This window comes from Rutidosis leptorrhynchoides, chromosome 6 (genome assembly GCF_046630445.1).
Source record: "Rutidosis leptorrhynchoides isolate AG116_Rl617_1_P2 chromosome 6, CSIRO_AGI_Rlap_v1, whole genome shotgun sequence".
In the NCBI taxonomy this organism is placed as follows: Eukaryota; Viridiplantae; Streptophyta; class Magnoliopsida; order Asterales; family Asteraceae; genus Rutidosis; species Rutidosis leptorrhynchoides.
The window spans coordinates 184,260,698-184,332,786 of NC_092338.1; the positions used below are offsets into that span (position 1 = coordinate 184,260,698).

Sequence of the window (72,089 nt, forward strand, 5' to 3'; positions counted from 1 at the left end):
CAAACAAACAAATAATTTTTCCAGAACTAAAACACAAATCTACACTTCCACGTTCATGAACAGAGGCTGTTGACTCATTTCCCATATGAAGAATTGATCCATCAGTCACGGACTCGTAAGTCTTGAACCAAAATCTATCCTTGCATACATGGGTGGTGGCTCCCGAGTCAACCCACCACGCGACATCAACATCCTGCACAAAATAAGCCTCAGATATATATGAAACATAATAATTCTCATTTGAATTATTAAATATATTCTGACCTTTCGAGTTGTGGTTGTTTAAACCATTTCCCGAACCGCTTGTGCTAGATCCTTTGGCATTATTATTACCAAAAATAACCTTGCAATCCTTTTTCATGTGTCCAGTTTTACCACACTTCCAACAAGTCAATTTAGACTTCTTGTTCGGATTAGCCTTGTTATAACCTTGATGTTTACGTTTGCCCTTTTTGTCATTATTACTAGTGAACTTTTTATGTTCCACCATATTGACAACAGACGTACCAGCAACTTCGTTGCTCTTTGGCTTGTCATTATCCTGCAACCTGAGGGATTCCTCAATACGCAGATGACTACCCAACTCAACAAGAGTTAACTCCTCCTTCTTATGTTTCAAAGAATGTTTAAATTCTTTCCAAGATGGAGGTAGTTTATCAATTATGCTTGAGACTTGAATAGACTCATCCATGTTCATCTTATGTTGTGTGAATTGACCAAGTATACGAATGAGCTCATTGTATTGTTCCAAGACCGGTCTAGAATCGACCATCTTGTAATTATTAAAATTACTCACAAGAAACTTTTTACTAGAAGCATCCTCAGACATATACTTGGTTTCTAAACAGTCCCATAGTTCTTTAGAAGATTCAACATTTAGGTAAATATCAAAAAGGGAATCAGCCATACCATTGAGGATTAAACCTCTAGCGATGTAGTCATCGTTCTCCCACTTGCACCTTTTCCGAATTTGTTCAATAGTGGCATCATCACCATGATCTTCAGGAATTGGTGTGCTGAGTACGTACACCACACTCATGCTGCTCAGAAAGAAGTGCATCTTCTTTTGCCATCTCCTAAAATCAATTCCCTCAAACTTATCAAGTTTGGAGAAATTCGCCATCATGTGTTTCATCGTAGCCGCCATCGATTATAACAAATAATTACTTTCGATTGTTGGAGGGTTTTATTAAATTCTTTCGTGTAGGGTAAAATAATCGATAGCCGGATAAATCACTGAATCGTGGTATCACTTTCCGAAAGTAATTATTCGACCCTTATAGCCTGGGTTACACGAATATCACTTTGGGATAAGACAGAGATTAAATTCTTGTTTTGGCAGAAACAAGAATTCCTTTTGCAGAAGAATATTTTGGTGTTCGTAACTTGTGTATTTTTCTCATGCATATTGGTTAATATATTTATATACACCCTTAATCATGAAAGAGTCTTTTATTAAAATCAATTGGCCGATTGATTAATAAAAGTATCTTCTATAATATTCAAAAGTGGTTACAGGAAGAATATTTCTATAAACAAATATTATCACTTCCATCATTAAAGTAAAAGTTGTTACTTTTACAATAAACAAATATTATATTTTACAACTATCAAAGCATGAGTGATCACTTTATAATAAACAAGTATTATTCCTTCAACCACTAAAGCAAAAGTGGGTGCAAGAATATGTAACAACCCAAACCGTGACCGACCAAACACGACGAAATTTCAAACAAAAAATTTTTTTCTGGTGCAGGCCATCTGCGCGGCGCGCCAGGTGGCCGCGCGGCGCGCCAAACCACCTGGACAGCCCGCTGTCCCCGGAAGTCAATTTAACGAAAATGTTTGACTAGTTCTCGACATTTTTAGCCAAAACGCTTTTAACCATACATTCATATATGTAAAACTAGCACATAACTAAGGTATGAACAAGTTTTACAAGGTGGGGCCCACACGTGCCCAAAACGCCACTAAGTTTAAAATACAATGTTTAATACAAATTAGAGTTTCGACCACAAAAAGTTTAATTGCCAAATGACACAATGAGCATGGTGTTTGGGGTTAAACTACCCAAGTCTCGGTCAAACTCCAAGCCATAACCCAAAAGTGCTTCCTAATCATCGAAGCGGGAAACTCAATCCAAGGTAATGCCCTTACCCTTATCCACACACGAACCTATAAAAAGGTAAACAACGAGAGGGTAAGCAAAGCTTAGTGAGCACAATAATTATACATACACATATATAATCTACTTACTCGCATCACTTACACAACATCATATCCGAGTTTAACAATTCATCAAGCATGCTACATTAATAAGCATATACCAATAAATCACAATCCCACAAGTAGCTAATAGTACAATAGCATACAATTCATAAATTAATACTTCCAATACATAATTCACATAACTTTGGTTAACCAATTCGAACACGGGAAGCGGTACTTACAAGACCGTTGGAGTTCATAACGTCCACTAGTGTTACTTACACACCGCGTAATCACTAGTCCCCGGGTGATGTCTTAAACACCGCGACTAACTCACCCTTACAACAATGTGGCGTCTTAAACACCGCGACGAATCCACACTTCATTCAATACGATGAGTGGTGTCTTAATCACCGCGACACTTCCACTCCCATGACAATGTGGTGTCTTAAACACCGCGACAATACCACAAGTCAATCATACCATGAGTAGTGTCTTAAACACCGCGACAATGCTACTCGTTACTTAGAATGTGGTGTCTTAAACACCGCGACAATACCACATTCGTGCAACACAAATAAATACATTATATACACATACGCATAATTATTCCACTCACCTTAAACCTTCGGTGATTATTAAACCAAGCTTGAATTCCAAGGTAACGTACCTATTTCACAAGCATATAATTAATCAATCAACTTGGCCTAATCTCATAACACACACCATCCTAGGTCATCTTGACCCATTTTGACACTTAACCCTAATTTGGGTCATTCTTACCAAAAACCCTAACTCTTGGCACTCAAGGCCTTCATACACTTTAAATCACTAGGTTTTAACACAAAACACTAACGTTAACCAATCTTGGTCCATTTTGACCCGTTTGACTCAATAAAAGTCAATACACCCATTTTGGGTCATTTATACCCAAATCACACCCATTTTCACTTCCTTAAGGTGTTCTAGCAAATTATTAGCCAATTAGGGTTTCATAACAACAATTAATACATTTAAAACCTTAGCTTACACACAATTGAGTCTACATGACCCAATTTACCCAAGAACCCCCAAATTTACCAACAAATGGGTTTTATGAGTAACACTAACTCAAACCCTAACCCATACACGAAATCAAAACAAGAATTGAAAGTTAAGGCATACCACAACTATCAAGATGTAGCAATTGACGAGATGAACAACTTTAGAACTTGGACTTTAGCAAGAAACCCTCTTCTTCCTCTTCAAAGTGAGCTTTCCCTCTCTAAAACTCACTCTCTCACTAAAATAAATTGGGAGGTGATAAGGTTGGTGAACAAGGGAGTAAATGAGCTCCCAAACTACTGAACCAAGCCTTAAAGTCGGCCTTGAAGTGAATTTCCCAAAATGCCCTTGATTTAAATTTAAATAAACAAGGGAGGCTGTCTGCACGATTTTGCGCGGCGCGCCATTTGGCCGCGCGGCGCGCAAATGGACAGAAACTGGTTCCTAGCTCCTTTTGAAATATAAAACCAATCCCACAACAAAGTTAACTTCTATACATTATATACAATAATTACACGGGTCTTACAACTCTCCCTCACTTATTCGGATTGCGTCCTCGCGATCCAAGCCGCATGACAAGCGGGAAGATAAACCAACACAAACTCTTCGGGCTCCCATGTAAACTCGGAACCCTTATTCCGTCGCCATTGAACTTTGTAGGTCCTAACCTCCTTATGTCTCAATCGTTTGACCTTCTCATCAAGTATGGCAATCGGCTCTTCAATATACTCCAACTTATTGTTTAGTTCGATCTCATCTAAAGGCATCCATGAGGAATCGTCCGCAAGACACTTACGGAGGTGAGAAACATGAAACGTATTATGGATCCCCGCAAGCTCTTCGGGCAATTCCAATCGATATGCAACTTCACCAACACGAGCCAAAACTTTAAACGGCCCAATATACCGAGGACCTAACTTTCCCCGTTTTCGAAATCGAATAATACCCTTCCATGGCGAAACCTTAAGCATGACCATGTCGCCCTCTTGGAATTCGATCGTCCGTCTACGTTTATCGGCATACGACTTTTGCCTATCTTGAGCCTTTTTCAAATGCTCCCGGATAATATCAATCTTGTTATTCGTCTCTAGAACCAAATCGGTACTCCCGATTTCCCTTTGTCCCACTTCTCCCCAACAAATGGGAGTTCGACATCTTCGACCATAAAGCATCTCGTACGGTGGCATCCCGATACTAGTATGAAAACTATTATTGTACTAAAATTCCACCAAAGGTAGATGCTCATCCCAACTACCACCGAAATCGATAATGCACGCCCGTAACATATCTTCCAAAGTTTGGTTCGTACGTTCGGTTTGACCGTCCGTTTGAGGATGATACGCCGTGCTCAACTTTAATTGTGTACCCATATCTTCGTGAAACTTTTCCCAAAATCGAGATGTAAAACGGGTATCTCGATCCGAAATAATAGATATAGGAATGCCATGTCGCGAGACCACTTCCTTGATAAACAACTTAGCCAAGGCCTCCGACGATATTGCTTCTTTAATGGGAAGAAACAAAGCACTTTTCGTCAACCGATCCACTATAACCCAAATCGAATCGTATTGAGTTCTCGCCGTCTTAGGTAATTTAGTGATGAAGTCCATGGTAATGTGCTCCCATTTCCATTTCGGGATCTCTAACGGTTGCAACTTACCATACGGCTTTTGATGTTCGGCTTTAACTTGCAAACAAGTAACACATCGTTCGACGTATTTTACAACATCGCGTTTCATGCCCGGCCACCAATAATCTTTCTTCAAGTCATGATACATTTTCGTCGCGCCCGGATGAATGGAATATTTCGACTTATGTGCTTCATCGAGTAGCACCCGTCGGTAATCACCCGTCTTAGGCACCCACACCCTTCCTTGAAAGGACAACAAACCCCGCGGACCCATAGTAATAAACTCCGATTGGCCCACAATTCGTTCCGTGTGCTTATCGTGAACATAAGCCTCTATTTGGTCTTCACCCATCTTTTCAAGAAAGTCGTTAGTGATAATCAAACGTAACGATGCTACACGTATCGCCGGATGTTGAGTCTTCCGACTTAACGCATCCGCGACCACATTCGCCTTACCCGAATGGTAAAGTATCTCACAATCATAATCTTTCACCACATCCATCCATCTACGTTGACGATAATTCAAATCCCTTTGAGTAAAAAGGTGTTTCAAATTCTTATGATCCGAATATATCGTACACTTGACACCATATAAGTAGTGGCGCCAAATTTTCAATGCATGCACAACCGCCGCCATTTCAAGATCATGAGTCGGGTACCTCGTTTCGTGTTCCTTTAATTGTCGAGAGGCATAAGCAATGACTTTACCCCTTTGCATAAGGACGCACCCGAGCCCATTTAAGGAAGCATCACAATAAACCACCATGTCTTCGACGCCTTCCGGCAACACTAACACCGGAGCTTGACACAACTTCTCTTTCAATAATTGAAAAGCAATTTCTTGCTCGTTTTCCCAATTGAACTTAGCACTCTTCCTCGTCAACTTTGTTAATGGAGAAGCAATCTTAGAAAAGTCTTGGATAAACCGACGATAATAACCGGCCAATCCGAGAAAACTTCGGATCTCCGTGGGCGTAGTCGGTCGTCCCCAACTCTTCACCGTCTCAATCTTCCCCGGATCCACTTGGATACCGCTTTCGTTCACAATGTGACCAAGGAATTGAACCTCCCTTAGCCAAAATTCACATTTAGAGAACTTTGCATACAATTTCTCTTTTCTTAGCGTCTTCAAAACTTCACGCAAGTGACGTTCATGTTCGTGCATACTTTTCGAGTAGACTAGTATGTCGTCAATGAATACAATAACCGACTTGTCCAACATAGGTTGGCAGACCCGGTTCATAAGATCCATGAATGCCGCCGGTGCATTCGTAAGACCGAAGGGCATAACTACAAATTCATAATGCCCGTAACGCGTTCGGAAAGCCGTTTTCTCAATATCTTCCTCACGGACCCGCATTTGGTGATAGCCGGACCGTAGGTCGATCTTAGAGAAATACGTTGCGCCTTGAAGTTGATCAAACAAATCGTCGATCCTAGGTAGTGGATAACGATTCTTGATCGTCACTTTATTCAACTCGCGGTAATCAATGCACATACGCATACTACCGTCTTTCTTCTTCACAAATAAGACCGGAGCGCCCCATGGCGAAGCACTCGGTCGGATAAAACCCTTCTCGAGCAATTCTTGAATTTGATTCAATAACTCTTGCATCTCCGTTGGTGCTAAACGATAAGGAGTTTTAGCAATGGGGGTAGCCCCCGGAACCAACTCGATGCGAAATTCGACTTGTCTTTCCGCCGGGACACCCGGTAACTCATCCGGAAAGACATCCTCAAACTCATTAACTACCGGAATTTCACGAATTGGTGGTGGCTCATTACGAGTGTCGACAACATGAGCAAGGAAAGCCATACCACCGGTAACAACGTGACGTCGTGCCCGAGCAAAAGTGCATATCGGCACCGATCTCCTTCGTTTGTCACCATGAATAATCATTTCTCCCCCACTTGGGGTCTTTACATGAATAAACTTGTCGTGGCATGCAATATCGGCTCTATAACGATCGAGCCAATCCATACCAACGACAACATCAAAATCACCCAAAGTCATCAGAATAAGATCAATTTCGAAACTTTCGGCGCCAAACACAACATTGCAATTTTTACACACATCAACCACTAGCGCCGTCTTGCCATCCGCTATTTCAACTTCTACCGGACGACTCAACTTTACTAGCGGTTTATTTAACTTAGGCACAAATCTTGGAGATACGAAAGACAAATTAGCACCACTATCAAAAAGTATCCGAGCCGGATTAGAATTAACCATGAAAGTACCTGAAACGACTTCATTGGATTGTTTAGCTTCTTCATTAGACATCAAGTAGTTACGACCCCTAGCCGTACTCGCTGCCTTCTCTATCCGCTTAGCATTATCATTACGCAACTCGGGACACTCGGGCTTCTTGTGTCCCTCCTTCCCACAATTGTAACAAGTGAATTTTGTAGTAGAAGATGGTTTGGTACAATCACGAGCCATATGCCCCCTTCGCCCACAATTATGACAAGTATAGGGGAAATCCCCCGAGGCACCTTTCTTCACACTCCCCACACTCTCGGTTGGGCCTTTCTTTGACTTCTTGCTTGAAAAATTTGAGTGACTCGAACCTTCATACTTTCTCTTCCTCAACACAATCGCTTCAAACCCTTTCGCCATATTAAACAACTCATCGAAGCTCTTCACCACGTTTACGCTAATCTTTTCTTGATAACTATCATTCAAGGTTCGATAGAAATCTTCTTTCAACATTTTATCATTCCCGACATACTCCGGGCAAAATTGCGTCTTGGACAAGAACACGGATTTGAGAGTGTTCAAGTCCATCGACCCTTGCCTCAAGGTACGTAGCTCGTCCTTAAGTCTTGTAAGATCGGCCGAAGTTCGGTACTCATCGAAGAACTCCGCTTTAAATTCCTCCCAAGTGAAGTCCATACATTGTTCTTCACCATAGAGTTGGATCTTAGCATCCCACCACAATTTCGCGTCACCCCTTAACATGCTACAACCATACCTAGTCTTCTTGTCGGGTGGACACTCACAAGTACGGAAGGCCCCCTCCATATCGGAGATGAATCGGGCACTCTTGAGTGGGTCCCGATCGCCCTCAAAAGTAGGAGGTTGAGCATCCCTAAAGTTCTTGAAGAAAAAGTCACGCCTTCCCCCATTTTCTTCTTGAAGAGCAATCTTAATTTGCTCCTTAACCAAAGTGACGACTTGTTCGTCAATCGTCTCGAGAAACATCTTCTTAACATCTTCGCGAAACTCCGCCTTTTGGCGTTGAAAGATGGCCTCAACCTTGGCCGTGAACTCGGGGTCCTCGCTCGTGCCCCCAATATCGGTGTCGTGTCCGTTTCTCATCTTCATTCTATAAAACGGAAAAGATTAAACAACGAAACTAAAGACATGACACATATATACATATACACCATACCACTCCATCTCGCTCGACAATCGTCGTACATCGCTTGTTTGACACGATTTGCACCCGTAGTAAGGGTAGCTAATCATTACTACGCGAGCTCGTAGCGTTAACTCGCTAGTACAACGTTCATTTCGCTCGATGATTGCTATACAACACAAACAATAACGCATGATTAGTTCATATAAACCTATGCGCTAACCAAGACCCGGTCCGACCCAAAGTCCTACAAGTCCGCACAATGCACACATAAAAGTCTAAGTCTAGGCGCCTATCTCAAGTCACCTAAATCCCTTAGACCATGCTCTGATACCACTTGTAACAACCCAAACCGTGACCGACCAAACACGACGAAATTTCAAACAAAAAAAAATTTTCTGGTGCAGGCCATCTGCGCGGCGCGCCAGGTGGCCGCGCGGCGCGCCAAACCACCTGGACAGCCCGCTGTCCCCGGAAGTCAATTTAACGAAAATGTTTGACTAGTTCTTGACATTTTTAGCCAAAACGCTTTTAACCATACATTCATATATGTAAAACTAGCACATAACTAAGGTATGAACAAGTTTTACAAGGTGGGGCCCACACGTGCCCAAAACGCCACTAAGTTTAAAATACAATGTTTAATACAAATTAGAGTTTCGACCACAAAAAGTTTAATTGCCAAACGACACAATGAGCATGGTGTTTGGGGTTAAACTACCCAAGTCTCGGTCAAACTCCAAGCCATAACCCAAAAGTGCTTCCTAATCATCGAAGCGGGAAACTCAATCCAAGGTAATGCCCTTACCCTTATCCACACACGAACCTATAAAAAGGTAAACAACGAGAGGGTAAGCAAAGCTTAGTGAGCACAATAATTATACATACACATATATAATCTACTTACTCGCATCACTTACACAACATCATATCCGAGTTTAACAATTCATCAAGCATGCTACATTAATAAGCATATACCAATAAATCACAATCCCACAAGTAGCTAATAGTACAATAGCATACAATTCATAAATTAATACTTCCAATACATAATTCACATAACTTTGGTTAACCAATTCGAACACGGGAAGCGGTACTTACAAGACCGTTGGAGTTCATAACGTCCACTAGTGTTACTTACACACCGCGTAATCACTAGTCCCCGGGTGATGTCTTAAACACCGCGACTAACTCACCCTTACAACAATGTGGCGTCTTAAACACCGCGACGAATCCACACTTCATTCAATACGATGAGTGGTGTCTTAATCACCGCGACACTTCCACTCCCATGACAATGTGGTGTCTTAAACACCGCGACAATACCACAAGTCAATCATACCATGAGTAGTGTCTTAAACACCGCGACAATGCTACTCGTTACTTAGAATGTGGTGTCTTAAACACCGCGACAATACCACATTCGTGCAACACAAATAAATACATTATATACACATACGCATAATTATTCCACTCACCTTAAACCTTCGGTGATTATTAAACCAAGCTTGAATTCCAAGGTAACGTACCTATTTCACAAGCATATAATTAATCAATCAACTTGGCCTAATCTCATAACACACACCATCCTAGGTCATCTTGACCCATTTTGACACTTAACCCTAATTTGGGTCATTCTTACCAAAAACCCTAACTCTTGGCACTCAAGGCCTTCATACACTTTAAATCACTAGGTTTTAACACAAAACACTAACGTTAACCAATCTTGGTCCATTTTGACCCGTTTGACTCAATAAAAGTCAATACACCCATTTTGGGTCATTTATACCCAAATCACACCCATTTTCACTTCCTTAAGGTGTTCTAGCAAATTATTAGCCAATTAGGGTTTCATAACAACAATTAATACATTTAAAACCTTAGCTTACACACAATTGAGTCTACATGACCCAATTTACCCAAGAACCCCCAAATTTACCAACAAATGGGTTTTATGAGTAATACTAACTCAAACCCTAACCCATACACGAAATCAAAACAAGAATTGAAAGTTAAGGCATACCACAACTATCAAGATGTAGCAATTGACGAGATGAACAACTTTAGAACTTGAACTTTAGCAAGAAACCCTCTTCTTCCTCTTCAAAGTGAGCTTTCCCTCTCTAAAACTCACTCTCTCACTAAAATAAATTGGGAGGTGATAAGGTTGGTGAACAAGGGAGTAAATGAGCTCCCAAACTACTGAACCAAGCCTTAAAGTCGGCCTTGAAGTGAATTTCCCAAAATGCCCTTGATTTAAATTTAAATAAACAAGGGAGGCTGTCTGCACGATTTTGCGCGGCGCGCCATTTGGCCGCGCGGCGCGCAAATGGACAGAAACTGGTTCCTAGCTCCTTTTGAAATATAAAACCAATCCCACAACAAAGTTAACTTCTATACATTATATACAATAATTACACGGGTCTTACATTCTTCCGTAATCACTCAAAATTGTGTTAAGTGTTTTCTTACTGCTGTCTCTTAAGAACCAGCACTGCAAAAGGACCAGCAGCGCAAAAATCAGCAAACAGGACCAGCAGCGCAAAAGTCAGCATACAGGACCAGCAGCGCAAAAGTCAGCATACAGGACCAGCAGTGCAGAGGAACCAGCAAACAAGACCAGCTGCGCAGAACAACCAGCACAGGGACCAGCTGCGCAGAACAACCAGCACAGGGACCAGCCGCGCAGAACAACCAGCACAGGGACCCGCAATGCAGAACAACCAGCACAAGGACCAGCAATGCAGAACAACCAGTACAAGGACCAGCAATGCAGAACAACAAGCACAAAACACTTAGCCAAATTTCAGCTTACTAAGAAAACTTAGTACTGAAAACACTTAGTCAAATTTCAGGTAGACCAAGTCATGATAGTAAATAATGGAAAACCACTTTTGGGTTCGGGTAATCTATCACTTAATGGGTGTACACTCCGTACCTCCAAACCCATTTACAAGTGTAGATTAAAACCCAAAATTACACTAAATTTACAACAATTTACATAACAAATCTTCTTGGAATGCCCCTATTAAACCGGATTTTAACTAGAGTTGGAGGAAGATATTAATTACTTACTCGGAATGTTATCCATAAATATTTTTACCACCACATAGGGAATGCCCAAACTACACATGCATGGTTTGATGTATGGAATGATGCATGTCCTTTGATTACTTTTATTTCATGGCGAGATATGAATGGTGCGGGATTTCATGCATACACCTCTGTTAACGAGATTATAGAGAATGGGCGGCGTTGGTGTTGGCCATTATTGTGGTATAAAAAATATCCAATATTACAACAACTTGATTTGCCATCTATTCAAGAAACTACGGATATTATTAAATGGAAATCAGTTGATGGTGCTATGCTGAATATATCTGTAGCTACAAGTCTACAACATAGAATGATATTAGAGCAAGTGGTCCCAAGGTGAACTGGTTCCATGTAATTTGGTTTTCGTAATGTGTTTCTCTTCATGCTTTCATGTTGTGGTTTCTTATGATAGATAAGTTGAAAACTCAATATATGATGAAGGATTAGGAGATACAAAATAATCAAGTGCTATTATGCCCGTTGTATAATGTGTGTGCAGATTCTCAATCTCATTTGTTTTTTGATTGTGTGTTCTCTGAGAATATATGGCAAAAGGCTAATCCTTTCATGTGCAAATTAAATTGTAGTGATGACTGGATGCAGGTTGCTAGTGATTTGGGGAATGGTTCGGTTAATAGTGCAGCTGTGATGGTTTCAAAACTTTTGTTTGCTTCTTCAGTGTATTTCATTTGGCAAGAGCGTAATGGTTTCAAAGGTAATACCCGCACGATTAATAGGATCTTCGAGGATATTTATTCTGCGGTTCGCATAAAGCTTCTTTCAATTCGGTTTGAGGAGTCGAGACAAGTTATGCAATTGAAGATTGCACAGGAGTTAGATTAGCTAGTGTGTTGTTTTATATATATTCAAGTATTTAAAAAGCAACAGGTTGTGTCTCCCTCAAGTGTTGAATCAGAATTCGGAGGCATAGCTACAGAAGTACAACAGGCTTATCAGACGAACTTAATGCTTATCGGACAACCTTAAGGCTCATTTTTCAAGATAAGCTCGAACATTCCAAACCATTTCCAAAATGAGTTCAATCATGCATTGTGAAAGGTCATGGAGGTTGTCAAGCCGATCTCGAGCTTATCCTAAATTAGTCGAGGTGAGCTCAATCTCTGCTCAACTCGATTACATATATACCAAACCAAGACTATAAGTTATAATGAAGTCATGACATCCAAAGGGTAGCAGCTTGATTTCACAAACATATTTATGAATTACAAGAGAACACATATCTCCCCTGTTGTACGAAACTCATGATCATTATTTTGCCATGATAGTTGATCATTAATACATATTGATTATTAATAAGGAAGTCTATATGTTACTATATACATGAACTTACCTATAGCCTGTTAATGTGACTAAATAGGATAAACTTGAGCGTTACATATTGCGAGATCGATTCCTATCTTACGTACGTTATCTAACCATATTTTACATTCTTTGGTAACTACGAACACGACACCAATATGAAAATAAGTTCATATAACTTGACACAAAATTAGGCATATGATGACCAAAAGAAATGTTCCAAATCCATACCCCGAATCGCTGTCATGAGTAGTAGATGCATCATCTTCATGTTGTTGAAATGAACTCACAGATGAATCTTTGAAGGGGGAGAAGGAAAAAAGGAAGTATACCACAAGCATCAGTATAAATGGAATCACCACAACGTTTTCCACCATAGGACTAAATATTATGATAGCAAAGACATTAAGCATGATTAAAGGAATAAGTGGTGATGGACCTCTAGCATCCATCTTCACTTTTTAACGAATGTCGTTTTAGCTTAGTGAAACACCATAGCAATCGAAATAGTATCATATGGTAGCTATATATACATGGGTATAATTCATTTCCCTATCACCTTTAATGTCATTAACTATAAGCTACTTAAAAGAAGTAACATTTTGACATGGGTTATGTGTTGGGTCCCATGGTAAAGTGGTTGATCCCTGATATTAACGGGCGTTAAAAAAATCCCGTTAAAAATTGCATACGATTTACATGTGAACAGGGGCGGATCTACTAAGGGTCAACTGGGAGCAGTTGACCCCAATGGAAAAATTATATTTAGTGCATCTAGTTACTTTCGGACCTTATAAATTAAGCCCATAAAAAAAATTGACCCCAGTGGACTAAGTAAAGGCGTCAACTTTTTAAGTTGGATAGTTCCATGTGTCTTTATATAGAGATGAAATTGTAGGATAAATATGTGTATGTGTCGATGTGAGACTAGTTCCATTTATATTTGTTTATATATATATTAAATAGTGGGAAGAATATGTGTATGTATCGGTGTGAGAGTTTTTCTAACTTCGGTGATGTATTATTTATGCTCTTTAATTTTTTTCTTTTTGAAGGCCAATAAGTAAATGAATTTATTTAATTTATAATTTGATGAATAATTACATGGATATCTCCTTAGCCTAGAGAGCTATGGAGTTTTTCAAGCAATCGTACCCACACCCACTTTATTGAAATGTCAATGAATGAGTAGTCTTTGAACAATATAAAACGAAAATTGGCATATAATATGATGCTAAGAGTAATTACGATCTCTTAGTATAGTAAATAGATGTAAATTTTAAAATCAAAGAACAATTTTCTCGATTAATATCTCAACATTTCTTATATGTAAAATTTAATAATCGATGTCATTTTTTTATGGGTTCGAAATAACCCGATCCGGTTTGTCATACATAACCGGACCCGTTTCAGTTTCAGCGAATTAATGCCCCCAGTAAAAATATTTCCTGGATCCGCCACTGCATGTGAAGGTAAATTCGGTATTTCTTCTCCAAATTGATAGAAGTTGTAATATAAGAACGTTGAAGTTGAAGGCGTCTTGAAATAGGATTTTGATGATTAGTGATTGTTGGAGGTTTACAGATGAGAAAAGGAGTTCGACTCCACCCGGCTACAACAATTACTTAAATGTAAATGCAACTCTATCCTGCCCGTCCGGAATCACCCGGGGCACCCCTAAGTGGGGTAAAGGGATGGGGGGTTTTACTTGGCCGTGCCCTTGGATCGGTTTCAAGGTTTCCTCCCGGGCAGCGATGGGGGCGGGGTTATTATCGCTGCATCGGCATAGTCGAAACGGGAGATGATCGCAACGGGTGGTTTAGTACCCCTCGGGTGATCCCAATTTGGCTGTCCTAAAAAAAAAAAAAAAAAAAAAAAAAAAAGATGAGAAAAGCTTATGGATAAATGTTAGCCGCGGAAGTTAAAAAAAAAAAAAAAAGGAAAAGAAGAAAAATAAAAACAAATAGTAGAAGCCTAGGAGGATTAGGATTTAGGAGAGAAGAAAACTTTTATATCCTATGACTATTATAATGGTAGGGTTGGCATGGGTTGTCTGCTTAACTCATTTTCTTTGAGTTTTTGTTTGTTGTATACGTGATTCTGAAAATCTATATTCATGTTCTTGTTTTTGAAGAAAAACGAAGGTGTTAGGGAGATTTTTTTATATAGAATCTGATAAGTTAGTATTTTTGCTAAGTTTAAGTATTGTTAAGTTTGAGTCTGAGAGTTTAAGTCTGAGTATCATAGATTCTGGCATGCAGTAAAGAACATAAACTCTCACATGAACTATAATGCACAAAATTTAACAAGATCAAGATCAAGATCAAGATCAAGATCAATATTAATGACTTAATCAATAATCAATACTAGATCATTAGACTTTGAGAGGATTATGCTTCCTAAAATCACAAGTCTATAATTAGGAGATGTATGTTTACATCTCAAATCGTTCATTCTGTTGTTAATCTTGACGATTGTTATCATCTTTGTAATTGTGTAAGCGATACTTATAATACATTGAGATAGTCAATTTGTTTAATTCAATTATTTCGACACTTATTGTTTTAATCATCAGGATTAATCGTAATTACTATATTAACTATTAGACAAAAAACATGAATAGTATCGAGGGCGTTTTCGTCTTTTCACCTTTTTTCCCTTTCCAAAAAATCCCCACACTTTGTTCAAAATTTAAAATACCCCCAAACAGGAGGTAAAGTGTCAAACCAACATTTTCATAAAAAAATCTTAACTAAACTCCACCCAAATATTTAACGGGTCATATCTTCTCGCGCGCAACGAGTTAAATTTTTCCGACACCATCGTTAAGCTCGAAATAATTTTACGAACACAATGTCACTAACTATACGCAAAACAGACGCTTTTTAAAAAACGCTAAATATTTGAGTCCACCTTTCATACACGTTGATTTTTTTCTCACGGGTTCCGTACCTATTTTCATCTATTAACAACATATACATATGAGTCTTATATTTTCTTAAAAAATTATTTAGTAATTTTTTTGATATTACTCGGTAAATATTTTATTCTTAAATCATACGGAGTGTTAATATAAGCTAACGAGTTAATTGTGTTAAATTTTAAAAAGTCAACAACTCCATAGCGAAACGCGAAAATACACATATATTGTTAATTTAAGATAACATCTAAATCTTTGACGAGTAATACCTTTTCGTTCGACTCGAGTTGCGCTTCAACGACATTATCGTTGGCCACGAAATAATTTTGCAAAATAAACATAACAAAATACATTGAAAACCGAACCCCACCGAACCCCGGCGCGAAGCGAGAGTTGAAAAACTAGTTGGGACCAAAAGAAGGAAATTTGAGAATGAAGGTTGTTTGCTTTAAGGGTGAAGAAGAGAGATGTAAACTGACAATTGTATCCTCACATGTAACGCACAGACACTTTTCTAAACGTTCGTTAGCATTAGAGACTATCCGCATAACGTGTGAAAACTCTGAGGATCAAACACATCAAAATATTTAGATGAATATGTGAAATTTCCTACGACCATCCAAGTAATTTTGTCAATTAGGATCAGGAAAAAAAGAATTACGTCGGCGATTTAGGATACATGATACGATATCATGCTCCATGTTTACAAGACCCACTACGATCTCAAACAAATATTTAACAGATAAAGCACACAAACCTTCTAAGGCATTTGAATAAAACCCGATAAATTACAAACACGCTAACAATCTGGACATTCACCATGTCCAAAATCTGGCGTTAGCGTAAAATGATTGCTCTATATTAAGAACAACAGCATGATCCAAAAATGCATTTACCATGATACAAAATACATATATCACTACTATTTACTGTTTGCACCCCTTCTAAGGAAGACTAGTACCCACTATTTTCTGCATCCTAGAGATATTTGAAGATTGACACTCGTTCACTGTTCCAAGATGGTTATCAACATTATTCATTCAGTGGGGCTCGCATACTGAATATGCTGCTCATAAAAGTTTATCAGCTGTCACAGTAAAAATGTAAAATAATAAGAATATGAGTGTACAAATCTTCATGATTTTTCTAGATATGGCTATTTTCATCCATTTACTTGTTAATTGGCAGATTCAAGTAAATGTTATCACTAGATCGTCAACACTAAAAAGGTGGTCAAATGGGGTAAAAGTCGCCCAAAAAGTGAGTTTCAAAGCATTAAACCTCATAGATCATTTTATTCAAAACAATTAGATTACCTGAAAGTTATTATAATCATATATGATCTACCAAATATTCTTAACTAATACAGTAACTAATATGAATAGAAATAGAAATGTTCCGTGTCAACCCAACCCAACCCATATCAACCAACCCACCCATAGATGGAAGTAAATAGCGTTACCAAGAGCGGGTAGTGAGCCTTGAGATATCTGTTATCCACCATCACTTCTTTTCCATCAGACCTGTTAAAAAAACGTTTTTGTCATTACTTGCCAACGAACTAGATTATGTTATCCAGACAGGCTCCAAAGGGACTTTTCAATGACGGGTCAATCATATTTTTTGACCTCTGGATCTTGTGAAGGAGATCATGTGATATTCACAGGGAAAAAAAAGTTGACACTTATGCATTTTGTACTTACTTATATTCTTAAGAAACTTCAAAAGCTAATATTGAATAAATGTGAAATTAGCTCCCACAAGAGGGACAAATGATAGACATAAAAGTAAAGAGTTATTCAAGTCCAATAAAATACGGATAGGCCTATTAACTGAATAAATTTGTTGTTAGATTTTTCCCTCACTACGCTTTTGAGTTGGAGATATTTGTCATTAAGATACAAATTAGCGTATTCATGAAAAAAACTACCGGATTTTTCTTGTGCTATGTGTCTGGATCGAAGGAAATGTATGTTGCTAAGAAATAAGAATATCAAATGTGAAGATTAATGTTTCAAGGTAAATATGAAAAATATATGGCAGTGACAGATCAGCGAAAAATACAGCACAATTATGTTTCAAACAGTAGCATTAGTTCTTTAATCGCATAGCTTTCCTAACATAGAAGATCGTAATACTATATTCTCTCGCCAAACTTATCCCAAATGTACAGCAAGGCATGTTCCAAATATTTAGCTTTATGAGCAAAAATTGGTAACAAACAATGACATAATTCTAGCACCACCTATTCAGCATTTATTATCATCATCGGCATAATTTGTACTATTTCCATACTGACATCAGAGAACTGTCTACTAACAAAAAACCAGAACTTCTGCTTCCTTATAATCGTATCATCTTGCATACATGGTATTATGTATCTAAGTTATTCTGATTTATTGATTAATGATATCAAGAATGAGTAATATGTGTAAAGTCGTGAATATATATAGGATGAAGGTTATGCACAAACCTCAAGACCGAAAAGGTAACCAAGATGTCCTGCATATCATTAAGAGTGGAAATGGAATATTCAATTGGTTTAATGATCTTGGTAATGGCGTACATGCTTCTAGAAGTATCTACCACATTCATCGAACCAAAGCAATTTCCCAGTTGGTCAAACTTTTGAATCCCATGCTCTACAACTACACCATTCCCACTTGCTATTCTTTCTATTGCATCATGTGCACCGTTCGCAACAACCACATTTAAATCTTGCGTAAACCGCTTAACCGAACCAGATTTCCTCCTCTTAGCTCCACCATTACGGCTAACCCAAACAGGTCTTGATCCATTCACATGTGAGACCGCATTGGACGGACTTGCACCATCACCTGATTGATGATCTTCTTGAATATGTACAGAAGGCTCATTTATTTTTTCTTTATTAGTTGAAGTTGAACCTTTCAGTTCACTTAGCTTTACATTCCACTCATTCGTCTCATTCGTTTCACCCGTTTGTTGGGCGACCGATAACGATCCGTTGCCACTCAACTGTTTTGTTTTTTTAACATTTTTCACGGTTTTAACACTGCTTTCTCCCCATTTAAGAGGAACATTCTCAAAGGAACGTGACAAAGGTTCTTCAATTATTCGAAGCTTCACAGCAGGCACATCATATGTGGCAGCAGGTGAACCTTGTTGCTGCTGCTGCTGCTGCTGCTGCGGCTGCGGCTGTTGCTTTTTCTTCTTTGCAGGTGGTTGAAGAACAGGAACACTCTTGCGTTTTTGTTTCTTGTTTGATTTATGTTTTCCTGATCTCATTCTTCAGATTTTATTAAACAAAAAGAACACATCAAACACTCGAATCCATTAATATTCAGGGTTTCTTTGGGATAAGCTTAAGGTTGAGCAAAGAATGTAAGCGACGCGTGTTTCAATTTTATAAAACCTTTTGACACAAGGTGTACCGTAAAATCAAAAATTTCCTTAATCTGCTGATTACAATTATTATCAATTCCTTATAACATGCGCTACCTTAAGCTATACCAAAAACCAACCCTTCATATGATCAACCTTAAAAAGAAGACTATAAAGGCAATACCTTTCTTCGAATGCATCAATAAAATCTGAACAGGACATGAGATTCTCAACTGGTTCCCAAGTGTTAGCCGTCTCTGGCCATCCGCGCCTTCAAAAAGGCATAAAAACATAACTTAAATCACTAAAAATTAAAATCAGTCCTTCTTGCAACCTATGATTATTGCTAGTTATATTGTATATGTAAATGTAAATCATATCCTATACTTACAACTTAGATCACTTACCATTTAATGAGATACTGCACTTTCCCCTACCACCCAAAATCAAACAATCAGAAGCAATCCATCAATGTAAACACACACACACACACACACACACACAAAACACCAAATTAGAGAAATTTAGACACAAAATAATAAAAACAATTTTTTTTATTAAAAAAAAGGAATGAATTAGGAATCAATTTTAAACCTTTCGACTTCTTTTCTTCCGTACGGATTCAATTTCATAAAAACCCTCAGCTAACTTAGGGCGTTCATCTTCAGCTTCATTTTCATTTTCCAGATCACCAAATTGTTCTTCATATTCTTCATCATCTTCGTCATAATCACCGTATTCTTCATCTTCGTATCTATCACTGACGTCATTCAACGACAATTGATGCTGCTGCTGTTGTTCACTGTTCTGATCAAGGTATTCAGAATCATCGTTGCCTATCCGTTGTGATGGTGGTTGATCGGAGCTGGTGGCTTTTCCTCTAGCGCCGCCTTTCATTGGTGACGTTAATCGGTGGATTACGGTTGTTTTCTTCCAACCGTAACTTGGCAAATTTGTGGAAGTTTGTGTTCAGTTTCTGATTCGCCCCCAAATTTGAAAACCTAGAATTTTATGACGTCAATAAATGTTTTTAGTAATTGCATAAAAGGACACATACTTCTAAAAACTTACTATTTCATATGAAAATTTGATATCATCATAACCATGTACATATCAATATCATGTTACTCTAAATTTGTATGTATTATATATCTTCATAGTAATTTCACTCACCGAATATACTTCCTTTTCATATATTGAGATTTACCGATGAATTGGTATTTCTACTTACATGTACACAACGTAATTGGGGTTGAACTTCGAACATATGTAAGACTTAAAAAACAACTATCGATGAGATGTTATCACACGAAAACCATCAGGTGAAAGTCGCCAGAAGCTTGTGATAAAATGGATATGGTGAAGGGTCGGGGTTGGTAGACTATGATGGTAAGTATGATGTGTGAAATTACGAAAATAATCTTTTGGAATTAAATAATGGTATGAACAGTATTGGTTTGTGGTCTAATGATAAATAGCGTAATGTGTGTGGATGTGAGGTGAATGGGATGAAAGAGAAGGAAGCTGGATCTTTCCAAATTGAAAAGAAGTATATTATGAAAAATTAGGCATAATAATTATTCTGCATTCATTTATTTTCTCTCATAATAAAATTTTGAAAACACCGTAACTTTTTAATTTCTTTTTGGTTACTTTCTTTCTTTTATAATACTAACTGTGAGCCTTTCTTACTTATAAATGATTCTTGTTCCTACTTATAAATTTTTGTGTATTCCGTATTAGGGAGTATAAAATCCCTTGGTCAAAAATGTTACATAAAACATGTGGAGGGAAATGGTTGAAGATGTCAAAGCGATGACACTACTAAATTTTACCATTCACGTATAGCTGTAGAAATAAAAGTAGCTTATTGAGTCATTTACCATGTATTACTATTAACAGCGATTATGATGATCATCACCATGTAATTGTCTCACGTCTTATTATCTCATCTCATCAATAATTGGAGGTGGTAGTTCTGAAGAGGTGATCACAGATCATTAGACAAAAAATATTATAAACATATTAAAATCACACTAGGCATCAGTTAATGTATCTATGTTTTTAGTCATTTTAGTTTAATATAATCGTATTCTTAATTTACTTTTGTTGATCACAAATTATTTGTACTGTTAAACATTTTGTATAAATTTAACAATTGATGTATCGTAACTTGTAACTGAAACATGATAAAACGATATTTTTATTCTAGAATGCAAATGATGTGTGTACATTATTACATATTAAATCATTACATCAATTTCCTACAAGTACAATACACGACACACCATTATTGTCATAGTCAAAAAACGGAATAATTGATAAGTAGCATTCCAAAAGACACTGTGATATCGCTCCAATTATACATATATTATATCGCGATATCGGGTTGTTTTAGTTATTATTTCACTAATATTTGAAGACTTTTGCGGATACTTGAAAGAAATTGATGAATTGAGCTCGAAAAGTCTTTGGTTAATGTTTTGATTGGTTCCGACAAAACTTTAGCTTCATATAAGCTTAAAGCAAGATTAAACGAGAAAAAAATGAAGAATTTCTGAAGCTGTGGTGAATCGCGACCGTGATATAATGGATCCCGGCCGCGATATATTAACAAAAGTTGGAAGAATCGAAGAAAGGTTGATCGTGGTCCCGATGTGCTTCGTCCTAGTCGCGATTACAAGAGATGATCGCGGTGGCGATCCTTTGATCCCGGCCGCGATCCGGTGTCGAGCTGAAGATTACCTCATATAAATAGTCGGGTTTTTCACCCTAATAAAGGGAGGCAGTTTTTAGGCTACGAAAATGTGAAGGTTTTGAAGACTTTTATCATTCCTTTGAAGATTACTTCATCTCTTAATTCCGTTTCAACTTTAATTAATTTCGGTACTAGATTTCTTCATTAATTTTATCATTGTAATCATGAATGCTTCTCGTCTTTATTATTACTTTGTTTCTTGCAACTTTAATATGTCAGGCTAAATCTTTTGTGTGTTTACTTGAATGTGAAACTAGAGATATTTGATTGTTCTATCATATGAATTTAATGTCTTGTGATTTAAATTATTCGTGTTTGATTAAAGAACGATTGTTATGCATGTTTTATATTCTTAATTCAATTGCATAGGTTGTTAATCGTTTAATGTGAGTTAAATTGAGATGCAATTTATGTTTCAACACCTAGGTGATCTAGACAATTAGATAATTGATTTCAAGTGATTGTGTCATTAAAATAATTGGTAATTAAAAGGGTTGTGAACTACATAATCGTGTAACTATTTTAAGTGATTGTTATAGTTAGGATTTTACGTGAGTTTAGTCCAAATCAAGTCTCATTAGTTTTATCAAATATTGTTTAATCTTTTGAAGAAGATTTATGTGAGTTTACTAACTTTAATTGATTTGGACTTTGGGAGAAGTCATAAGATTATATTAAAGACATAACAATCGGTAATAACTACAGGAACAATCCATATTGATAGTGAATCATTCAAGTAGACACCGTTTTCTCTTTATTGTTAATTCGATTTCTTTACTTCTCAATTGCGTGAATGAAAATACAATCCAAACCTCTTTTATTAAGCTCCTAGGATAATTATTAGTTTTTAAAGTCTTAATTAAACTGTTCTTTGTGGAACGAACTGGTCAAATTACTTATTGGTTACTGCATGATCAGGTTATAGTTGCCTGTAATTGTGTGATAATTGTTAGGTTTGTAGCTAGTTATTTTAAGGTACGATTTCACATATCAAATTTTTGGCGCCGCTGCCGGGGAGAGGTTCTACATTGGGATTTTAAGCGTACTTATAATTATTCGATCCTTTTGTAAGAAGCAATTCTTGCAAAAGTTACTTTTCTGTTATTTTTGTTTGGATTTACGCACGGTTTTGTTGTGGTGTGATCGCAGGTTAGGTATAAATAACTCTGGAACCGTCTAGAGTTTTGTAGTGACCCGAACTTTTCCATGTTTTTATATATTAAATGAAATTGTTATTTACATGATTAAGTGTTTCCAACATGTTAAGCAATCAAACTTGTTAAGACTTGATTAATTGAAATAGGTTTCATATAGACAATTGACCACCCAAGTTGACCGGTGATTCACGAACGTTAAAACTTGTAAAAACTATATGATGACATATATATGATTATATATATAGTTAACATGATATTATGATAAGTAAGTATCTCATTAGGTATTTTAACAATGTGTTATATACATAAAATTGAGTTTATTGAATTAAAAAACTCGAAACGATATATATAACGATTATCGTTATAACAACGTCTTACTAAATACATATGAATCATATTAAGATATTGATACACTATGTTTAATCATGATAAATGATAAGTAAACATGTCATTAAGTGTATTAACAATGAACTACATATGTAAAAACAAGACTACTAACTTAATGATTTCGAAACGAGACATATATGTAACGATTATCGTTGTAACAACATTTAACTGTATATATATCATACTAAGATATATTAATATATCGTAATATCATGATAATATAATAATTTAACATCTCTTTAGATATAATAAACAATGGGTTAACAACATTTAACAAGATCGTTAACCTAAAGGTTTCAAAACAACATTTACATGTAACGACTAACGGTGACTTAACGACTAAGTTAAAATGTATATACATGTAGTGTTTTAATATGTATTCATACACTTTTGAAAGACTTCAAGACACTTATCAAAGTACTTCTACTTAACAAAAATGCTTACAATTACATCCTCGTTCAGTTTCATCAACAATTCTACTCGTATGCACCCGTATTCGTACTCGTACAATACACAGCTTTTAGATGTATGTACTATTGGTATATACACTCCAATGATCAGATCTTAGCAGCCCATGTGAGTCACCTAACATATGTGGGAACCATCATTTGGCAACTAGCATGAAATATCTCATAAAATTACAAAAATATTAGTAATCATTCATGACTTATTTACATGTAAACAAAATTACACATCCTTTATATCTAATCCATATACCAACGACCAAAAATACCTACAAATACTTTCATTCTTCAATTTTCTTCATCTAATTGATCTCTCTCAAGTTCTATCTTCAAGTTCTAAGTGTTCTTCATAAATTCTATAAGTTCTAGTTTCATAAAATCAAGAATACTTCCAAGTTTGCTAGCTTACTTCCAATCTTGTAAAGTGATGATCCAAACTCAAGAAATCTTTCTTATTTACAGTAAGATATCTTTCTAATACAAGGTAATACTCATATTCAAACTTTGATTCAATTTCTATAACTATAACAATCTTATTTCGAGTGGAAATCTTACTTGAACATGTTTTCGTGTCATGATTTTGCTTCAAGAACTTTCAAGCCTTCAAAGGATCCTTTGAAGCTAGATCTATTTTTCTCATTTCCAGTAAGTTTATCCACAAAACCTGAGGTAGTAATGATGTTCATAACATCATTCGATTCATATATATAAAACTACCTTATTCGAAGTTTTAAACTTGAAATCACTAGAACATAGTTTAGTTAATTCTAAACTTGTTCGCAAACAAAAGTTAATCCTTCTAACTTGACTTTTAAAATTAACTAAAAACATGTTCTATATCTATATGATATGCTAACTTAATGATTTAAAACCTGGACACACGAAAAATATCGTAAAATCGGACATACGCCGTCGTAGTAACACCGCGGGCTGTTTTGGGTTAGTTAATTAAAAGCAATGACAAACTTTGATTTAAAAGTTGTTCTACTGGGAAAATGATTTTTCTTATGAACATGAAACTATATCCAAAAATCATGGTTAAACTCAAAGTGGAAGTATCTTTTTCAAAATGGTCATCAAGACGTCGTTCTTTCGACTGAAATGACTACCTCTTACAAAAACGACTTGTAACTTATATTTCTGACTATAAACCTATACTTTTTCTATTTAGATTCATAAAATAGTGTTCAATATGAAACCATAGTAATTTGATTCACTCAAAACGGATTTAAAACGAAGAAGTTATGGGTAAAACAAGATTGGATATTTTTTTGATTGTTGTAGCTACGGAAAATATTGTAACAATTCTATATAAATCATATCCTAGCTAACTTATATTGTATTATACATGTATTCTAATATATTATGTAATCTTGGGATACCATAGACACGTATGCAAATGTTTTGACATATCATATCGACCCATGTATATATATTATTTGGAACAACCATAGACACTCTATATGCAGTAATGTTTGAGTTAGCTATACAGGGTTGAGGTTGATTCCAAAAATATATATACTTTGAGTTGTGATATAGCCTGAGACATATATAAACTGGGTCGTGGATTGATTCAAGATAATATATATCAATTTATTTCTGTACATCTAACTATGGACAACTAGTTGTAGGTTACTAACGAGGACAACTGACTTAATAAACTTAAAATATCAAAATGTATTAAAAATGTTGTAAATATATTTTGAACATACTTTGATATATATATGTATATATTTGTTATAGGTTCGTGAATCAACCAGTGGCCAAGTCTTACTCCCAATGAAGTAAAAATCTGTGAAAGTGAGTTATAGTCCCACTTTTAAAATCTAATATTTTGGGATGAGAATACATGCAGTTTTATAAATATTTTACGAAATAGACACAAGTAAATGAACCTACATTATATGGGTGAATGATCGAAGCCGAATATGCCCCTTTTGCTTGGTAGCCTAAGAATTAGTAAACCGATCTACTAATTGACGCGAATCCTAAAGATAGATCTATTGGGCCTAACGAACCCCATCCAAAGTACCGGATGCTTTAGTACTTCGATGTTGTTTTATTATGTTCGAAGGATTTCTCGGAATGATATGGGATATTCTTATATGCATCTTGTTAATGTCGGTTACCAGGTGTTCAATCCATATGAATGAAATTTTTGTCTCTATGCATGGGACGTTTATTTATGAGAACTGAAAATGAAAATCTTGTGGTCTATTAAAATGATAGAAATGATTATTTATGTTAAACTAATGAACTCACCAACCTTTTGGTTGACACTTTAAAGCATGTTTATTCTCAGGTATGAAAGAAATCTTCCGCTGTGCATTTGCTCATTTTAGAGACATTACTTGGAGTCATTCATGACATATTTCAAAAGACGTTGCATTCGAGTCGTTGAGTTCATCAAGATTATTATTAAGTCAATTATAGTTAAATATATTATGAAGTGGTAGGCATGCCATCAACTTTTGATGTAATGAAAGTTTGTCTTTTAAAAACGAATGCAATATTTGTAAAATGTATCATATAGAGGTCAAGTACCTCGCGATGTAACCAAATGTAATGTATTCGTCCAGGTGAATTAGGACGGGTCTCTACAGGTTTACCATACACGAAGCAAAACTAAAAAAGAACAGGAAATTGCCAAAGGTTTTGCTGAATTACCTTTTTATATTCCGGATTTTGAATATATTAAGAAAGAAGAAGATACGATGGGTGAACCAGCGGAAGGTCAATCCATGGAAGCAATGATGAAAGCCACGAGGGTTGGTAATGGACATGCCATCAGACAACCGGTAGTTACCACAGATTTTGAGGTTAAGGGGCAGATTCTGAATATGATAACTCACCAGTGCCAGTTCAGGGGTACACCGAAAGAGGATGCATTCGAGCATCTTCGAAACTTCAAAAGCATCTGTAATTTGTTCAAGATTGCTCAAGTTGCGGATACTGTTATCTATTTGAAGGTCTTCCCTTGGTCTTTGAAAGATGACGCAAAAGACTGGTTAGAATCATTGCCCGAGGGTGAAATTGATAGTTGGCCTACAATAGAAGATAAATTTCTGCAGCGTTTCTTTCCAGCTTCAAAGGCTGCGAAACTACAAAGTGACATTAATCACTTTGTTCAGATATCCAATGAAACACTCTATGATGCATGGACCCGGTTCGGTAAAATGCTTCGAAATTGTCCTCAACACGGGTTGAAAAATTTTCATAATGTCCAAATTTTCTATAAGGGTGGTTCGTGTAACAACCCAACCCGATAACCGACCATAAACAGTCCCCAAAAAAAAATTTTAAAAGCTGCTGGACAGGGGAGTGCGCGGCGCGCATCCCCTGTAGTGCGCGGCGCGCACAGATCACTCCAGCTTCTGTCCGAACTGTTTTTAACACAAAAAAAGATGGACCACTTCCCGACATTTTTAGACCGAACGCTTTTCACAACAAACTTATATATGTAAAACTAACACGAATCAAACATAAAAATGATGTTTTACAAGCGGGGCCCACACGACCCAAAATACAAGTTTGATACAAGTTTAGAGTTTCGACCACCAAAAAGTTTAAGTTCCAAACTACACAATGAGCATGGCGTTTGGGATTAAACTACCCAACTACCGGTCAAACTCCAAGAGCTACTAAAGCCAAAAGCGTCCCCTAGCATCAAGCGGGATCTCTAGTCCAATACGATGCCCTTACCCTTGTCCAAAACCGAACCTATAAAATGGTAAACAACGAGAGGGTAAGCAAAGCTTAGTGAATGCAATAATTATACGAATACATATATAATTATACCTACTTGCATACACTTACACAAACCGCAAACATGCTAGCAATACAATTAGCTTATCGTCACATTAACAAGCTATAATCTCCAATACCACAAGCTAGCAACAACCGCATAATAATATAACTCAAAATGATATAATATGCTTACAACACAAGTAACCATGGTCGACCAATAGTACAAGAGAACGGCGCTCGCGAAAACGCCATCGGTGTTCATAACATCCATTAGGGCACTTAACACCTCGCACCACTAACCCCTAGGGTGGCACCTTAACACCTCGGCACATCACCCCGAGTGGCATCTTAACACCTCGATGCAACACTCATTATTTTACAGAGTGCTGTCTTAACACCTCGACACTACACTCCTAGGTGGCATCTTAACACCTCGATGCTACACCCGAGTGGCATCTTAACACCTCGATGCTACACCCTTCACGTGAAACGTGGTGTCTTAACACCTCGACACTACACCTTTCACGCTACAACAAATAGATACATTATATACATACGCATATAATTATTCCACTCACCTTAACAATTAGATGACGATTTCAACCTCCACAAGCTTCAAAGCAAAGTACCTAATATAATAAGTACTTGATCAACACACAAGCTAAGTGGACTCAATACTAACACTTACACATGAGCATTTAATGACTTAATGTATTAAATCGACCATTTATACCAAAACCGCCCAATTAAAGTCAAGACCACCACTAATCACTTAAAAGCTAGTGATTAAGGTCCAACAACACCAACTAATACATAATTAGGGTAATTCATACCCATCTTTCCAAACTAGGTCAATTTATTACCCAAATAACCATTTTAAGACAACACACCCATTTCGGGTCATCCACTAACTAACCAACACCCATTTAATAAATAACTAGGTGTGTTAGCAATTAACTCACCAATTAGGGTTCATAAACATCATTTAATACTTTGAAACCCTAGACTAGTCACCAATTAGTATTCAAGACTCAATTTTACCCAAGAACACCCAAAATCACCAATAATGGGTTTTGTGTTCATCATTTACTCAAACCCTAACCCTTACACTAAATCAAAGTAAGGAAAATAAAATTAGAACATACCACAACTACCACAACGAAGCTAGAGATAAGATGAACGACTTTAATGCTTGAACTTTAACCCAAAACAAGCTCCTTCCTCTTGGATTTAAGCTTTCTCTCTCAAAAATCACAATCTCTCTCTAGAATTAAAGTTAAAGTGATAAGGTTGTTGATAATGGAGTAATGGTGCTCCATAAACTGACCTATCTGTCTTTAACCCGTCCATAAGTGAATTTACCAAAATGCCCATCAAAATATCTGATTTAAAAAGCTGGAACCCGGCTACAGTAAGGGTGCGCGGCGCGCTCCCTTTAGTGTGCGCGGCGCGCACTAGGCTCAGCTCACTCAGTGACTTCTGTTTAACTGCACAACATCACCCACACTCTATGTAACATATTTACACTGCTGTACAAACTAATTAGGGTCTTACAACTCTCCCCAACTTAGATTGGATCACGTCCTCGTGATCCGCACCAAACACTAGAAGTTAAACACTCTACCTTGAACATTTCCGTCTCCAATGCGGAATTACACTTGTAGCAATCACTCATCAGGGTTCTCACTTCGTACACTAACGCATCATAATACAACAACCGTACTTCACACTTCCATTCGATCAAAATTCTCACCACTCACTCGGAAATACACCGTGAAAACATCATAATATATCTTTCCAAAAGCCATAGCACTCCATCATTTCACGATATCGGGTAATCAACCCACGATACCCAATAACTACAACCGTTTGCTCTTACGCCGAGTATCCAAACTCGTACCCTACACTCCACAATCGTCCTAAAAGTAGTACAATCCACCGACAATCATTGTCGTCACGCCTATCAATCGTGGAATATTTGGGAATCATCCCGACACTTTTCGAAAATCTCTCGTATCCCTCTATCGGGAACTTCGCCATACCGTCTCACGTCGCTAACTACCTTCGCAATTAACTCCAAAGTCCAACTTGGGACTTTTTTGAAGACCATCGAAGCTTTCCTTTCCTAAATGAGCGACACCCGTTCGCTCATCACGTCTACTAGATAGGAACTTTTCCGCATTCTCCGGCGTTGGTCATACTAAATAATCCTTCCAAGGACTCGCTATAAGATATTCGAACCTCGGTCTTTCAAATCATTTGAGTGTCAACGCTCACTAAACATCACACTATACCACCGTCGTAAATTCGAGTTTCTCACCGGTACCCAAAATCAAAGCAATCACATCATCGAGGTCAAAAGTTACACTAGTAGGTATAAGGAGGCACCTGACGTTGTGTTATCCAACTCCGATTACTAACACCGAGTCTCCCAGACTCGACCCTTACGGGGTCTACTCCTGATGTCACACGTCACCTAACTACACGCGGTCACACAAATCTAACGAACCTTACGGCTCGACACCCATGACTTCCTAGCGGCACCTGCTAGTCACTATCCACCTAGGCCGCATAGCTAGTCTACTTATATTCCATCTCAACACTAAGGAGGCGCTTGGAACACCAAGGCTTACACCTTTCCAACTTGGTCCTAACCATTAACCCGATTACCTACATACATAAGGATAGTTAACCACCAAGACTCTACTCGCACGCGAACGCGATTAACGGAAATGCCTCTAGAACGGCACACCGCGTACAACCCCAAAATCATAAAAGAAAAGAGTGGCCGTCAAGAGCGTACAACACTCGCCACACAATCACAAAACCACCATTGAAATCGAATCGTCAATTAATCATTAATTCGAAGATTATTCCAATAACTAAATACACACTTGCACGAATTCCGAAACGTGCAATACACACAACATCCGAAGTCTATAATGATCACTTAGAATACGTGAAGTCGTCACGTATTCTTCCAACTTCTCTAGGCAATCATTCTCTAAGAGTCAACATTAATAACCAAATTGTCACCCGCAATTTACTAAAGTCCACAATTCTGAGTACAAAGTTTGCTCAATCCCTTATATCGGGAAGAACTTAACCGATCTCGTGCCAAGATATCAATCCCCTAGCGTACCCTTACCAAGTACAATGCTAAAAACCACCAAGTCTCAACCTAATGTCAACAACCCAAAAGATGAAGGCCAAGTAAAAATGAATCCTTACGGATAACACCTTCCACCTAACACCCCTCTTAGTACACATACACATCTAATACGCATCTACCACAAGTATTTGATCAGAACACAGCTATTGTATCAATAGTCACACAACATGGTCCTCATGACCGAACCACCGGCGTATACAACCAGTAGTTTTCAATACTAACAATAAGAAGGTTATTCAATACAAAACTCAAGGTGTACAAAAACGGCTATCGTGATATATCCGTAGTGCGCAAAAATGGCTATTGCAACACTACCAACAATATGTGTGTGAAACACGGCTACCGCACTATTAATACCAATGTGTGAGTAAAACCGACTATTACTCACAACCATTCGTAAATATACAAGTAACGGTTCTTCCCGAGAGCCGCTTGCCATCCATCACAACCAAGGGTGGTAACGAAGAGTTAATCCTTCCGGATATCCCTCATCACCTATCACAAGTCAAACGCGGTCAACAGAGAGATGACCCCAAATAAACACATGTATCTAATTTCCTCGTAGTACACAAAATGGCTATTTTGTAACTACTACCCAAAGTATACGACAATGAGGCATCGTACCCTTTCTCAAATCCCATTACGCTTCCTCGGTAGGAATATAAATCCTAATAAAGTCGACACAATTTCTTTGATGTAACACTACCAACTTCCCAACGTAGAACCTCGTTCCTAAATCAAATCGTCAAGATTACAAAGTCAAACGATTTCGCCATTTACCGTCGTACACGACCATACTTGGCGTCGGTCCCTCTTCCTGAATTCTCGAGAGCTCAATTCGATAATAATAAATACTAACGTCTACTGTCACCCGATTGCGCCACTAAAGTGATGACACAATGTCAACATAACACGTATCCTTTTAGAATGAAATTACCGCTACCCGCAAGGTAGACTTTTCCATCTATCAAATCCTTTCTACCCGTTACCACTACGAAAGCATCCGGTCAACGATACACACATGCTCTCAAGGGTTTCACCCACTTCACTACAAACGCGAACACGCGCTCACAACCTAACGCCAAAGTTCGTTCTCATGGCTTAGTGGATTCATTTACCGTATCACTAAGAAATGCTTGATTGCACCAAGTCTTACGCCCTCGTCCGTCAATACAAATGTCATCATAGGGTGTTTCCATTAGGAATGTCACCCGCATCAATACTACGTATTACCACTATGCATTCGTCCCCAGGGAGCGTTTCCACGAGTCAACGACTCAGGCGCTACCCTGGTGCACTATCATCAAAACCATCAACAAACCGAATCTTTACCGAGTTCACTTGAGTCTAAATAGATCTCGAAGCAAAGTTTAAGTCCCTAATACATACACGAATCCATCGGCACAAATAAACAATAATAAGGCATATTTGTACCAAAGACGAAAATACCTGAAACATCATCGTTGGACCCTTGCGCTCTACTGATCATCAGATAGTCACGCTCTAACCTCCTAACCCGATCTACAAACGATTCGGAACATTTCGACTTACGGTGTCCCTTCTTTTGGCAAATAAAGCACTTGATCGTGCTTAAAGGTACACTCGTACAATCCCGTGCAAAATGACCTCGTCCTCTACACCGAAAGCACGTAGGCCCATAACCTGTCTTACTCCTCTTCTTCACTTTTTCAACACCTCCGGGCGTACTTATCGCCCTTTTACTAGGAGCACCTCTTGATTCTAACTTTCTCTTACCCAAAGAGTGATCAGCAAATTTTGAAGCATGAGATTCAATCCCCATAGTTGCTCCTTCGTCACCGTCACCTTGAGGTTTAGGAAACCTCTTTTCTAACTCTTCCTTCACGACCTTAGGCACTCGGTCTCGAACCATCTTGGTCACTATTCCCTCGAACGACTCTTGGAGAACTTGCTTAACCTTGTTGGCGAAAATCAAGATATAGCGTTCGAACTCCGCCTCAATCCTTAATGTTAACTCATCCTTCCCCTCATGAATAGGCGCGTCCGTTCCGGTTCCATCTTCCGTCTTCATTCTAAAGAATGCATATAGATTAAACAACGAAACGAAAAGGAACAACATACATATACCACACCGCCCCATCTTGGTTGATACTCGTCGTACATTGCTTGTTTGACACGTCTTGAACCCGTAACAATGGTAGCTAATCATTGTTACGCGAGCACGTCGCATTAACTTGCTAGTACAACGTCTATCTCGCTTGATGATTGCTAAAACAACACAAAACGATTAGTGCAAGGTTAGTTCACATAGACCTAAGCACTAACCAAATCCCCGGTCCGACCCGTCTCCTACAAGTCCCGCAAAAAGCGCATACACATTAAAGTCTAAGTCTAGGCACCTATCTCAAGTCGCCTAAATCCCTTAGACCATGCTCTGATACCACTTGTAACAACCCAACCCGATAACCGACCATAAACAGTCCCAAAAAAAAAAAAATTAAAAGCTGCTGGACAAGGGAGTGCGCGGCGCGCATCCCCTGTAGTGCGCGGCGCGCACAGAGCACTCCAGCTTCTGTCCGAACTGTTTTTAACACACAAAAAGATGGACCACTTCCCGACATTTTTAGACCGAACGCTTTTCACAACAAACTTATATATGTAAAACTAACACGAATCAAACATAAAAATGATGTTTTACAAGCGGGGCCCACACGACCCAAAATACAAGTTTAATACAAGTTTAGAGTTTCGACCACCAAAAAGTTTAAGTTCCAAACTACACAATGAGCATGGCGTTTGGGATTAAACTACCCAACTACCGGTCAAACTCCAAGAGCTTCTAAAGCCAAAAGCGTCCCCTAGCATCAAGCGGGATCTCTAGTCCAATACGATGCCCTTACCCTTGTCCAAAACCGAACCTATAAAATGGTAAACAACGAGAGGGTAAGCAAAGCTTAGTGAATGCAATAATTATACGAATACATATATAATTATACCTACTTGCATACACTTACACAAATTTCAAACATGCTAGCAACACAATTAGCTTATCGTCACATTAACAAGCTATAATCTCCAATACCACAAGCTAGCAACAACCGCATAATAATATAACTCGAAATGATATAATATGCTTACAACACAAGTAACCATGGTCGACCAATAGTACAAGGGAACGGCGCTCCCGAAAACGCCATCTGTGTTCATAACATCCATTAGGGCACTTAACACCTCGCACCACTAACCCCTAGGGTGGCACCTTAACACCTCGGCACATCACCCCGAGTGGCATCTTAACACCTCGATGCAACACTCATTATTTTACGGAGTGGTGTCTTAACACCTCGACACTACACTCCTAGGTGGCATCTTAACACCTCGATGCTACACCCGAGTGGCATCTTAACACCTCGATGCTACACCCTTCACGTGAAACGTGGTGTCTTAACACCTCGACACTACACCTTTCACGCTACAACAAATAGATACATTATATACATACGCATATAATTATTCCACTCACCTTAACAATTAGATGACGATTTCAACCTCCACAAGCTTCAAAGCAAAGTACCTAATATAATAAGTACTTGATCAACACACAAGCTAAGTGGACTCAATACTAACACTTACACATGAGCATTTAATGACTTAATGTATTAAATCGCCCATTTATACCAAAACCGCCTAATTAAAGTCAAGACCACCACTAATCACTTAAAAGCTAGTGATTAAGGTCCAACAACACCAACTAATACATAATTAGGGTAATTCATACCCATCTTTCCAAACTAGGTCAATTTATTACCCAAATAATCATTTTAAGACAACACACCCATTTCGGGTCATCCACTAACTAACCAACACCCATTTACTAAATAACTAGGTGTGTTAGCAATTAACTCACCAATTAGGGTTCATAAACATCATTTAATACTTTGAAACCCTAGACTAGTCACCAATTAGTATTCAAGACTCAATTTTACCCAAGAACACCCAAAATCACCAATAATGGGTTTTGTGTTCATTATTTACTCAAACCCTAACCCTTACACTAAATCAAAGTAAGGAAAATAAAATTAGAACATACCACAACTACCACAACGAAGCTAGAGATAAGATGAACGACTTTAATGCTTGAACTTTAACCCAAAACAAGCTCCTTCCTCTTGGATTTAAGCTTTCTCTCTCAAAAATCACAATCTCTCTCTAGAATTAAAGTTAAAGTGATAAGGTTGTTGATAATGAAGTAATGGTGCTCCACAAACTGACCTATCTGTCTTTAACCCGTCCATAAGTGAATTTACCAAAATGCCCATCAAAATATCTGATTTAAAAAGCTGGAACCCGGCTACAGTAAGGGTGCGCGGCGCGCTCCCTTTAGTGTGCGCGGCGCGCACTAGGCTCAGCTCACTCAGTGACTTCTGTTTAACTGCACAACATCACCCACACTCTATGTAACATATTTACACTGCTGTACAAACTGATTAGGGTCTTACAGTTCGTTAATGAAAATGACTCCGGATGAAGCTTACAACATCATCTCCGAAACAGCTACGCACTCTTATGATTGGCATCAAGAGATGGATGTTTCTCGATCGTCTCGTGTCGCTAGTACCGAAACTAGTGACGAACTCGCTTCAGTTAAAGCTCAACTTGCAATCATTAAATGACATATGGAATCTATGACTAAACAGATATACGCTATGAAAGTTGGTTGTGAGTTATGTCAGGGACCACATCTTACGAAAGATTGTGATCAAACATCGATGGAGGAGCAAGCTAATTACTTGGATTATGTGAAAAGGGTGATTTTGTCCTTAGTGAATTTCTGGGTGGAAAGCAATTTTCAACCAAGCGGGTAATACGGGTGGTAATAATTATCAAGGAGGAAATCAAGTGTTTCAAGGTAACCAAAAGACCTATCTGTATAGGCCGCCTGGGTTCAATAACAGAAATCAACAACCACCAAGGAATTTTCAGCAACCAATTTAACCCATTCAACAGCCAGTCGATAAGATGCCTCCATTAGAAGAGTTGTTAAGGGGCTTTATCATGAAGACAGACGAGAGTATTATTACTTTGAGACAGGATAGTGATTCAACAAAGTAGCAAGTTAGGAGTCAGCAGGCCTCGATTCAGAATTTGGAACGGGATGTGGGGCGTATAGCTCAATCGTTATCGAAGAGACCACCGGGTGCTCTCTCGTCTAATACGCAAAGCAATCCGAATAATAAAGGGCTGACTCGAAATGAGCATGTGAATGCTATAACCACCCGAAGTGGTTTGACTATTAACGAGGAGACTCTGAAGTCTCCTCCTATTATTTCTCCTACTGTTTTGCAGGTACCAAATGATGAGGAGCCAAAGGATGTTGAACCTAAGAATGATGAACCAAAGGTTCAAGAGCAAAAGAAAGATGATCCACCAGAGATCATAACCAAGCCACCGCTGAAAGTGTACAAAGCACCGATCCCTTATCCTAAAGCTTTGAATAAAGATAAGCTGGTGAGTCAGTATAAGAAGTTTTTGGATATGATCAATCAAATCAGCATCAACATGCCGCTTGCGGAAGTTATAAAAGGGATGCCCAACTACGGGAAGTTTTTAAAGGACCTAATCTCTTCGAAAGGTAAATATCAAGAGGTGTCGGCCACGTTCCTTAATGAGGCGTGTTCGGCCATTTTGCAAAAGCAAAAGATTCCTCCAAAATTGGGAGACCCGGGTAGCTTTATCATCCCTTGTTTGTTGGGGGATTCGGTAGTGTACGATGCACTAGCGGATTTGGGGGCAAGTGTTAACTTAATGCCCTATTCGTTGTACTCGAAAGTTTACCTAGGAGACTTAAAATCGACAAGAATGGGGATCCGTTTGGATAACCATTCTTTTGACACACCCATAGGTATTGCTGAAGACTTGATAGTAAGAGTGAACAACCCTTGTTCGAATAGGGAAACATTAGTCTTTCCGGCCGATTTTGTGATTCCTGAGATGAAAGAGGACACCAAAGTACCAATCATTATAGGTCGCCCTTTCCTAAACACCGCGGATGCTATCATCCATGTCCAACAAAATCAACTTAGCATAGGTGTAGGTGATGAAAGAGTGATTTTCCATATAGACAAAGCCATGAAATAACCCAAGTCCACCAATGATACTTGTTGGTTAAGATTCCAATCATAATATTCAAAGGTTAATCACTTTGTTTTGATGATGACACACAAGAGATAAGTGATTAGTCATATGTAGGACGACATGGGTTCATAAGCCTAAACTATCTCTAGCAAAAGACCAATACATAAGTAATTATCTTGGTAAAAATGTTATGCGACTGCACTACGGTCGACCGTGAAACTGACCGTGTATGTCATGTACCAACGTATTCAAGTTTTTCTAAAACTGTCAATCTACGGCTAACCTCACGGACGACCGCAGCTCGACCGCAGTTTTCTCTATTACCAAAATCATCCACTTTAAGTTAGACCACTTTGAGGCATCTATAATTTGCAAAACCTTTTTAAACATACTTATAATAGTTGTCCTTTTTGATCTCAAAAGAGTTTTGAACCATAAGAGGTTAAGTTTTACTAATCACACCTAATGACATTTTAAGCCAAATTTAGATTAAACACACAAGTGTTATATCTTTTCATTCTAGTACACAATGTCATTTAAACATACTAATAATGGTCATTAAAGTCCCAATTAAAAAATTGCCCTCCCATTAGTTTTATGTACCATTGTATGTTTGTAAATGTAATTAGTCCAAGCTAGTCAAGGCTGTAACAAAGATCATTAATTTTTAACTAGACTCAAACTAGTTCATTTGAGATGCAACAATATTCCAAAGGATAAGATACTCCCATAAGCAAAATGACAAGTAATTAAGAAAGGGTGATGAAGATTTTGGAAGATAATGATTTGTCAAGAGACAAAATTCTGCAATTACCTCTTTAGGTAATCAATGACAAATGGTCAAAGATTGAAGACTTTCTTCTTTAATGGACATGTCAACTTCCATGCTTATGTCCAAAACAAAAGGGGTAATGGGAATAATTTCAGAGATGATTGGCTTTTAGTTGTAGCTATTCAACAAGGGAAAATGACAATTTTCAAAGGACAAAAATGACCATAAGAATCAGATGTCAGAGGTACATGGTCGAACCACGGTCGACCGTGCAGCGAGCCGTGTAGCTTCCAGGCAGATTTATCTTTCCTATAAAAGCCAAGCCTTGAAGCATTTGAAGACTCACCTCTTGCACTTATATTTTCACATACTGACTGATATCATTCTCACAATTTAATTGTAATCTTTTAGAGTGATTCTAGCAAGAGTACTTGTAAGCTTAAGTTGTAAGTTTACTTGTAAACTATCTTCTTAAAGGGATCTAGAAGGTAGTTGTGTTTTTCACTAGGATAGTGCATTAAGATCTTGTGGTAAGAGCTATAGGTATTTGTGAAGTCTTCAAAGGGACGTAAGGGTTCACAAGTTGCGGCTTATCGAAGTGCTAGTGTTGTATCCGGACACTCCACCGAGTTTGGAGTATCATAGTGAAGAAAAATCTCAATTCGTAGAATTGAGGAGTGGATTAAGGAAGATTAGTTAACATCTTCTCGAACCACTATAAATCGTTATGTTTGTTCTCTCTTCCCTTATCTCTTTGATTACATTTATATATGCATGTATCTTGTTAGTACGATTTGAGAACAAACATTTCAAGTAACACTATATTAAGTTCAAGTTCAAGAAAAACTCAAAGAAATTTTTTTAAAATCGACTAAGTAACTATTCACCCCCTAGTTACTTACAATTAGTATCAGAGCAGTTGCTCTAAACGTTTTGTCAAAAATTACTAATTTGAAATTAAAACTAATTTTTGCAAATCTTAGAGTTTAAGATCATGGAACAAAAATTTGAGAACTTGAACTATAGTGAAGGATGCTCCATGCAAAGGCCTCCACTTCTTGAAAGTGAAGGATTTTGTTATTGAAAGCATCGATTTGAAACGTATGTCCGCTCCAAAGATATAGATTATTGGAACATTATTACTAAGGGTGATTATGTTCCATTTAAGTTTAGTGATGATAAGAAAACTAAAATATAAATCCCCGAGGATGAATGGACTAAGGAACACAAAGTTGATGTAGGTAAAAACTATGAGGCTAAAATGACCATTTTTAATGCTTTGCCTAGGAAAGAATATGAAAGAGTTTTTATGACGGGTAGTGCTAAAGAAATTTGGGATAGTATCATGGTTACCCATCATGGAAACCCGCAAAGTAATAGAAAATAAAGTAGAATTGCTTATAACTAAATATGAACAATTTGTTATTGAAGATTATGAAAAAATAGATAGTGCCTATACTAGATTTAACAATATTTGTTCAAGTTTAAAAGCTCTAGGTACAATCTACTCGGATAAGCAATATGTTCGAAAATTCTTAAGAGCCCTACCATCAAGATGGAGACCAAAAGTGACGGCTATTGACGAATCAAAGAATGCAGAAAAGTTAACTCTAGATGAACTCATTGGAAATCTCAAAGTACATGAGGTCATACTAGACAAAGATGATGAAGTAGAAAAGGCCAAGAGAGAAAAGAACAAGTCAATCGCTCTAAAGGCTAATATTCATGATGAATATGACATCAATGATGACGATGACGATATTCTAAATGATGATGAACAACTTGCATTCATTGTTCGCTCATTCAAGAAATTTTATCGAAGCCCGGGAAACCATGTTCGTCCTCCAATGGAACAAAAGAAAATGTCATTCAATCCCAAGAAAAAGTTTGTACGAAAATGCTTCGGGTACGGTGATCCAAACCACTTGATAAGTGAATGTCCTAAGAGAAAGAATGAAAAGGCGTTTCTTGGAGGTGCATGGGATGATGAAGAAAACGACACACAAAAAGAAGGAAAGGAAACGTGTCTCATGGCCATTGATATTCCAAGTAATGACGACAAGACATCGCAAGTCGGACAAACCGACTATGAGGTACTTTCAAATTCTTTTGAGTTTAGTTTTGACAACTTTGCTAAATTATGTGTCTTGAGTAGTAAAATAAGTAATAAAAACACAAGTCTAAAGGAAGAAAATAGCATGCTTAGGTTAGAAATCTTACAACTTAAAGAAAGAATATCTAACTCACAATAATGTCTTACATGTGATGACTTAAAACATGAAAATCTTGTTTTAAATAAAACTAACAAACTACTTGAAAACAAAATTAAGTTTTCACAATTTAATGGAAGTAGTAAAGTGTTGGAAAACATTTTGAGTGTTCAAAGACCAACAAGTAACAAACAAGGGCTAGGATATAAGGAAAATACTTTTGAGGTAAATACATCCAAACATAAGCCAATGATGTTTGTTAAACCCAAATTAGTGGAAATACCAAAACCTAAGGCTTCCATAAATAATCAAGTTAAAACAAGTAGAAAAGAAGTTAAGACACTTGTGAAAAATCCTTCAAGAAGAATAATAAATCAAAACTTTGGAAGAAGAAAGGCCGAAACTAAAAGGAACAACAATGTTAATATTGTGAAAAGATGGGTTAGAGTAGGAATCTTTAGTGCTAATCATCCCGGAACCAACAAACATTGGGTACCAAAATTATTGATTGATTAAATATAAGTTTGTCTAAATGGTGTTGTACAAAGTGAAGAATGGATAATTGATAGTAGATGTACAACACACATGACGGGCAACAAGGAGTTCTTCACAAAGTATATGGAGCACAATGGAGGTGATGTAATCTTTGATGGCGATGTAAAAGGAAAAATCATCGGTAAAGGTAACATTACTAATCAAAATATTACACTTGATAATGTGTTACACATTAAAAATCTAAGTTTTAACTTGCTAAGTGTAGGAAGAATATGTGATAAAGGATATAACATGACATTTACCAAAACTTCCTCACACATAATAAAAGATGGTAAAAGTGTCATAAATGGAATTAGAAAGAAAGGTCTTTATACATGCAAATTAGATGATTTCAAACATGTAGATATTTGTCTCACATTTATACATGATACTACTACCTTGTGGCATAGGAGACTAGGGCATGCTAATATGAAACTAATTCATAACATATCCTCAAAGGACATAGTTAGAGACTTGCCTAAATTGAAATATGAAAGTCACTTTTGTGATGCATGCAAAGTAGAAAAACAAGTTCATGCATGTCATAAACTTAAAAACTTTATCTCTACTAAAAGATGTCTAGAACTTTTACACATGGATTCATTTGAGCCATCGGCCGTTCAAAGTTATGGAGGAAATTTTTATACTTTAGTAATAGTAGATGATTTCTCAAGATATACATGGACACTATTTCTAAAACATAAGAATGAAACGTGTGAAAGATTTATAATTTTTGCTACTAAGATAAAAATTTTTTTGCTTGGTTGTACTATAGTAACAATAAGAACGGATCATGGTAGAGAATTTCATAAAGATGCTCAATTTGGAGTCTTTTGTGATTTAAATGGTATCTCCCATAATTTCTCGGCTCCTCGCACACCTCAATCGAATGGGGTTGTTGAAAGGAAAAACCGAACTCTTCTATAAATGAGTCGAACAATGCTAAATGAACAATCTATACCTCAAAAGTTTTTGGAGTGAAGCCGTTGCCACCTTCACTTACATTCAAAATAGAGTCTTAATTAGACCATCAATGGATAAAACACCCTATGAAGTCTTAAATGGTAGAAAACCAACCGTAAGTCAAGTAGAGTATTCGGGTGCAAATGTTTTATCTTAAATATAAAGGAATATCTTACAAAATTTGAACCTAAAGCTTACGAAGGAGTGTTCTTAGGATATTCGTTAGAAAGTAAGGCATATAGGGTTCTAAACAAATACACCAATGTCATAGAAGAATCCCTAGATGTCACATTTGATGAAACTCCTCCACCACCTAAGACTAAACCTTTAGAGGATGATGATGTGGTAGAACAAGATGCTATAGAAATAATGCCAACTCAAATCGAGTCTAATGACACAAACGAGGATGGATCTCATTTAAAACCAAGTAAGGATAACTTAGCATCCTCAATTGATCTTAAACATGTTAAGGATCATCCCATAGATCAAGTCATAGGAGACATCAATACTAAAACCACTAGGTCACAAGCATTCAACCTAATTGCTAACTACGCTTTCATCTCCCAAATAGAACCCAAAAATATTAAGGAAGCCCTTTTAGATGAAAGTTGGGTGGAAGCAATGCACGAAGAATTAAATTAATTCCAAAGGAGTGATGTATGGGATTTGGTTCCTTTACCTAGTGAGAGCAATATCATAGGTACCAAATGGGTCTATTGAAATAAACTAGATGAAGATGGAAATGTAGTTACAAACAAAGCTAGACTAGTTGCACAAGGATATAGCCAACAAGAGGGAATTGATTATGATGAAACATTTGCTCCGGTCCTAGGCTAGAATCAATAAGAATACTTCTTGCATATGCATGTGCCAATAACTTCAAACTTTATCAAATGGATGTTAAAAGTGCATTTCTAAATGGTGTCATAAATGAAGAAGTATATGTGTCACAACCTCTGGGGTTTGAAGATTTTGAAAAACCATATCATGTTTTTAAACTTAAAAAGGCTCTCTATGGACTTAAAGAGTGATATAGCCAAAACAGACGATTTTATTCGTGCGGTGTCGTTAGGTTGCAGGGCGTCAGATTTGGTATAGCATGCAGAGATTTTCGTTTAATTTATATTTTGCGGGGCCTAAATTTACTTTTACTTTCTAAAGTGTAGAAGGTGTAAGTTAACCTCGTTTCGAATTTTATGCTGATTAACGAATTGAAGATCAAGTGGATAACTATCTTTTAGTTAAATTACCTAGATAAAAGATAGTAGTTGATTTTAGCTAAAGGTCCTAAATGCGGAAAAGTAAATAAAGTGGAAGGATATCCGGAGTATGCAGATCAGGGAAATGTTGACCAAGATATCAGAGTTGGGTTAGGGAAAGGTAATTATGCTTATGTTAAGACTATGCTTGGAATGATGTAGATCTGGCCGGATGAGCCAATTACATAGACCTACTTAACTCTGAACTCTCGGAGTTCTCTTTGAGCAGTGAGAAGTATGTCACTTGGTCGTATAACTGAAGTGTAACAATACCTCGGAGGTTATCCTCAGTAGAGTACTAGGTTTATTAGTGAGTTAAGCTCTAATCCTAAACCTCGTTATCAGTTTAGGTAACTAAATAACAACGTGCCGTGTTGATTGAACACTGATCACAAACGGAAGGAATCCGTCGGTTTAAGTTGGCAAAACCTTAGATGAAAACTAACAACCATTCCATCATACTAATGAGATCACAACAAATCAAATATTATACAGCATTACAGTTAACATACTGAAAGTAAACAGATAGAAACCTAATGAATACCTAAACAGTTGATATGACTAAGACCTAGGGTAACAATCAGACAAGAACATGCAATAGACTTGCGTCATATAGTAAAGGCACTAACTAGATCTTAATAGCTCCTAAAAGGTCTCTTCGGAATAGTCAACAGGCATATTAAGTCATTCATGTCTCAATTCCTAGGTTCCGTGTCCTAAAAGTGCATTAGATGCCTCTCAGGAACTCCGGCCATACCGAATTTATAGAATCTTCAGATACAGTATAACCAGGGGTCTTAATCCTATGAAGTAGCTAATTTCATATAGGTGGAAAAGTCCTGATCACAACCTAAGTTGGTCAATCTTTAAGATGCTAGCATACAAATCTATCAGACTTCCTAATTCAGTATTATAAGAGTAATCGTACTAAATTAACATAATTACGCTAACCCAAACTTCTATCATGGCAACATACAGATAAATTAAGCTATCATGGCAATATCGGAACGCATTATTAAACATAAAAGGTAAGCATACATGTTTAATACAAAAGACAAGCGTTTCAGATAAAAACTTGAAAAGGCCGAACAATCTGCCCGAGATCGCAGGGACTTGCCGGGATATCCTCCGGAAAATAAAAGCTAAGCTAATTACTACTAAAAACTAACTAAAAGATTGAAAATATAAATTGAATTGCAAGTTGAGTGTGTCTTGGAATGGATTGAGAAGGCCCTTTAAATAGACTTGGTTTTTGCCAAAATACGGCTGGCAGGCCGTATGGCAGGCCGTTTAGTGGCCCGTATTTGGCAGGCCATTTGGCAGCTCGTTTGGTGAGCCGTATTTGGCAGGCCGTTTACATACTGGCAGGCCGTATGGTAGGCCATTTGGAAAGCCATTTTTGGTGCCTGATTAGTCTGATTCACTGGATCGTAACTTGATTTCTTGTCTTTCACCATTTTCGCTCTAGAATCTTCGTTTTAGCTCCGTTTTGCTTGATTCTTTTTGAATTGCCTTTGTAATTACTTAATCTACAAAATCAACCGAAAAGCGATAATTTTGCCGACAAAGTTTTAATCTTTATTGTTTTGGGGCTCAATTTAGGGGGTAAAAACGTGACTTTTTGCCCGATATCAAATACCCCACACTTAGCTTTGCTTTTCCTCAAGCAAGAAAGCGGGAATATAAGGATCTTTTTAATAGATTCTCCCATTCTCTACCCGTAGATCTTTTTATTATGCCTTTATCAGAAGTCGGCACATCTTTCGAAAGTATTAGAAAAAGTTTCGAGCTTCAATGATTCGGTTGCCAGATTTCAATCGGGTCCATAGTGGAAAAGGCGTACTTTCCAACTCTCGGATGTAGAGTATACATGATCAGGTTCCTCACTAGCGGATCACTCATATCACTCAAGTGTTTAGGGTGTCCTATTCTAATTGTATTGTCGCTCAGAAGCCAGTTGTGTAACAGTTCTCATCATAGGCTTGGTAAAGCATTGATATCTTCACCGGTTAAGTAAGGACGACACTGATCTTCTTCCTAAGCATTCTTTCAAGAGGAAGACGGGTTATAGGGTTTAGTTAGAAATTTATGAATTTGGTGAAAGAGATCCAGATCTCTTGATTTCTAAGAGAATTGATAGACTTTGATTCTTCAGAGTATCCATTTTGGATAGATAATGGCTGAGAATTCCCGTAAAGGTTTTCTTTGGAAGAGGCGGATTTTGCTAAGACTTTGTCTAGAATTTTGTTTTACTCTTCCAGCTTTCTTCTTCAGGGCATCTCCTTGGATTTCTTTTTACCTTATTAGAGACTTTGCTCTTTCATCAATTTTTTTTCCGGCATACCCATTCTTCATAACTTTTGTCTTTCGTTCCTGGTGCCCAGAGAGGAAGTGATAATCTACTGAAAATAGGTCTTTAACCTATAAAAACAATCAGGGGTTCGGAATCTTTCAACTAGTGCTTTTGAAGCAAATTTGATCGATCTATATCTTCATTAATCTCTAGATCTTTTGGTGAATGAAAAGGGAAGTGAATGGTAAATGGTGTATTTTGGGGGTGAATTTGGGGTGAATATTTCCGATTCATCAACTCTTTGTGTGAGTTGGTCGGTTTAAATTGCGTGGAGTGTAAACGAAAATGGAGGGCTTTTTGTCTTCTCTATTCAGAATGATTTCAGAAGGAGTATCGCACCTGCACCACGTATGGCGCTCACTAACCATTGATCTTGAAACGTATGTCTGAACCAAGTGTAGTGACCCGAACTTTTCCATGTTTATATATATTAATTGAGATTGATATTTACATGATTAAATGTTTCCAACATGTTAAGCAATCAAACTTGTTAAGACTTGATTAATTGAAATATGTTTCATATAGACAATTGACCACCCAAGTTGACCGGCGATTCACGAACGTTAAAACTTGTAAAAACGACATGACGATATATATATGGATATACATATGGTTAACATGAGATTATAATAAGTAAGTATCTCCATAAGTATATTAACAATGAGTTATATACATATAAACAAGACTACTAACTTAAGGATTTCGAAACGAGACATATATGTAACGATTATCGTTGTAACGACATTTAAATGTATATATATCATATTAAGATATATTAATATATCATAATATCATGATAATATAATAATTTAACATCTCATTAGATATAATAAACAATGGGTTAACAACATTAATTGAGATCGTTAACTTAAAGGTTTCAAAACAACACTTACATGTAACGACTAACGATGACTTAACGACTCAGTTAAAATGTATATACATGTAGTGTATTTAGATGTATTAAAATACTTTTGGAAGACTTCAAGACATATATCAAAACACTCATACTTAACGAAAATGGTTACATTTACTTTCCCATTCTTTTCTTTCATCAAGAATTCTAGTCGTATTCTTACCCATATTATACACAGCTTCAAAATGTACTTACTATGGGTATATACCAATAGGAACTAGCATGGGATTCCACTCTTGATTATGTCATGTATGACTAATCAATTTTAACTTCTACCATGAGCTAGTCAACTAACTAGAACTCCTTTTAACCCCACTCACCACTCACCAATTACCACTCATCATTCACTCCATTTCACTTCCAATTCTCTTTCTAATTCTCTCTCAACACACACACACACACACACTATTATGAACGTATTTTTCCAGTAGTTAATCATCATCTTCATCAAAAATCACTTCAAGAATCAAGCTATAATCATCATAGGAAGAACACTTCAAGAACACTTCAAAAATCCCTTCAAGTTTACTAATTTACTTCCAAGCTTTCTAATCCATTCCAAGTAATCATCTAAGATTAAGAAACCTTTGTTATATATAGTAGGTTATCTTTCTTATTCAAGGTAATATTCATATTCAAACTTTGATTCAATTTCTATAACTATAAACTATCTTAATTCGAGTAAAAATCTTACTTGAACTTGTTTTTGTGTCATGATCCTACTTCAAGAACTTTCAAGCCATCCAAGATCCTTTGAAGCTAGATCATTTCTTGTCACTTCCAGTAGGTTTACCTACTAAACTTGAGGTAGTAATGATGTTCATAACATCATTCGATTCACATATATAAAACTATCTTATTCGAAGGTTTAAACTCGTAATCACTAGAACATAGTTAAGTTAATTCTAAACTTGTTCGCAAACAAAAGTTAATCCTTCTAACTTGACTTTTAAAATTAACTAAACACGTGTTCTATATCTATATGATATGCTAACTTAATGATTTAAAACCTGGAAACACGAAAAACACCGTAAAACCGGATTTACGCCGTCGTAGTAACACCGCGGGCTGTTTTGGGTTAGTTAATTAAAAACTATGATAAACTTTGATTTAAAAGTTGTTATTCTGAGAAAATGATTTTTATTATGAACATGAAACTATATCCAAAAATTATGGTTAAACTCAAAGTGGAAGTATGTTTTCTAAAATGGTCATTTAGACGTCGTTCTTTCGACTGAAATGACTACCTTTATAAAAACGACTTGTAACTTATTTTTCCGACTATAAACCTATACTTTTCTGTTTAGATTCATAAAATAGAGGTCAATATGAAACCATAGCAATTTGATTCACTCAAAACGGATTTAAAATGAAGAAGTTATGGGTAAAACAAGATTGGATAATTTTTCTCATTTTAGCTACGTGAAAATTGGTAACAAATCTATTCCAACCATAACTTAATCAACTTGTATTGTATATTATGTAATCTTGAGATACCATAGACACGTATACAATGTTTCGACCTATCATGTCGACACATCTATATATATTTCGGAACAACCATAGACACTCTATATGTGAATGTTGGAGTTAGCTATACAGGGTTGAGGTTGATTCCAAAATATATATAGTTTGAGTTGTGATCAATACTGAGATACGTATACACTGGGTCGTGGATTGATTCAAGATAATATTTATCGATTTATTTCTGTACATCTAACTGTGGACAACTAGTTGTAGGTTACTAACGAGGACAGCTGACTTAATAAACTTAAAACATCAAAATATATTAAAAGTGTTGTAAATATATTTTAAACATACTTTGATATATATGTATATATTGTTATAGGTTCGTGAATCAACCAGTGGCCAAGTCTTACTTCCCGACGAAGTAAAAATCTGTGAAAGTGAGTTATAGTCCCACTTTTAAAATCTAATATTTTTGGGATGAGAATACATGCAGGTTTTATAAATGATTTACAAAATAGACACAAGTACGTGAAACTACATTCTATGGTTGAATTATCGAAATCGAATATGCCCCTTTTTATTAAGTCTGGTAATCTAAGAATTAGGGAACAGACACCCTAATTGACGCGAATCCTAAAGATAGATCTATTGGGCCTAACAAACCCCATCCAAAGTACCGGATGCTTTAGTACTTCGAAATTTATATCATATCCGAAGGGTGTCCCGGAATGATGGGGATATTCTTATATATGCATCTTGTTAATGTCGGTTACCAGGTGTTCACCATATGAATAATTTTTATCTCTATGTATGGGATGTGTATTGAAATATGAAATCTTGTGGTCTATTGTTACGATTTGATATATATAGGTTAAACCTATAACTCACCAACATTTTTGTTGACGTTTTAAGCATGTTTATTCTCAGGTGATTATTAAGAGCTTCCGCTGTCGCATACTTGAATAAGGACGAGATTTGGAGTCTATGCTTGTATGATATTGTGTAAAAACTGCATTCAAGAAACTTATTTTGTTGTAACATATTTGTATTGTAAACCATTATGTAATGGTCGTGTGTAAACAGGATATTTTAGATTATCATTATTTGATAATCTACGTAAAGCTTTTTAAAACCTTTATCTATGAAATAAAGGTTATGGTTTGTTTTAAAAATGAATGCAGTCTTTGAAAAACGTCTCATATAGAGGTCAAAACCTCGCAACGAAATCAATTAATATGGAACGTTTTTAATCAATAAGAACGGGACATTTCAGTTGGTATCCGAGCGTTGGTCTTAGAGAACCAGAATTTTGCATTAGTGTGTCTTATCGAATTTGTTAGGATGCATTAGTGAGTCTGGACTTCGACCGTGTTTACTTGAAAAATGATTGCTTAACAAATTTTGTTGGAAACTATATATTTTTAACATGTGAATATTATGTGATATATTAATCTCTTAACGCGTTTGATATTATGTGATAGATGTCTACCTCTAGAACAAGTCCCATTGACTCACCTAATAATAATGAAGAGTCAAATGTAAATTGGAATGATTCGTGGACTGATTCACAAGTTCCCGAAGAGGAACCGGAAGAAGAGTCGGAACCGGAACCGGAAGAAGAATCGGAACCGGATGAAGAAATAGAACCGGTGGGGGAAATAATAAAACGGTTAAGTAAAAGAAAATTCTCAACCAACCGACCAAGGTTAATTATGGTCAATGGTGTTTCCGCTAAGGAAGCAAAATATTGGGAGGATTACCAATTCTCCGATGAATCGGATTCTGACGAGAATTCCGATGATGTTATAGAAATTACCCCAACTGAATTTAAAAAGGCAAAAGAAAATAATAAGGGAAAGGGCATAAAAATAGAGAAATCTAATTCCAACCCCGATGAACTTTATATGTATCGTCAACCCCCGAAGTCCTTAAGTCGTAACAATGACCCGGGAACCTCTAAACCACCAGGTTTTTCTAAACCAATGTGGACAACGACGGTCGTATTAGGGGAACATCATATATCCCTAGAAACTTGGAAAAACGAACCAAAACCGAACAAGAAGAAACGAGCGAGTCGGAATAAGATAGTTGTATTCATGTGGTGTAATATATGTAATATAGTGTGCTTATGCTTTATGATATATGTAAAAATTGCTTGTATTAATAAGTATTTTTTTTATGAATCTAACTCTTGTCTATTTTACAGTATAAAAACACAAAATGGATGGACAACCCAATATTTTAAGAGACCTACCCGGAGACATGATTGATGAAATCTTGTCTAGAGTCAGTCAGAATTCTTCGGCACAACTATTTAAGGCGAGATCAGTTTGTATGACATTCGAAGAACGTTCCAAGAATGCCTTGGTTTATAAAAGGCTTTCGTTCGAAAGATGGGGGATATCACATTGGGAAATCCATAAGTTACGATGTGTTTACTTTGACGCATATATTGCGGGGAACCCAAATGCTATTTTACGCAATGGGTTAAGAAATTATTTTGACTCAGTATATCTGAATATAGGACTTCGTGATTTAGAAAAAGCGGCTAACATGCAACATAAAGAAGCATGTTATGCTTACGGATTAGTAATGTTCGCTTCTCACCAAAGTGAGAACAAGAACATCGGGCTACAACTATTAAACAAAACGTTCCCACAAGTGACGGAGTCGGTAATTGGGGTAAGAAATGAGGTTTTTAGGTTATTACGAGACTGTTGGTCATTACGTAACCCTCGTCCCTTTGACGACGTTACAACACGCTGTCTTATCAACGGCCATAACGGTTATGTTCCACAAGACCAAGGATGGGAAGTAGTCCTAGTAAAACCAGAATGCATGACTTGTTTCTGGACGTATGAATTACGTGTCTTTATTGCCTTTGCTGAACGACTTGTGTACTAGCTAGAATTATCTTCACAACTATCTTGTATCAAAGTTATTGTGTGCCATATTTCATGCTTTATGTAAAATAAGCGGTATTGTAAGTTTGTAAAATATTGTATAAAAGTTTGAACGCGAAATATTATTACAATCAGTTTTTCATATAGAATTGTAGTAGTTGAATTGTATATTAGCTACTAAGTATGAACTTAACGGGTAGGTACTACCCGAATTTAAACTTATAAAACGCTAATATGAAGAAAAAGCTTTTATAAATGAGTTCATATTATGCTACGAAATACTATTAACTACTCTTAATATTCTGTATGATTAACTTGTTCCATTTGACTATTTTGAAGGAAATGGCACCGACTACTCGACACACCGTGAATATGAATGAAGAGGAATTCCGTACTTTTCTAGCTTCAAACATAGCCGCAGTACAGGCTGCGCTACATACCAACAATAACCTTGGATCTGGCAGTACAGGAAATCGTGTAGGATGCACCTACAAAGAATTCACTGCCTGCAAACCTTTGGAATTTGATGGAACCGAAGGACCGATCGGATTGAAACGGTGGACCGAGGAGGTCGAATCGGTGTTTGCCATAAGTAAGTGTACTGAAGAGGACAAAGTGAAGTATGCTACGCATACCTTCACAGGTTCTGCGTTAACATGGTGGAATACCTATCTAGAGCAAGTGGGACAAGATGATGCATACGCACTACCGTGGTCAGCATTCAAGCACTTGATGAACGAGAAGTACCGTCCCAGAACCGAGGTCAATAAGCTCAAGACAGAACTTAGAGGGTTACGAACCCAAGGATTTGATATTACCACGTACGAAAGACGATTCACAGAATTGTGCCTATTGTGTCCGGGAGCATTCGAAAATGAGGAAGAGAAGATCGACGCGTTTGTGAAAGGATTACCGGAAAGAATCCAAGAAGATATAAGTTCACACGAGCCCGCCTCCATACAACAGGCATGTAGAATGGCTCACAAACTAGTGAACCAGATTGAAGAAAGAATTAAAGAACAGACTGCTGAAGAGGCCAATGTGAAGCAAGTCAAAAGAAAGTGGGAGGAAAACGGTGATAAGAATCACCAATACAACAACAACAGCAATTACAACAATAATCGCAACAATTATCCCAACAATCGCAACATCAATCGCAACTACAACAAACGGCCCAACAACAACAACAACAACAACAACAACAACAACAGCAACTACAACAATCATCCCAACAACAATAATAACCGCAACAATAACAACAATCAGAAGCAGCTATGCCAAAGGTGTGAAAAGTATCACTCGGGGTTCTGCACCAAATTTTGCAACAAGTGTAAAAGAAATGGTCATAGCGCGGCGAAGTGTGAGGTCTACGGACCAGGGGTTAATAGAACGAAAGGAACAAATGGTGTCGGAACGAGTAATGGCGGAGCAAGTAGTGTCGGAGCAAGTTATGCCAATGTAGTTTGTTATAAATGTGGAAAACCGGGCCACATTATTAGAAATTGCCCGAACCAGGAGAACACGAATGGACAAGGCCGCGGAAGAGTTTTCAATATTAATGCGGCAGAGGCACAGGAAGACCCGGAGCTTGTTACGGGTACATTTCTTATTGACAATAAATCTGCTTACGTTTTATTTGATTCGGGTGCGGATAGAAGCTATATGAGTAGAGATTTTTGTGCTAAATTAAGTTGTCCATTGACGCCTTTGGATAGTAAATTTTTACTCGAATTAGCAAATGGAAAATTAATTTCAGCAGATAATATATGTCGGAATCGAGAAATTAAACTGGTTAGCGAAACATTTAAGATTGATTTGATACCAGTAGAGTTAGGGAGTTTTGATGTGATAATCGGTATGGACTGGTTGAAAGAAGTGAAAGCAGAGATCGTTTGTTACAAAAATGCAATTCGCATTATACGAGAAAAAGGAAAACCCTTAATGGTGTACGGAGAAAAGGGCAACACGAAGCTACATATTATTAGTAATTTGAAGGCACAAAAACTAATAAGAAAAGGTTGCTATGCTGTTCTAGCACACGTCGAGAAAGTACAAACTGAAGAAAAGAGCATCAATGATGTTCCCATTGCAAAAGAATTTCCCGATGTATTTCCGAAAGAATTACCGGGATTACCCCCACAGCGATCCGTTGAATTTCAAATAGATCTTGTACCAGGAGCTGCACCAATAGCTCGTGCTCCTTACAGACTCGCATCCAGCGAGATGAAAGAACTGCAAAGCCAATTACAAGAACTTTTAGAGCGTGGTTTCATTCGACCAAGCACATCACCGTGGGGATCTCCTGTTTTGTTTGTCAAGAAGAAAGATGGTACATTCAGGTTGTGTATCGACTACCGAGAGTTGAACAAACTTACCATCAAGAACCGCTACCCACTACCGAGAATCGACGACTTATTTGATCAACTACAAGGCTCGTCTGTTTATTCAAAGATTGACTTACGTTCCGGGTATCATCAAATGCGGGTGAAAGAAGATGATATTCCAAAGACTGCTTTCAGAACACGTTACGGTCATTACGAGTTTATGGTCATGCCGTTTGGTTTAACTAATGCACCAGCTGTGTTCATGGACCTTATGAACCGAGTGTGTGGACCATACCTTGACAAGTTTGTCATTGTTTTCATTGATGACATACTTATTTACTCAAAGAATGACCAAGAACACGGTGAACATTTGAGAAAGGTGTTAGAAGTATTGAGGAATGAATAATTGTACGCTTAGTTTTCAAAGTGTGCATTTTGGTTGGAAGAAGTTCAATTTCTCGGTCACATAGTGAACAAAGAAGGTATTAAGGTGGATCCGGCAAAGATAGAAACTGTTGAAAAGTGGGAAAGCCCGAAAACTCCGAAACACATACGCCAGTTTTTAGGACTAGCTGGTTACTACAGAAGGTTCATCCAAGACTTTTCCAGAATAGCAAAACCCTTGACTGCATTAACGCATAAAGGGAAGAAATTTGAATGGAATGATGAACAAGAGAAAGCGTTTCAGTTATTGAAGAAAAAGCTAACTACGGCACCTATATTGTCATTGCCTGAAGGGAATGATGATTTTGTGATTTATTGTGACGCATCAAAGCAAGGTCTCGGTTGTGTATTAATGCAACGAACGAAGGTGATTGCTTATGCGTCTAGACAATTGAAGATTCACGAACAAAATTATACGACGCATGATTTGGAATTAGGCGCGGTTGTTTTTGCATTAAAGACTTGGAGGCACTACTTATATGGGGTCAAAAGTATTATATATACCGACCACAAAAGTCTTCAACACATATTTAATCAGAAACAACTGAATATGAGGCAGCGTAGGTGGATTGAATTATTGAATGATTACGACTTTGAGATTCGTTACCACCCGGGGAAGGTAAATGTGGTAGCCGATGCCTTGAGCAGGAAGGACAGAGAACCCATTCGAGTAAAATCTATGAATATAATGATTCATAATAACCTTACTACTCAAATAAAGGAGGCGTAACAAGGAGTTTTAAAAGAAGGAAATTTAAAGGATGAAATACCCAAAGGATCGAAGCAGCATCTTAATATTCGGGAAGACGGAACTCGGTATAGGGCTGAAAGGATTTGGGTACCAAAATTTGGAGATATGAGAGAAATGGTTCTTAGAGAAGCTCATAAAACCAGATACTCAATACATCCTGGAACGCGGAAGATGTACAAGGATCTCAAGAAACATTTTTGGTGGCCGGGTATGAAAGCCGATGTTGCTAAATACGTAGGAGAATGTTTGACGTGTTCTAAGGTCAAAGCTGAGCATCAGAAACCATCAGGTCTACTTCAACAACCCGAAATCCCAGAATGGAAATGGGAAAACATTACCATGGATTTCATCACTAAATTGCCAAGGACTGCAAGTGGTTTTGATACTATTTGGGTAATAGTTGATCGTCTCACCAAATCAGCACACTTCCTGCCAATAAGAGAAGATGACAAGATGGAGAAGTTAGCATGACTGTATTTGAAGGAAGTCGTCTCCAGACATGGAATACCAATCTCTATTATCTCTGATAGGGATGGCAGATTTATTTCAAGATTCTGGCAGACATTACAGCAAGCATTAGGAACTCGTCTAGACATGAGTACTGCCTATCATCCACAAACTGATGGGCAGAGTGAAAGGACGATACAAACGCTTGAAGACATGCTACGAGCATGTGTTATTGATTTCGGAAACAGTTGGGATCGACATCTACCATTAGCAGAATTTTCCTATAACAACAGCTACCATTCAAGCATTGAGATGGCGCCATTTGAAGCACTTTATGGTAGAAAGTGCAGGTCTCCGATTTGTTGGAGTGAAGTGGGGGATAGACAGATTACGGGTCCGGAGATTATACAAGAAACTACCGAGAAGATCATCCAAATTCAACAACGGTTGAAAACCGCCCAAAGTCGACAAAAGAGCTACGCTGACATTAAAAGAAAAGATATAGAATTTGAAATTGGAGAGATGGTCATGCTTATAGTTGCACCTTGGAAAGGCGTTGTTCGATTTGGTAAACGAGGGAAATTAAATCCAAGGTATATTGGACCATTCAAGATTATTGATCGTGTCGGACCAGTAGCTTACCGACTTGAGTTACCTCAACAACTCGCGGCTGTACATAACACTTTACACGTCTCGAATTTGAAGAAATGTTTTGCTAAAGAAGATCTCACTATTCCGTTAGATGAAATCCAAATCAACGAAAAACTCCAATTCATCGAAGAACCCGTCGAAATAATGGATCGTGAGGTTAAAAGACTTAAGCAAAACAAGATACCAATTGTTAAGGTTAGATGGAATGCTCGTAGAGGACCCGAGTTCACCTGGGAGCATGAAGATCAGATGAAGAAGAAATACCCGCATCTATTTCCAGAAGATTCGTCAACACCTTCAACAGCTTAAAATTTCGGGACGAAATTTATTTAACGGGTAGGTACTGTAGTGACCCGAACTTTTCCATGTTTATATATATTAATTGAGATTGATATTTACATGATTAAATGTTTCCAACATGTTAAGCAATCAAACTTGTTAAGACTTGATTAATTGAAATATGTTTCATATAGACAATTGACCACCCAAGTTGACCGGCGATTCACGAACGTTAAAACTTGTAAAAATGACATGACGATATATATATGGATATACATATGGTTAACATGAGATTATGATAAGTAAGTATCTCCATAAGTATATTAACAATGAGTTATATACATATAAACAAGACTACTAACTTAAGGATTTCGAAACGAGACATATATGTAACGATTATCGTTGTAACGACATTTAAATGTATATATATCATATTAAGATATATTAATATATCATAATATCATGATAATATAATAATTTAACATCTCATTAGATATAATAAACAATGGGTTAACAACATTAATTGAGATCGTTAACTTAAAGGTTTCAAAACAACACTTACATGTAACGACTAACGATGACTTAACGACTCAGTTAAAATGTATATACATGTAGTGTATTTAGATGTATTAAAATACTTTTGGAAGACTTCAAGACATATATCAAAACACTCATACTTAACGAAAATGGTTACAGTTACTTTCCCATTCTTTTCTTTCATCAAGAATTCTAGTCGTATTCTTACCCGTATTATACACAGCTTCAAAACTTACTTACTATGGGTATATACCAATAGGAACTAGCATGGGATTCCACTCTTGATTATGTCATGTATGACTAATCAATTTTAACTTCTACCATGAGCTAGTCAACTAACTAGAACTCCTTTTAACCCCACTCACCACTCACCAATTACCACTCATCATTCACTCCATTTCACTTCCAATTCTCTTTCTAATTCTCTCTCAACACACACACACACACACTATTATGAACGTATTTTTCCAGTAGTTAATCATCATCTTCATCAAAAATCACTTCAATAATCAAGCTATAATCATCATAGGAAGAACACTTCAAGAACACTTCAAAAATCCCTTCAAGTTTACTAATTTACTTCCAAGCTTTCAAATCCATTCCAAGTAATCATCTAAGATCAAGAAACCTTTGTTATATATAGTAGGTTATCTTTCTTATTCAAGGTAATATTCATATTCAAACTTTGATTCAATTTCTATAACTATAAACTATCTTAATTCGAGTAAAAATCTTACTTGAACTTGTTTTTGGGTCATGATCCTACTTCAAGAACTTTCAAGCCATCCAAGATCCTTTGAAGCTAGATCATTTCTTGTCACTTCCAGTAGGTTTATCTACTAAACTTGAGGTAGTAATGATGTTCATAACATCATTCGATTCATATATATAAAACTATCTTATTCGAAGGTTTAAACTCGTAATCACTAGAACATAGTTTAGTTAATTCTAAACTTGTTCGCAAACAAAAGTTAATCCTTCTAACTTGACTTTTAAAATTAACTAAACACGTGTTCTATATCTATATGATATGCTAACTTAATGATTTAAAACCTGGAAACACGAAAAACACCGTAAAACCGGATTTACGCCGTCGTAGTAACACCGCGGGCTGTTTTGGGTTAGTTAATTAAAAACTATGATAAACTTTGATTTAAAAGTTGTTATTCTGAGAAAATGATTTTTATTATGAACATGAAACTATATCCAAAAATTATGGTTAAACTCAAAGTGGAAGTATGTTTTCTAAAATGGTCATCTAGACGTCGTTCGTGAATCAACCAGTGGCCAAGTCTTACTTCCCGACGAAGTAAAAATCCGTGAAAGTGAGTTATAGTCCCACTTTTAAAATCTAATATTTTTGGGATGAGAATACATGCAGGTTTTATAAATGATTTACAAAATAGACACAAGTACGTGAAACTACATTCTATGGTTGAATTATCAAAATCGAATATGCCCCTTTTTATTAAGTCTGGTAATCTAAGAATTAGGGAACAGACACCCTAATTGACGCGAATCCTAAAGATAGATCTATTGGGCCTAACAAACCCCATCCAAAGTACCGGATGCTTTAGTACTTCGAAATTTATATCATATCCGAAGGGTGTCCCGGAATGATGGGGATATTCTTATATATGCATCTTGTTAATGTCGGTTACCAGGTGTTCACCATATGAATGATTTTTATCTCTATGTATGGGATGTGTATTGAAATATGAAATCTTGTGGTCTATTGTTACGATTTGATATATATAGGTTAAACCTATAACTCACCAACATTTTTGTTGACGTTTTAAGCATGTTTATTCCCAGGTGATTATTAAGAGCTTCCGCTATCGCATACTTAAATAAGGACGAGATTTGGAGTCCATGCTTGTATGATATTGTGTAAAAACTGCATTCAAGAAACTTATTTTGTTGTAACATATTTGTATTGTAAACCATTATGTAATGGTCGTGTGTAAACAGGATATTTTAGATTATCATTATTTGATAATCTACGTAAAGCTTTTTAAAACCTTTATCTATGAAATAAAGGTTATGGTTTGTTTTAAAAATGAATGCAGTCTTTGAAAAACGTCTCATGTAGAGGTCAAAACCTCGCAACGAAATCAATTAATATGGAACGTTTTTAATCAATAAGAACGGGACATTTCACCAAGTTCTAACTTGAACCGTACACCGGCACGCTCATCAATTGAAATAACAAAGTACTATAGATTTGATGGGTCATACAGATACTTTGGGTCCAATATTCCTCACTTTTTAGAGGTAGGGGTCGTGCTTGATCATAAGTAGCCTTTTACATATTTTTTTAAAAGAAATCTTTTGACACAAAACATAAGTTTTAGCTTAATCGTTCCGTTCTAATAAATGTTCCAAAAACCGATTTCTAGCAATTTTATTAGATCTTTTGGGTAAAAACAAAGTAAGAATTTTCAAAATTACCCAATATCCATTGCTTAATTACTTTTGGACAAAAGAATTTTTCAAAACTTGGCGTTTTATGGTTACTTGACTTTAAAACTTTGACCTTTAAAAACCTTACCCATTACCCCATACTTAGAAGAACATTGTCCCTAATGTTCTCTAGAAAGAATATTTTAATACTTTATAAATTAAGGACATTGACTTCTAAAATTCTAAGTTAGCTGCGGGGGTTACCCCACACTTAGAGGTTTTAGTGTGTTATAATTGAAATAGGTTTAAGGAAGGATTACTTCCCTACGGTCGTGTTACTTTCTTAGTACTGGGCCTTCCAACGGTCAATCTCCTAGGGACCAGTCTCTTTTATTAATATTTCTGAATGAAGAACAAAAAAGAGAAAGGCAGCATTTTCACTATATATAATTTTTCAGTACAATGCTTTTAAAAAGATAAAAACTAAAAGATAAAATAAAGATAAAGTAGTCTATGGGATACTATCCAACTCAGGGCCTAGTAGTGAATCCAGACATAAGTATGATGGCAGTTCCAGGTGGGATAAGTCTGGGAAAGGCTCCTCGTCAGGTATGCTCCCAGTGATCTCAAATGCCTGGGCCATTGGTGGCTCCACTGAAATGGGAATAGTGACTAGATGACAACCCTCTGGTAACTCAGTGACTGGAACTGGCTCGGTGACTGGAGCAGGCGGCGTGATGGGAACTGGAGTAGCATGTACAGGCATGGCAGCTGAGTGAACTGAGTGAACTGAGGCCTGTGTGGAATGCCTGGGCGTAGCTCGTCGTGTCGGCTGAACACGGCGTGCTAGCCTAAATGAAGATGAGCCCAGAGTACTGTGCGGCATCCCCTCGTGCTGGAGGTATGCTCTCAGAGCTTTGTAGAGTCTCTGCTGATCTCTGAGTAGTACCCATGCAACATCAGGGTCACTCAAAGTGGCTCCGTAGTGTATCACTATCTTTGGCTCATGCGTATCTGGCAACTGTGTGTGGTCGGCTGGTCTCCTAGCTAAACGTCTAGATTGTCGAACGGGAGGAACTGGCGGTGCTGTGCCGATATCCTCCTCAACGCTCTCCAATATCAATCGCCTTGGGCCTAATTGCCCTGTTGATAGACTGTTCTGATTAGCACTGCTTCCGGAAGAGTAAACTACAGGAGTCCTCCTCCTACGAACTGGAATGTAAGCTGATGCTCCTGAACTTGGCATTCCACCTAAACACATTCAACAAACTTTACGAGTATTAAGCGCAAGTATGGCGCTTAGTTGTTAGTACACAGAGATAATATCTTAAGACTGAAAAATATTTGAAAAATAATAAGTAATAAAAAGGATAAGCAAGGGGTGCCTCCCAAGAGCGCTTTGTTAACAAGTCGTTACAGCTCGACTTTTCCTTGTCAGATCTTCAGAATGGATCAAAGGAGAAAAGGTGCTCCTCCTTATCATGGTCTTCTAGATAAGCTTTCAACCGGTGGCCATTAACTATGAAGTTACCAGTAGGTCCTACCAATTCCACGGATCCATGTGGAAAAGCGTGTACAACTTTGTATGGGCCACTCCATCTTGATCTAAATTTTCCTGCGAACTTCTTAAACCGAGAATTGAAGAGAAGAACTTTATCTCCAGGGGTGAACTTTGTAGGAATTAGTTTTGCGTCATGCGTAAGATTCATTCGTTCCTTGTAGATGTATGATGTTTCATATGCTTGGTTTCTCAATTCGGCGAGTTCGTTCAATTGCATTTTCCTATGTCCTCCGGTAACTGAGGGATCGAGGTTGCAGGTCTTCAGCACCCAGAGTGCTTTGTATTCAAGTTCCAGCGGAAGGTGACAAGCTTTTCCATAGATCATGCGGTAGGGTGTAGTTCCTAGAGGATTCTTGTAGACAGTCCGGAATGCCCACAGAGCATCATCTAGCTTCTCGGCCCATTTATTTCCATGATGGCCGATAGTTCGTTCTAAGATTCTTTTGAGTGCTCTGTTCGTGACCTCTGCTTGTCCGTTAGTCTGCGGATGATAGGCAGTGGACATTTTGTGGGTAACTCCGTATTGTTGCATCACCTTCATAAACTGAGTATTACAGAAGTGTGTGCCTCTATCACTAATTATCGCACGGGGAGCTCCAAATCTGCAGAAGAGTCTCTTCAGGAAATTGGTGACGACTTTGGCATCATTAGTCGGAAATGCTTGGGCTTCGACCCATTTGGAGACGTAATCTACTGCTACGAGGACATATTCTTTCCCGTTAGACTTTGAGAATGGGCCCATGAAGTCTAATCCCCATATATCGAAGATCTTGCAATCTTGGATATTAGTTCGAGGCATCTCATTCTTCATAGAGATAATACCTTGCCTTTGGCATGCGTCGCAACGCTTTACAAGCTCTTGCGCATCTCGGAATATAGACTGCCATTAGAATCCTGATTCGTAGACTTTTCTTGCGGTTAAGTTTGCTACATGATGACCTCTAGTTAGCCCATGGTGACATTGGTGAAGAATCCCTGCTGCTTGCTTTTCATCTACGCACCTCCTGATTATCTGATCAGGGCAAATTCTAAACAGGTAAGGATCTTCCCAGTAGTAGTACTTAGCATCCCTGAAGAACTTCCTTCTTCAGGAGGTACTCATTCCTTTTTGTACTACTCTGGAAACTAGGTAGTTGGCCATGTCGGCATACCAAGGAGTGTCAGTAAATTGTGATCCTATGTGAGTTTGTCCTAAACACATAAGCTGTTCTTCTGAAAATTTATCTCTGATATCTTGTTTAGCAAGTTTTTCCGTCGCTGGGTTCTCCAAACGACTAAGATGATCTGCTGCGACGTTCTCTGCTCCTTTCTTATCTTTAATCTCAATATTGAATTTTTGAAGGAGTAAGATCCATCGTAGGAGTCTTGGCTTTGCGTCTTGCTTAGAGAATAGATATTTGAGGGCTGAATGATCTGTATAGACTGTACTCTTGGATAGGATGAGATAGGAACGAAATTTGTCGAAGGCGAATACTACGGCTAGCAGCTCCTTTTCCGTGGTAGTGTAATTCTCTTGAGCTCCGGTTAAAGTTTTGCTTGCGTAATAGATTGGATGAAAGTGTTTATCCACCCGTTTGAAATGTCCCGTTCTTATTGATTAAAAACGTTCCATATTAATTGATTTCGTTGCGAGGTTTTGACCTTTATATGAGACGTTTTTCAAAGACTGCATTCATTTTTAAAACAAACCATAACCTTTTTTCATAGATAAAGGTTTTAAAAAAAGCTTTACGTAGATTATCAAATAATGATAATCTAAAATATTCTGTTTACACACGACCATTACATAATGGTTTACAATACAAATATGTTACAACAAAATAAGTTTCTTGAATGCAGTTTTTACACAATATAATACAAGCATGGACTCCAAATCTCGTCCTTATTTAAGTATGCGACAGCGGAAGCTCTTAATAATCACCTGAGAATAAACATGCTTAAAACGTCAACAAAAATGTTGGTGAGTTATAGGTTTAACCTATATATATCAAATCATAATAATAGATCACAAGATTTCATATTTCAATACACATCCCATACATAGAGATAAAAATCATTCATATGGTGAACACCTGGTAACCGACATTAACAAGATGCATATATAAGAATATCCCCATCATTCCGGGACACCCTTCGGATATGATATAATTTCAAAGTACTAAAGCATCCGGTACTTTGGATGGGGTTTGTTAGGCCCAATAGATCTATCTTTAGGATTCGCGTCAAATAGGGTGTCTGTTCCCTAATTCTTAGATTACCAGACTTAATAAAAAGGGGCATATTCGATTTAGATAATTCAACCATATAATGTAGTTTCACGTACTTGTGTCTATTTTGTAAATCATTTATAAAACCTGCATGTATTCTCATCCCAAAAATATTAGATTTTAAAAGTGGGACTATAACTCACTTTCACAGATTTTTACTTCGTCGGGAAGTAAGACTTGGCCACTGGTTGATTCACGAACCTATAACAATATATACATGTATATCAAAGTATGTTCAAAATATATTTACAACACTTTTAATATATTTTGATGTTTTAAGTTTATTAAGTCAGCTGTCCTCGTTAGTAACCTACAACTAGTTGTCCACAGTTAGATGTACAGAAATAAATCGATAAATATTATCTTGAATCAATCCACGACCCAGTGTATACGTATCTCAGTATTGATCACAACTCAAACTATATATATTTTGGAATCAACCTCAACCCTGTATAGCTAACTCCAACATTCACATATAGAGTGTCTATGGTTGTTCCGAAATATATATAGATGTGTCGACATGATAGGTTGAAACATTGTATACGTGTCTATGGTATCTCAATATTACATAATATACAATACAAGTTGATTAAGTTATGGTTGGAATAGATTTGTTACCAATTTTCACGTAGCTAAAATGAGAAAAATTATCCAATCTTGTTTTACCCATAACTTCTTCATTTTAAATCCGTTTTGAGTGAATCAAATTGCTATGGTTTCATATTGAACCCTATTTTATGAATCTAAACAGAAAAAGTACAGGTTTATAGTCGGAAAAATAAGTTACAAGTCGTTTTTGTAAAGGTAGTCATTTCAGTCGAAAGAACGACGTCTAGATGACCATTTTAGAAAACATACTTCCACTTTGAGTTTAACCATAATTTTTGGATATAGTTTCATGTTCATAATAAAAATCATTTACTCAGAATAACAACTTTTAAATCAAAGTTTATCATAGTTTTTAATTAACTAACCCAAAACAGCCCGCGGTGTTACTACGACGGCGTAAATCCGGTTTTACGGTGTTTTTCGTGTTTCCTGGTTTTAAATCATTAAGTTAGCATATCATATAGATATAGAACATGTGTTTAGTTGATTTTAAAAGTCAATTTAGAAGGATTAACTTTTGTTTGCTAACAAGTTTAGAATTAACTAAACTATGTTCTAGTGATTACAAGTTTAAACCTTCGAATAAGATAGCTTTATATGTATGATTTGAATGATGTTATGAACATCATTACTACCTTAAGTTCCTTGGATAAACCTACTGGAAAAGAGAAAAATGGATCTAGCTTCAATGGATCCTTGGATGGCTCGAAGTTCTTGAAGCAGAATCATGACACGAAAACAAGTTCAAGTAAGATCATCACTTGAAATAAGATTGTTATAGTTATAGAAATTGAACCAAAGTTTGAATATGATTATTACCTTGTATTAGAATAATAACCTACTGTAAGAAACAAAGATTTCTTGAGGTTGGATGATCACCTTACAAGATTGGAAGTGAGCTAGCAAACTTGAAAGTATTCTTGATTTTATGTAACTAGAACTTGTAAAATATATGAAGAACACTTAGAACTTGAAGATAGAACTTGAGAGAGATCAATTAGATGAAGAAAATTGAAGAATGAAAGTGTTTGTAGGTGTTTTTGGTCGTTGGTGTATGGATTAGATATAAAGGATATGTAATTTTGTTTTCATGTAAATAAGTCATGAATGATTACTCATATTTTTGTAATTTTATGAGATATTTCATGCTAGTTGCCAAATGATGGTTCCCACATGTGTTAGGTGACTCACATGGGCTGCTAAGAGCTGATCATTGGAGTGTATATACCAATAGTACATACATCTAAAAGCTGTGTATTGTACGAGTACGAATACGGGTGCATACGAGTAGAATTGTTGATGAAACTGAACGAGGATGTAATTTTAAGCATTTTTGTTAAGTAGAAGTATTTTGATAAGTGTCTTGAAGTCTTTCAAAAGTGTATGAATACATATTAAAACACTACATGTATATACATTTTAACTGAGTCGTTAAGTCATCGTTAGTCGTTACATGTAAATGTTGTTTTGAAACCTTTAGGTTAACGATCTTGTTGAATGTTATTAACCCATTGTTTATTATAACAAATGAGATGTTAAATTATTATATTATCATGATATTATGTTATATAATATATCTTAGTATGATGTATATACAGTTAAATGTCGTTACAACGATAATCGTTACATATATGTCTCGTTTCGAAATCATTAAGTTAGTAGTCTTATTTTTACATATGTATTTCATTGTTAATACACTTAATAATATATTTACTTATCATTTAACATAATTAACCAAGTGTATCAATATCTTAATATGATTCATATGTACCTAGTAAGACGTTGTTATAACGATAATCGTTATATATATCGTTTTCGAGTTTCTTAAATTAATAGTCTCATTTTTATGTATATAACTCATTGTTAAAATACCTAATGAGATACATACTTATAATAAAAACATGTTAACTATATATATAACCATATATATGTCATCGTATAGTTTTTATAAGTTTTAACGTTCGTGAATCACCGGTCAACTTGGGTGGTCAATTGTCTATATGAAACATATTTCAATTAATCAAGTCTTAACAAGTTTGATTGCTTAACATGTTGGAAACATTTAATCATGTAAATATCAATCTCAATTAATATATATAAACATGGAAAAGTTCAGGTCACTACAGTACCTACCCGTTAAATAAATTTCGTCCCGAAATTTTAAGCTGTTGAAGGTGTTGACGAATCTTCTGGAAATAGATGCGGGTATTTCTTCTTCATCTGATCTTCACGCTCCTAGGTGAACTCGGGTCCTCTACGAGCATTCCATCGAACCTTAACAATTGGTATCTTCTTTTGCTTAAGTCTTTTAACCTCACGATCCATTATTTCGACGGGTTCTTCGATGAATTGAAGTTTTTCGTTGATTTGGATTTCATCTAATGAAATAGTGAGATCTTCTTTAGCAAAACATTTCTTCAAATTCGAGACGTGGAAAGTGTTATGTACAGCTGCGAGTTGTTGAGGTAACTCTAGTCGGTAAGCTACTGGTCCGACACGATCAATAATCTTGAATGGTCCAATATACCTTGGATTTAATTTCCCTCATTTACCAAATCGAACAACGCCTTTCCAAGGTGCAACTTTAAGCATGACCATCTCTCCAATTTCAAATTCTATATCTTTTCTTTTAATGTCAGCGTAGCTCTTTTGTCGACTTTGGGCGGTTTTCAACCGTTGTTGAATTTGGATGATCTTCTCGGTAGTTTCTTGTATAATCTCCGGACCCATAATCTGTCTATCCCCCACTTCACTCCAACAAATTGGAGACCTGCACTTTCTACCATAAAGTGCTTCAAACAGCGCCATCTCAATGCTTGAATGGTAGCTATTGTTGTAGGAAAATTCTGCTAACGGTAGATGTCGATCCCAACTGTTTCCGAAATCAATAACACATGCTCGTAGCATGTCTTCAAGCGTTTGTATCGTCCTTTCGCTCTGCCCATCAGTTTGTGGATGATAGGCAGTACTCATGTCTAGACGAGTTCCTAATGCTGGCTGTAATGTCTGCCAGAATCTTGAAATAAATCTGCCATCCCTATCAGAGATAATAGAGATTGGTATTCCATGTCTGGAGACGACTTCCTTCAAATACAGTCGTGCTAACTTCTCCATCTTGTCATCTTCTCTTATTGGCAGGAAGTGTGCTGATTTGGTGAGACGATCAACTATTACCCAAATAGTATCAAAACCACTTGCAGTCCTTGGCAATTTAGTGATGAAATCCATGGTAATGTTTTCCCATTTCCATTCCGGGATTTCGGGTTGTTGAAGTAGACCTGATGGTTTCTGATGCTCAGCTTTGACCTTAGAACACGTCAAACATTCTCCTACGTATTTAGCAACATCGGCTTTCATACCCGGCCACCAAAAATGTTTCTTGAGATCCTTGTACATCTTCCCCGTTCCAGGATGTATTGAGTATCTGGTTTTATGAGCTTCTCTAAGTACCATTTCTCTCATATCTCCAAATTTTGGTACCCAAATCCTTTCAGCCCTATACCGGGTTCCGTCTTCCCGAATATTAAGATGCTTCTCCAATCCTTTGGGTATTTCATCCTTTAAATTTCCCTCTTTTAAAACTCCTTGTTGCGCCTCCTTTATTTGAGTAGTAAGGTTATTATGAATCATTATATTCATAGATTTTACTCGAATGGGTTCTCTGTCCTTCCTGCTCAAGGCATCGGCTACCACATTTGCCTTCCCCGGGTGGTAACGAATCTCAAAGTCGTAATCATTCAACAATTCAATCCACCTACGCTACCTCATATTCAGTTGTTTCTGATTAAATATGTGTTGAAGACTTTTGTGGTCGGTATATATAATACTTTTGACCCCATATAAGTAGTGCCTCCAAGTCTTTAATGCAAAAACAACCGCGCCTAATTCCAAATCATGCGTCGTATAATTTTGTTCGTGAATCTTCAATTGTCTAGACGCATAAGCAATCACCTTCGTTCGTTGCATTAATACACAACCGAGACCTTGCTTTGATGCATCACAATAAATCACAAAATCATCATTCCCTTCAGGCAATGACAATATAGGTGCCGTAGTTAGCTTTTTCTTCAATAACTGAAACGCTTTCTCTTGTTCATCATTCCATTCAAATTTCTTCCCTTTATGCGTTAATGCAGTCAAGGGTTTTGCTATTCTGGAAAAGTCTTGGATGAACCTTCTGTAGTAACCAGCTAGTCCTAAAAACTGGCGTATGTGTTTCGGAGTTTTCGGGGTTTCCCACTTTTCAACAGTTTCTATCTTTGCCGGATCCACCTTAATACCTTCTTTGTTCACTATGTGACCGAGGAATTGAACTTCTTCCAACCAAAATGCACACTTTGAAAACTTAGCGTACAATTCTTCCTTCCTCAATACTTCTAACACCTTTCTCAAATGTTCACCGTGTTCTTGGTCATTCTTTGAGTAAATAAGTATGTCATCAATGAAAACAATGACAAACTTGTCAAGGTATGGTCCACACACTCGGTTCATAAGGTCCATGAACACAGCTGGTGCATTAGTTAACCCAAACAGCATGACCATAAACTCGTAATGACCGTAACGTGTTCTGAAAGCAGTCTTTGGAATATCATCTTCTTTCACCCGCATTTGATGATACCCGGAACGTAAGTCAATCTTTGAATAAACAGACGAGCCTTGTAGTTGATCGAATAAGTCGTCAATTCTCGGTAGTGGGTAGCGGTTCTTGATGGTAAGTTTGTTCAACTCTCGGTAGTCGATACACAACCTGAATGTACCATCTTTCTTCTTGACAAACAAAACAGGAGCTCCCCACGGTGATGTGCTTGGTCGAATGAAACCACGCTCTAAAAGTTCTTGTAATTGGCTTTGCAGTTCTTTCATCTCACTGGGTGCGAGTCTATAAGGAGCATGAGCTATTGGTGCAGCTCCTGGTACAAGATCTATTTGAAATTCAACGGATCGATGTGGGGGTAATCCTGGTAATTCTTTCGGAAATACATCAGGAAATTCTTTTGCGACGGGAACATCATTGATGCTCTTTTCTTCAGTTTGTACTTTCTCGACGTGTGCTAGAACAGCATAGCAACCTTTTCTTATTAGTTTTTGTGCCTTCAAATTACTAATAAGATGTAGCTTCGTGTTGCCCTTTTCTCCGTACACCATTAAGGGTTTTCCTTTTTCTCGTATAATGCAAATTGCATTTTTGTAACAAACGATCTCCGCTTTCACTTCTTTCAACCAGTCCATACCGATTATCACATCAAAACTCCCTAACTCTACTGGTATCAAATCAATCTTAAATGTTTCGCTAACCAGTTTAATTTCTCGATTCCGACATATATTATCTGCTGAAATTAATTTACCATTTGCTAATTCGAGTAAAAATTTACTATCCAAAGGCGTCAATGGACAACTTAATTTAGCACAAAAATCTCTACTCATATAGCTTCTATCCGCACCAGAATCAAATAAAACGTAAGCAGATTTATTGTCAATAAGAAACGTACCCATAACAAGCTCCGGGTCTTCCTGTGCCTCTGCCGCATTAATATTGAAAACTCTTCCACGGCCTTGTCCATTCGTGTTCTCCTGGTTCGGGCAATTTCTAATAATGTGGCCCGGTTTTCCACATTTATAACAAACTACATTGGCATAACTTGCTCCGACACTACTTGCTCCGCCATTACTCGTTCCGACACCATTTGTTCCTTTCGTTCTATTAACCCCTGGTCCGTAGACCTCACACTTCACCGCGCTATGACCATTTCTTTTACACTTGTTGCAAAATTTGGTGCAGAACCCCGAGTGATTCTTTTCACACCTTTGGCATAGCTGCTTCTGATTGTTGTTGTTGTTGGGATGATTGTTGTAGTTGCTGTTGTTGTTGTTGTTGTTGTTGGGCCGTTTGTTGTAGTTGCGATTGATGTTGCGATTGTTGGGATAATTGTTGCGATTATTGTTGTAATTGCTGTTGTTGTTGTATTGGTGATTCTTATCACCGTTTTCCTCCCACTTTCTTTTAACTTGCTTCACATTGGCCTCTTCAGCAGTCTGTTCTTTAATTCTTTCTTCAATCTGGTTCACGAGTTTGTGAGCCATTCTACATGCCTGTTGTATGGAGGCGGACTCGTGTGAACTTATATCTTCTTGGATTCTTTCCGATAATCCTTTCACAAACGCGTCGATCTTCTCTTCCTCATCTTCGAATGCTCCCGGACACAATAGGCACAATTCTGTGAATCGTCTTTCGTACGTGGTAATATCAAATCCTTGGGTTCGTAACCCTCTAAGTTCTGTCTTGAGCTTATTGACCTCGGTTCTGGGACGGTACTTCTCGTTCATCAAGTGCTTGAATACTGACCACGGTAGTGCGTACGCATCGTCTTGTCCCACTTGCTCTAGATAGGTATTCCACCATGTTAACGCAGAACCTGTGAAGGTATGCGTAGCGTACTTCACTTTGTCCTCTTCAGTACACTTACTTATGGCAAACACCGATTCGACCTTCTCGGTCCACCGTTTCAATCCGATCGGTCCTTCGGTTCCATCAAATTCCAAAGGTTTGCAGGCAGTAAATTCTTTGTAGGTGCATCCTACACGATTTCCTGTACTGCTAGATCCAAGGTTATTGTTGGTATGTAGCGCAGCCTGTACTGTGGCTATGTTTGAAGCTAGAAAAGTACGGAATTCCTCTTCATTCATATTCACGGTGTGTCGAGTAGTCGGTGCCATTTCCTTCAAAATAGTCAAATGGAACAAGTTAATCATACAGAATATTAAGAGTAGTTAATAGTATTTCGTAGCATAATATGAACTCATTTATAAAAGCTTTTTCTTCATATTAGCGTTTTATAAGTTTAAATTCGGGTAGTACCTACCCGTTAAGTGTAGTGACCCGAACTTTTCCATGTTTATATATATTAATTGAGATTGATGTTTACATGATTAAATGTTTCCAACATGTTAAGCAATCAAACTTGTTAAGACTTGATTAATTGAAATAGGTTTCATATAGACAATTGACCACCCAAGTTGACCGGTGATTCACGAACGTTAAAACTTGTAAAAAAACTATATGATGACATATATATGGTTATATATATAGTTAAAATGATATTATGATAAGTAAACATATCATTAATTATATTAACAATGAACTACATATGTAAAAACAAGACTACTAACTTAATGATTTTGAAACGAGACATATATGTAACGTTTATCGTTGTAACGACATTTAATGTATATATATCATATTAAGAGATATTCGTACATCATAATATCATGATAATATAATAATTTAAAATCTCTTTTGTTATTATAAACATTGGGTTAACAACATTTAACAAGATCGTTAACCTAAAGGTTTCAAAACAACACTTACATGTAACGACTAACGATGACTTAACGACTCAGTTAAAATGTATATACATGTAGTGTTTTAATATGTATTTATACACTTTTGAAAGACTTCAATACACTTATCAAAATACTTCTACTTAACAAAAATGCTTACAATTACATTCTCGTTCAGTTTCATCAACAATTCTACTCGTATGCACCCGTATTCGTACTCGTACAATACACAGCTTTTAGATGTATGTACTATTGGTATATACACTCCAATGATCAGCTCTTAGCAGCCCATGTGAGTCACCTAACACATGTGGGAACCATCATTTGGCAACTAGCATGAAATATCTCATAAGATTACAAAATATGAGTAATCATTCATGACTTATTTACATGAAAACAAAATTACATATCCTTTATATCTAATCCATACACCAACGACCAAAAACACCTACAAACACTTTCATTCTTCAATTTTCTTCATCTAATTGAACTCTCTCAAGTTCTATCTTCAAGTTCTAAGTGTTCTTCATAAATTCCAAAAGTTCTAGTTTCATAAAATCAAGAATACTTTCAAGTTTGCTAGCTCACTTCCAATCTTGTAAGGTGATCATCCAACCTCAAGAAATCTTTGTTTCTTACAGTAGGTTATCATTCTAATACCAGGTAATAATCATATTCAAACTTTGGTTCAATTTCTATAACTATAACAATCTTATTTCAAATGATGATCTTACTTGAACTTGTTTTCGTGTCATGATTTTGCTTCAAGAACTTTGAGCCATCCAAGGATCCATTGAAGCTAGATCCATTTTTCTCTTTTCCAGTAGGTTCATCCAAGGAACTTAAGGTAGTAATGATGTTCATAACATCATTCGATTCATACATATAAAGCTATCTTATTCGAAGGTTTAAACTTGTAATCACTAGAACATAGTTTAGTTAATTCTAAACTTGTTCGCAAACAAAAGTTAATCCTTCTAACTTGACTTTTAAAATCAACTAAACACATGTTCTATATCTATATGATATGCTAACTTAATGATTTAAAACCTGGAAACACGAAAAACACCGTAAAACCGGATTTACGCCGTCGTAGTAACACCGCGGGCTGTTTTGGGTTAGTTAATTAAAAACTATGATAAACTTTGATTTAAAAGTTGTTATTCTGAGAAAATGATTTTTATTATGAACATGAAACTATATCCAAAAATTATGGTTAAACTCAAAGTGGAAGTATGTTTTCTAAAATGGTCATCTAGACGTCGTTCTTTCGACTGAAATGACTACCTTTACAAAAACGACTTGTAACTTATTTTTCCGACTAGAAACCTATACTTTTTTTGTTTAGATTCATAAAATAGAGTTCAATATGAAACCATAGCAATTTGATTCACTCAAAACGGATTTAAAATGAAGAAGTTATGGGTAAAACAAGATTGGATAATTTTTCTCATTTTAGCTACGTGAAAATTGGTAACAAATCTATTCCAACCATAACTTAATCAACTTGTATTATATATTATGTAATCTTGAGATACCATAGACACGTATACAATGTTTCGACCTATCATGTCGACACATCTATATATATTTCGGAACAACCATAGACACTCTATATGTGAATGTTGGAGTTAGCTATACAGGGTTGAGGTTGATTCCAAAATATATATAGTTTGAGTTGTGATCAATACTGAGATACGTATACACTGGGTCGTGGATTGATTCAAGATAATATTTATCGATTTATTTCTGTACATCTAACTGTGGACAACTAGTTGTAGGTTACTAACGAGGACAGCTGACTTAATAAACTTAAAACATCAAAATATATTAAAAGTGTTGTAAATATATTTTGAACATACTTTGATATATATGTATATATTGTTATAGGTTCGTGAATCAACCAGTGGCCAAGTCTTACTTCTCGACGAAGTAAAAAATCTGTGAAAGTGAGTTATAGTCCCACTTTTAAAATCTAATATTTTTGGGATGAGAATACATGCAGGTTTTATAAATGATTTACAAAATAGACACAAGTACGTGAAACTACATTCTATGGTTGAATTATCGAAATCGAATATGCCCCTTTTTATTAAGTCTGGTAATCTAAGAATTAGGGAACAGACACCCTAATTGACGCGAATCCTAAAGATAGATCTATTGGGCCTAACAAACCCCATCCAAAGTACCGGATGCTTTAGTACTTCGAAATTTATATCATATCCGAAGGGTGTCCCGGAATGATGGGGATATTCTTATATATGCATCTTGTTATTGTCGGTTACCAGGTGTTCACCATATGAATGATTTTTATCTCTATGTATGGGATGTGTATTGAAATATGAAATCTTGTGGTCTA

The 72,089-nt window shown here is 36.9% G+C and overlaps 1 protein-coding gene across 1 annotated transcript; it reads right to left on the reverse strand.

Annotated features, from left to right (window-relative positions):
• Positions 1-16,255: 16,255 nt before the first annotated feature.
• Positions 16,256-20,003, reverse strand: LOC139852183 (chromo domain protein LHP1-like). The gene is made up of 6 exons (XM_071841411.1): positions 19,538-20,003; positions 19,351-19,376; positions 19,128-19,214; positions 18,054-18,848; positions 17,043-17,103; positions 16,256-16,667 (listed from the first exon to the last, which is right to left on the reverse strand). Exons 1-6 carry the CDS (start codon positions 19,838-19,840, stop codon positions 16,617-16,619), a joined length of 1,323 nt encoding a protein of 440 aa, XP_071697512.1. The 5' UTR covers positions 19,841-20,003; the 3' UTR covers positions 16,256-16,616.
• Positions 20,004-72,089: the final 52,086 nt, after the last annotated feature.

Bases quoted from the DNA above. Each gene is read 5' to 3' on its own strand.
- LOC139852183 (XM_071841411.1), bottom strand. From the start codon at position 19,840: ATGAAAGGCGGCGCTAGAGGAAAAGCCACCAGCTCCGATCAACCACCA. The intron at 19,377-19,537 runs GTTTAAAATTGA...TTTGGGTGGTAG, and splicing joins GGAAGAAAAGAAGTCGAAAG to GGGAAAGTGCAGTATCTCAT. The intron at 18,849-19,127 runs GTATTGCCTTTA...TAAAATCTGAAG, and splicing joins ATTGATGCATTCGAAGAAAG to AATGAGATCAGGAAAACATA.